The 65078-nt window shown below is 32.9% G+C and overlaps 7 protein-coding genes across 11 annotated transcripts; 5 read left to right on the top strand and 2 right to left on the bottom strand.

Moving 5' to 3' along the window:
- Positions 1-7731: 7731 nt before the first annotated feature.
- LOC133694160 (HMG1/2-like protein) lies at positions 7732-9479 on the top strand. The gene is made up of 8 exons (XM_062115621.1): positions 7732-7875; positions 7973-8027; positions 8163-8264; positions 8358-8415; positions 8716-8760; positions 8847-8927; positions 9034-9114; positions 9212-9479. The coding sequence occupies exons 2-8, from the start codon at positions 7981-7983 to the stop codon at positions 9230-9232; spliced, it is 435 nt and encodes a 144-aa protein (XP_061971605.1). The 5' UTR covers positions 7732-7875; positions 7973-7980; the 3' UTR covers positions 9233-9479.
- Positions 9480-12595: 3116 nt separating this feature from the next.
- On the top strand, positions 12596-14739 carry LOC133694680 (uncharacterized). Of its 2 annotated transcripts, none has more exons than XM_062116320.1 (6): positions 12596-12755; positions 12868-12955; positions 13071-13161; positions 13615-13699; positions 13846-14002; positions 14092-14309. In XM_062116320.1, exons 1-6 carry the CDS (start codon positions 12600-12602, stop codon positions 14100-14102), a joined length of 588 nt encoding a protein of 195 aa, XP_061972304.1. In that variant the 5' UTR covers positions 12596-12599; the 3' UTR covers positions 14103-14309. The 2 variants fall into 2 exon arrangements, with proteins under 2 accessions (XP_061972304.1, XP_061972303.1); XM_062116319.1 differs by lacking the exon at positions 14092-14309 and adding an exon at positions 14353-14739 and having other exon boundaries at positions 12599-12755.
- Positions 14740-14778: 39 nt separating this feature from the next.
- Positions 14779-25317, bottom strand: LOC133694679 (uncharacterized). Of its 2 annotated transcripts, none has more exons than XM_062116315.1 (24): positions 24953-25317; positions 22484-22614; positions 22314-22398; positions 22155-22208; positions 21933-22024; positions 21729-21832; positions 21416-21488; positions 20718-21111; positions 20187-20510; positions 19835-20032; positions 19576-19671; positions 19399-19459; positions 18895-19019; positions 18403-18649; positions 18120-18271; positions 17902-18026; positions 17242-17365; positions 17098-17156; positions 16693-16789; positions 16432-16615; positions 15767-15868; positions 15488-15603; positions 15321-15380; positions 14779-15074 (listed from the first exon to the last, which is right to left on the bottom strand). In XM_062116315.1, the coding sequence occupies exons 1-24, from the start codon at positions 24992-24994 to the stop codon at positions 14970-14972; spliced, it is 3150 nt and encodes a 1049-aa protein (XP_061972299.1). In that variant the 5' UTR covers positions 24995-25317; the 3' UTR covers positions 14779-14969. The 2 variants fall into 2 exon arrangements, with proteins under 2 accessions (XP_061972299.1, XP_061972300.1); XM_062116316.1 differs by lacking the exon at positions 24953-25317 and adding an exon at positions 22866-22964.
- A 3283-nt stretch (positions 25318-28600) lies between these two features.
- Positions 28601-34349, top strand: LOC133694762 (uncharacterized). Its single transcript, XM_062116450.1, has 6 exons — positions 28601-28918; positions 29576-29774; positions 30357-30433; positions 30849-32576; positions 32677-32845; positions 33354-34349. The coding sequence occupies exons 2-6, from the start codon at positions 29693-29695 to the stop codon at positions 33992-33994; spliced, it is 2697 nt and encodes an 898-aa protein (XP_061972434.1). The 5' UTR covers positions 28601-28918; positions 29576-29692; the 3' UTR covers positions 33995-34349.
- Positions 34350-40145: 5796 nt separating this feature from the next.
- On the top strand, positions 40146-43195 carry LOC133693822 (WUSCHEL-related homeobox 13). The gene is made up of 3 exons (XM_062115150.1): positions 40146-40602; positions 41460-41876; positions 42634-43195. The coding sequence occupies exons 1-3, from the start codon at positions 40359-40361 to the stop codon at positions 42717-42719; spliced, it is 747 nt and encodes a 248-aa protein (XP_061971134.1). The 5' UTR covers positions 40146-40358; the 3' UTR covers positions 42720-43195.
- A 45-nt stretch (positions 43196-43240) lies between these two features.
- Positions 43241-51787, bottom strand: LOC133693821 (DNA mismatch repair protein MLH3). 2 transcript variants are annotated; one of them, XM_062115149.1, is made up of 25 exons: positions 51514-51787; positions 51087-51138; positions 50936-50983; positions 50254-50408; positions 50083-50140; positions 49900-49957; positions 49672-49764; positions 49395-49557; positions 49295-49310; positions 48973-49193; positions 48134-48203; positions 47979-48035; positions 46317-47810; positions 46172-46241; positions 45987-46090; positions 45681-45754; positions 45360-45557; positions 44955-44999; positions 44828-44881; positions 44629-44729; positions 44464-44512; positions 44179-44238; positions 43995-44067; positions 43776-43861; positions 43241-43650 (listed from the first exon to the last, which is right to left on the bottom strand). In XM_062115149.1, the coding sequence occupies exons 1-25, from the start codon at positions 51637-51639 to the stop codon at positions 43477-43479; spliced, it is 3699 nt and encodes a 1232-aa protein (XP_061971133.1). In that variant the 5' UTR covers positions 51640-51787; the 3' UTR covers positions 43241-43476. The 2 variants fall into 2 exon arrangements, with proteins under 2 accessions (XP_061971133.1, XP_061971132.1); XM_062115148.1 differs by having other exon boundaries at positions 47952-48035; positions 51514-51786.
- A 6953-nt stretch (positions 51788-58740) lies between these two features.
- LOC133693198 (uncharacterized) lies at positions 58741-61126 on the top strand. Of its 2 annotated transcripts, none has more exons than XM_062114371.1 (2): positions 58741-58912; positions 59605-61126. In XM_062114371.1, the coding sequence occupies exon 2, from the start codon at positions 59682-59684 to the stop codon at positions 60837-60839; it is 1158 nt and encodes a 385-aa protein (XP_061970355.1). In that variant the 5' UTR covers positions 58741-58912; positions 59605-59681; the 3' UTR covers positions 60840-61126. The 2 variants fall into 2 exon arrangements, with proteins under 2 accessions (XP_061970355.1, XP_061970354.1); XM_062114370.1 differs by having other exon boundaries at positions 58742-58912; positions 59608-61126.
- The last annotated feature ends 3952 nt before the right edge of the window (positions 61127-65078 follow it).

The following is a 65078-nucleotide window of genomic DNA, read 5'->3' as shown; positions in this document are numbered from 1 at the left end:
CATTATCAATGAGTTCAAAATGGCTTACTCATTTTTTACGTAAACAACGTCATTTAACTTTTCTTAAAAAAAAGATTGGATAACATTATTTTATAATTATTTTTATCAAATCAAGTTTTCAACCGATGTATGCTATGAGTTTACATTTTTAAAAAAAATGTTCATAGAAACTTTATTATCACCTTGAATCCATATAATTATTTTTTATGACAGCTGCTATATTTTTGCCAAACCATCAAAATCAAGTGTTTGGTTACAATATAAAACATAATTGTAGAGCGTGGGACCCAGTGAAAAATATGGTCCAACCACAGGTTCACGTGAAGTGGAAGCAATGAGCTTTTACTAAGTTTCTACCTTAGGTTTCCTCTCTCTCCTTACCGACAACTTTCCCCAAAATATATTGTTTAAAACCATTGTGATAAATATATTAAAATACCCTCATCATTCACAAGCACCCTTATATTCTCTTGTAATCTTTCAGGGGATCATCTAAATTGTCTGCCTTGTTTATTTGCTTTTCTAACGTGAAGATTTAAATTTTGATGTCACACCTTAGTTTCTCCCAACCAAACGAAATTACCCTTATCTTCTTACAAGAAACATCATCTCTTTCTTATAGATCTCCTTTTATTTTCTCTTATTCTCTTATGTTTTGATAAACTAATATCATTTGGGTTAATAGATCTTGGTAAGTAAACATATTGAAGTTATTGCACCAATTTTTACCTTCTTCTATATTATCTTCAAACTTTTGTTTCATGTTATTGAAAGAATAAAATTTATTCCTTGTTGATTGTTATGGTTGAGCAAGAAGAAGAACAACTCAGATAGTAATATAAACACCCGATGAGGAATTCCAAGTAGGTAATCTATTTTTTTCCTTAAAAACCCTTAATTTAAAGTTATATTTACAATGATATCAATTATGTGATGTTGTTGATTGCATAAATTGCATTAGTTTTTTAGGCTTGTTTAACTTAGATTTTATTATAAGATAAACAATTCATGTGGTTTGACCTTAAAGCCGTGCATTTTAGGAACTTCACACCGATTAAATCTTTCAATCAGTTTGATAAACTAATATTGTTAAAAAATATGGTGATTTATTATGACACATCATTCATATAAACATGTCTTAATTTTAGCATTTTAAATATGGACATTGTAGAGCAATAACATTTATTAACAAAATATTAGGATTATATCAATTAGTACAATAGTGTTTTATATGACTTTTTAGGGTGTAATTGTCTCTGATTGACTTGCATTTCTGTTATATAAATAGTTAGTATAAGCTTATACATTTATAGTTCAAAACACAATGATCAAGACGCATATGGTCTTTTCATATGGTTGGTTGATTATATTTAAACTTTTTGTTTCTAAATTTACAACAGGATGTCTTGAGAATCCTTAAACATAATCATTATTGCAACTTCTAAAATTTTCATATCTCTTAGACAACACATCAGAATCAAGAGAAGGAAGATATAAACATAGTGTTGCCTAGTTAATTCAGAGAGGTAAATTTATTATTATGTTTATGGTTATTGAAGTGAAATACCCTTACATTTAGACTCTTTGAATATGTAAATTCAAGATTACCTCAATGAGGAACATAATTGCCTCATTTGTAGCTTATTACAACTTATATTTGTCATACTCATTTGTAGTTAGTTTTTCTCTATTAATTTAAGACAGCATTCTCCTGCTTGTTATATGAACTTTACTGTTGTTTATAATGACATTCCTCTGCTTCTCATTGGAACTTTTGCTAACTTTTCTTGTTATTGGATAAGGTACAATATATTTAGTTGTCTTTATCGTATTTATTCTTTTATATGTTATGTTGATTACTTTGAACCTTTTCTCTTTTAATTTAAGCTAATTCTAAACAACATTATCTGCTTGTTATAAGTTTTATTATTGTTTTTTTTTTTAGGTTGCAATTTATTGGCTTTAGTTTACTGCTGCTTTTATATGTTATACTTATTTATAGCTAGTATTCCTTCGCTAAATAACGCTAATTTCATATGACATTCCCTTGTTTTTTATTGGGATTTTTACTATTGTTTTGTCTTTGTTCTCTGGCTATAGTATTTTTGGTTGTCCTTAGCTTACTGTTTTCTTTTTGTGTTATGCTACTTTGTGTGAACCTTTCCTTTCCTATTGCTTTTATTTAGTCTTACCTAATAGTAACACTTCATGTATACATTGCTACATTAAAAAGTCTTTTAGCCACGATATTTATCTTTTTATTAGGCATTGTATTCATGAATAGAACCAGTGACAATAATTTTCCGTACGTAATGAATTCTAAATTATATAATACAAATGAACATTTTAGCTATTGGCTAATGATTATATTATACCTACAACATTAAATGATCAATTGTATATTTAGAAATAACTTATCAAATAAGAAAATAGAAGGTTCCCAAAGTCATGATAAAACATCTTGGACTGGAGAGATGTTGCATATTTTTTGTGATATATGCATTAAAGCTATTGAGAAAGGCATGAGATCAACCACTCATTTTGACAAAGCTGAATGAAAATTTATGATAACCACCTTTAAAGAGTAGATTGGGCATACATTCATCGAAGGACAATTGAAGAATAAATAGTATGAAATAAAGAAGGATTAGAGGATATAGAAGAAGTTAATATCTAAAACTCGAGTGGGTTGGGGAAGTGAATTAGGGATAACTTAAACAATTGATAAGTGGTGAAAATCCAAAATTAATGTAGTTTTTAGTTACTTCAGTTGTCCAGTTACATTTATCTTGTTAGAGCTTTTCATTACATCATTAAGTTTCATTAATTATATTTAATTTATCTCTCGTAGGAAATAAGAGGAATAAGAAAAATTAGGCATGCTAATATTGAGCTATTTTTATGTGCCAAATATGACATAATTCTTGGCAACATCGTGGCTATTAGATAATTTATCTAGCAACCATAATAGTCGTGGCAAGAGAAAAGCAATTTAACAATCTACATCTAAGGGTGGAAAAAAAAAGAGGGGTTCTGGAATAGGAGCATAATTTTTTTTCATGTTTTGATCGATTGGTTAATAATGTTTCTATAATGAGTGATTATACATCCACTTTTAGGGATAAGAAAAGGTGTAGCATTGAAAAGGTTATGCAAGAGGTTTATGTCATTGATGATGTTCCATTTGCTAGCGAGTTGCACACTTTTGCAATTTAGTTTTTCTATTTACAAGGTAAGAGGGAAATGTAGGCAACATTAAGACTAAAGAGATAATTTTCATGGCTAAAATTAATGTTTGAAATATATCAAAGCCTTACACCTTGAGGTGAGGTTCTGTCTTTTTACTGTACTTATATTAATGTAATTGTTTTGATTAAAGTCTAACTAAAACTTTTATTGAAAATATGATTTGTTTTTATGCATATAGCCTCTTTTAATAAGTTTTTGTTATGTGTTGTGACTTTGACTTTTAAATATTGTATTTGTTACATAATTAATTGCATTTTTTTTGTTATGCTCGTAACATAAGTTGTTTATGTATATTTAAAATTCTTTATGAGCCATATATTAATGTTAATTGTTATGTTTGAAATAAAGTGTGGATGATCTTTGATGCTTCTGTCTATTGCCTAACAATGATAAAATAGACATGACTAGAGTGATTTATAATGACCACATTTCACTATTAATATGTTATAGAAATAACGAAGCTATTTCTTTATTTATAATTTAGATAATGTTTCATTATATAGATTGTATTTAAGAATTGCTTTTTTTAGTTATTGTATTTATATTGTTGTTGCCTTTAGTGTATTTAGTGTACGGGAACTTGTTTGCCAAACTTTATATTGATTGTATTCATGGAACTTATATTGTTATTGTCTTGTATTATTATTGGGTGAGAACTTTAGGTGAGAATAATAAAATTTGAAAGTTTGCAATTGTAATAACTAATGATCAATATAGTTTACATGTGCTTGTATTTTTATATAAATTATTATTTCATGGATGATTAAAATGTCACTTCCAAAGTTTTTATTTCTTATTCATACGTTAAACATTTAGAAGTCTGGTATGATATTCTATTTTTTTAGCAAGAAAGTTTGCCTTTATTTAATGAATTATAATTGATATTATAATTATTGAAAAATACAAATATATTGCATCACTTATATTTTTTCATAGATGGTCTAATATCTGTTGACATATAATGGTACAAGACAATCTTTTCTCAATTATGTGAGGTGGTATAAAGGTGGTTCATTTATTCTAGAACATTTTATATGGGCTCTTTTCTTTTGTTTTCTTTAACTTTTGAGTTATAATTCTGACTTATTTTGATTCGTAGTTCATTTTGGTTGTTAGTTGTAATGTCTTGATTCAACTTCTCTTTGAAGTATTAAACACTCTCTCATATGACTTATCTTAATATGCTTCTTAGATCATTATCAGTATTGACTGAAGGATTTAAAATAGGTTTTATTGGAAATTAATGATCATTATCGTGACGTGTACAACGCCGAATGACAGAGCTGTCTTCTGAATTGAAGGGATTTGGTTTTAATCATAAAGTTATATATTAAAATGACATGCATGGTGTTGAATAACGGATCTGCCTCATGGAATTTAAATGGGGGGTTTTGGGTTTAATCATAAAGTTATGATCAAGGGAGTCACCACCTTGTATCATGGTCATTAAAAAACCTATGGTCTACGAGAGTTTAGATAATGAGACTAGTTGTGTAATGGGAAGATGTATCACCCATTACATCATATATATAATAAATTGTATTGTTAATTGATTGTTATTATAAGTTGTGTTTTTATTTGTTAGTTTCATCTAAGGTTCAAGACAGATCTCTCTTCATGAGGAAGCCTCTACCTTGCCAGATTAAATCCTAACTGTCATGGAGCTCAACTTTTAGCGTTGCATCAACAATCAAGATCAAAAAATAAAAATATGCAAAACCTAAAAAATCCTTAAATCAAACATCAATAAAAAATCAAGATCATCATCAATGTTAATAAAAATACAACATGAACCCTGACCATTAGCTTATTACAATGATTGATATGTTAGAAATCTAGCGTAAAAAGCCTAAAATATAAAATAAATAACTCAATTAACAACACCCCAAGTTTCAATTTCATGTAATTAAAATAGTGGTTCAGTTATCAATTTGTAAATAAACAACTACATTACCTTTCGCACTTGTTTTTTTGAAGTTTTCTGGTTGTTCTTCATGTTATGCCTTCACAAAACAACATAGAGCTACAAATAGCTTTTGCAACAATAAACATGCATATGTCATAAATAAACAAACTCATAGTTAAAATTTTGGTTGATTTTGAAATGATAGAAAAATAAGGTGACAAATCTAGTTTTTAATTTTGAAGAGAACAAATTATTCTTAATGTAGGAACAAGAACAAAAGCTAATTCAAAATATTTTTTCCACACTCTAACAAACATCCGACATGGTTGTTTACTTGCCAAAATTTAGCAATTAATTAATGAGTTTTTCAATAAAGTATGAATTTTCAAAAATAAAAAGGTGATGAGTAATTGATTTTAAGAGAAGTGTGTAGTGTTGCAAACATATCTATAGTAGAAAGATGAGGGTTATTTTGGAAGGTTTTTTTTATTATTATTTTACAACGGTTATTTCTCTCTCATCATGATAGTGTGGTTGTTCGATAGAGAGAAAAAAATGAGGCAAGAACTCTTGAGAACTTGGTCTAGGGTGCTTCTCTTAAAATTGAGGTCAACCTTGATTTTTGATGGGTCCCACCCTTTATAAACACTGGTTCAAACTTAACCAAACATACATTTTTATGGTTCCTCCAAAACTTAACCATTCTAAGAACTTGTTTGATAATGTGGTTGGCTGCGTGTTTGTAAAATAATTGATTTTTTTTTGCTTAAAATTTATTTATTATGTTTTTGAATTATTTTGACGTGCTATTGTCAAAAATAAATTTTTAAAAATAAAATAAAAAATATTATTTTGATATATTTCCAAGTAAATAAATATCTTGAAAAACAATCGCTACTACAATACAAAAATTACCTAAATCTATAATGTGATATTTTTTAATTTCAATAAAAGTAAAGCAAGGGGTTGGAAATAATGAATGGTACAAGTATATATCAATTTTAAAGGCATTTAAGAGTATAGTAGTGGTTATTTTGTAAGGTGTTTTTGCTTGAAAATATTTTATAATAATATTATTTTTTTAAAAAAATTATTTTTAACATTAATATATTGAAATAAATAAATAAAAATTTTAAATAAGAAAGTTTTTTTTTTTAAAAATATTATTTAGAGAAAGTCGCAGCCATGGTCTAGAACAAAATATCTGTCCATGACAGGAAAGGAAATCCCACAAAATATCTAGTAAGTTGAGTTTACATATTTGGCCTCGAATTCCTTAGAGTCAATGGCATGGCATCGCTCCATCCTTTTTATATTCTCGGCTTTTGATATGTTCCCAACCACCAGCCTGCCCAAAGAGTCGCTATACAGGGCTAAGCTCGTCATTTTACCCTTGGAGAAAACACACGTGTACGCGGCATTTACTGTTGAGCCAGCAGCTGATTGATTAGCTGGCAAATATTACTATGGTCTGAAACCGGTTGTATAGCCCGTTAGTTTTGTTTTGTTTTTTATTTTTTATTTTTAAAAAAGCATTCTAATATATAATAATATGACTAGTCTACAATCCCCGAAGAGTATTTAGACGTGATTCTAATATATCTTTGTATCGCTGTGCGGTGATTTTAAAAGAATAAGTTTTTTTTATTTAACTTTGATTTTTTATTTTTTTTATTGTTTAGACATGTTAATGATAAAAATAAATTTTTAAAAAATAAAACCTAATATTATTTTAATACATACTAATTAATTACCGTTAAATAATGAATGGAAGAAATGATATACGATGGGCGCAAAATCCTCCCGCTGCTTTAAATAACAGATCTGCAATCGATTCCCCTTATTTAAGGTGTTTACAGTTATTTGGAAGATCAGAAGAAATAAAACGCCACATTCAGGATCGTTTCATGTTCCCCGTTCAATACTTGTTTTCAGGAGTGTATTAACCTTTATTTTTAAATATATTTCGTTCGAAAAGAAATTACATTTAAATTTTTTTAATTATTTTTTATAGTTTTTTAAAAAGAATTTTGATATCCCTCGTACTTATTTTCACTTGTCTTCGCAATTCAGTTTTTGAGAAACATGGACTATAAAACTATACAATAAAGAATAAATTTGAACCAACCATAATGGTACAAAAACTATATTAAATGCAAATTCAGGAGGAAAAGGCACAATTACATCAATTTAACATTTTAAAAATCTCGGATTTCAAATTTTATCTTGAAATTTCTTATTAGAAGTTTTTAAATCTTACTCATTGGACAAAATTGATATAAATAATTAATTTTTTTAATAGTTCTCAATAAAATCTGTTACTTGTGCAGATGTAACCCTATAAAATCAACAAAATGGAGCGCTAAAATTTAAATGAAAGTATACTCAAACTATAGAGAATTGGATTTCTATACGCACAACATTACACAAAAAAGAGGAACTGAAACACAAAAAACTGAAATGCCTATTGATAGCCCAACTGAGAAAAAGCACAAGGATTGCCAGCATGGCAAAAAAAAAAAAAAAATTTGAAATCCCGCCCAAACCCGCGGGCAAGCCAAGCCAAGGCAAGGGCAGTGATTAATTCAATTTTAATAACTTCTTTTGTTTCCTAAAAACCCCTTCCCCTATCCCTCTCTTTAAGCCACACACAAACCCGCACCCAAAATTACCAAATCTCCTCATCTCCTCAAACAAACCCTAGAAACTCTCTCTCTAAGGTAAACTCGCCCCCCTTTGCCGCTGACTCACCCCGAGTCGCACCGTTTTTCAAAGTTTTTCCTCCGTTCTCACCGGTTTTCAACGTTTTATTTGCAGAAATCATCATGAAAGGCGGTAGATCAAAGTCTGATTCCAGAAACAATGACGCCAAGTGAGCTTTCGCTGTCTTAATTGTGTTTTACATAATATTAATTAGATCTGAGATCTCCTTGTGTTTTTATGATCTTTGTTCGTGGTTTTTTGCTGCTTTTTGTGGTTTTTGATTGTGATATTGTTTGTTGATTAGGCTAAAGAGAAAAGGAGCAGGAGCTGGAACCAAAGCGTCGAAGAAGGCCGCGAAGGATCCAAACAAGCCTAAAAGACCTGCTAGTGCTTTCTTCGTTTTCATGTAAGCAACTCTGTAATTCATTTTTTTTAATGAATTTTTTTTCTTGGCCTTTGAGTTATTGTGTACTGATTTTTTTTGTTTTTAATATTGAAGGGAGGATTTTAGGAAGCAGTATAAGGAGTCTCATCCAAACAATAAATCTGTTGCTGCTGTAAGCTATCTAAATAGATATTGAATATGTTTACTTTTATACTGAAATTCTTGTCTATTTGTTCGATTTTAATAGCTAAATAGAGAGTAAATTATTGATTTATGATACTTGCAATTATTTTTATAAAAAGTTTAATTTCCAAACAAAGTGATTTGTTGTTGTTTTTTATTTGCTAATCATGTAATTGCAACGGATGATATCGCTGATTATGTATTTAAAATATATATTTATTTTTTGTTGATTTTGTAAATATTTTGGTTGCTGGATGCAAATGTAATTATGTGTTTTGCTGCGAATCAGGTTGGTAAAGCAGGTGGAGACAAGTGGAAATCCTTGAGTGAAGCTGTGAGTATTTATAATGATTAAAATATCACGATTTTGTTTTTGAACTGGTCATTTGTTTATGGGTTTCCATTTGTTAATGATATTAGGAGAAAGCTCCTTTTGCGGCTAAGGCCGAGAAGAGAAAGTTTGAATACAATAAGGACATGGCTGCTTACAACAAAAGACTGGTACTCTTTTTGTCCTTGATTGCCTTTTATTTTTGGAAATTGTGCTTCTATGGAGAGTGATTGTTGTTTGCTGTCAAAATGATTGGCTTCTTCTGGGTGATGTTAGGCTGGAGGAAATGATGATGAATCTGACAAGTCCAAGTCGGAAGTGAACGACGAAGATGAGGAAGATGAGAGTGATGGAGAGGTGGTTTTCAAATCCAAACTTGATTCAACATGTAATATTTTTTCTGAGATTCTTGAGAGTTTTTTGCTGATAATCTTGTTTGGTGGTTGTTTTGTAGGAGGAAGATGATGACGAGTAAGTTGATGACGAGGAGCAGCTGGGGATGCGAGGATGAAGTGATGGGCAATTTGGTGTGGAATTGCTTAGATTGTTGTAATCACTTGCATTTCTACCTTTTAAATATTAGCTCCCTTTTTAGCTGTTGTTTAGATCTAGCCTAGGATAAAACCAAAGGAATAGTTTCAGGAGCAGCAGCCCTGGAGCTCATATGGTGGTATGTACTTATCAAATATTTTCATGCTCAATGAAGTGATTTCTTCCCCTAATGCTTGTGATGTGATGGCTGTTCATTTACCTATCATTTATTAGGATGGTGTTTGTTCATTTGACCACAGAAAAGATTTTTTAGGTCCTTTGGCATCTTGTTTATAGTCTGACCCTTGGCAGCTAAATGCATTTGTTAGCAGCGTCCGTCTAATACTCCCGCATGCTTTTCTTGCAACATCACTGAGGTTATTAGCTTTTGACTAATAGAGGAGGTATTGGAGAATGATTCTCCATGCTTTTTTGTGTGGTTTGACTCTGCTCCCTGGTCTCTTCTGGCCCTTATAATTTTGACTTTCCCATGACGTGTTTCTTGCTGCTAATCATTGTGTTCCGCCTTCATGAGGGGCTCGAGTCAAAAGTGCTGTTTTGATTTTTGATTGCTTTCTCAAAGGATTAAGAGATGACGCTGACCCTGGCAAGTATTCTCTCGAAACTCTTCACCTGAACAATTTATTTTACTCCAAAAAGTGGTCTCTTAGGAAGAATCTTGCGATGACTAGATCAGCATTATGCCATGTTCATGTAACTGCTCGTATGATCATGTGTTTGTACGGTAGCAAATGATGGGGGATTTCATCTGTTTGGCAGCTTTCACGGGCTGTCAGTGTGTGTGATCAATGCTGACATTTCTTTTGGATTGTTCACCAAACAAACTTCAGAGGTGGTTTCTACGTTTGCTGGCCATTGGAGAATATTGCGAGGTCTGCGTTGAGAAATGGTTGCGCAGACAGGCACTTCTGACGTAGACTGATAAGTTGATAATACCGTATTACCGTGATGGCCAATTTGGATTTTCCTTTGCTATGAAAAGTTTTTATATGGGTATTATTTCAGCCTTGCATTTTGGGGTCTTTTTTTTTTTTGTTATTTACAAAATAGTTTTTATATATCTAATATCATAATAATATAAAACTATTCATTCAATTTTAATAGATATTAAATTATTTATTGAACTTCACATGCAATAGTTAAGATGATTTTTGACATTTCTATCACCTCCGATTGTAAAAATTTAGCTATCTATCTAAATTCTTTTTAGTTTTTTTAAAGAACCATTAATATCTCATCAAAATAGTTTATTATTTATTTAAACTATTTTAGTTGGGACTTAATCAAGAATCCCTTTATATATATATATATATATATATATATATAAACAAAAGAAAGAAAGAAAGAAAGAAAAGGAATAGGATGCACCTTGTAAATGGCTGCTAGAGCTGTCCTAATTCCTAAGGTTACATTGCTACTAGCCTACTACAGGTAATGCTCATGGAGAAATTGTCTACCACTACATGAACGAGAAAGGCCAGTATATTGAAAGCACAATCATTTTATTTCAAGATATTAAAAAAATAAGTAATGAAAAGGAGAGTTAAAATAACCAAGCTCAAGTGCATCTAGATCTAAAACGCCACCTAGACACATCTAGAATTATAAGGTGAGGCCCACATGTGCCTGATGTTTACAAAGTAAAATCCACACAAACATGTCTCTTCGGTTTTTTAAAGTCAATGGACACACCTTGTCTCCTCGGAAATTTTATGCATCTTCCGATGTATGAAAATCATGTTTGAGTTTTGGGAACAAAAAACTCCAATCTCAACTTTTTTATACTTTCATGGATGCCTCTAAGAACTCTCTAATCTTGTTTTAAAAGTATGAGATGATTGAATGATTTTTCGAACATCATTGCAATTATCTATTTAAATATTGGATTTTGTTTGAAGTAAATAATAAGAAAAACTATAATTAAAAAAAAAAAGCCAAGAAAACTAAGTCTAGACGTGCCTGAGCTTGAAATAATGACCCAGATGCACTTGGACTTGCATGCTCATGTTCTTGCATTTATCCTTTAAAAATAAACACTGGGCACACTTGAATTTCTAAAAGAACCTGGAAACACTTGGGTTTCAAGGCTAAACATTTCCCCCTACTTTTTTTTGTAAAGATAACAAACAACACATTATCTACTCGAGAAGACAATACATCATTCAATGCAATAGTTTCCAGTCATCTTTGATGGCTAGAAAATTTAGATCCTAGCTTTGGGATTCTGAAAAACTCAATTTCAAGTTCTTTTAATCTAAAAACATACAAGGAAAAAAAACATCATAAAAACTTCTTAAACCATATTTATAATCACAAGTATAAAAACTCAAAATCAAATCAAAGTAAATTTTCTAAGTCTAGTCTACTTTTTTCTACATCATTAAAGGCCGAAACCATTTCTATTGAGCTTATATCTTGAAAACAAACCCATTAACACCAAAATCAGAGTTATTGGTTGTCAAAATATGGCTGGGTTTAAGTTCTTTCTTCTCTCATTTTCTAGTGATTCTCCTTCTCCTCTCTCAAATGTAAAGGAAACGAGGTTTTATGTATGAAATGCAAATTTTAAAAATAATAGGGGTCAAAGTGTAAGAAGACATGCCACCTTTTTTTTTTTTTGTTAATTTCAATCATTTTCTTTTTAATATTTTTAACCGAATCCTATACTTTCATTTTGTAATAGCAATATGTAATGTAATACTTAAATAATTTTTTCCACAATGCATATGCAATATCATGCATAACAAATCAAATATCAACAAATAGAATAATGCCAACATAACTTCTGAACGAAAATGAAAGAAATGAAATTTAATTTTCAAAGCAAAAAAAAAATTCTAAAAAGGAAAAAAATGCCATAAATAATGACATGAATAGTAAAAATAGTTTCCATGACCACACATTAAAACCCAAAATTTTTTATTGTGTTTAAAAAATAACTAGTGGTATCTTGGTGTCTATTTTAAAGAAATAAAAAAAATCACAAGTTGAGATATTTTTTTTATTTTTTATGAGCCATTAAATTTTAATTAAGAGGAAGATATAAATCAGTGATGGAGCACCATGAAACTGATGTTAAAACACCTGGGACCACTTCTGGGCCCTCGAGGCTAAAACATGAAATATCCATCGTCAACCAACTAATTAGGCTTAATTATCTAAGCACTGTTGCTCCAAATCCCTCCATCTTTACCTGTTAATCGAAGGATCAGCACTAGCAGGAAATAAAACGAACATGGACACGTTTGTTTTTTATAGGATAATCCAAACCAAACGGGCCCAAAAGAGTCATGGTCCATGCCCATGTGCACATGACCCCTCCTATGTTCAGAGCTTGTGCTTGCCCCTTGGCATGGGGGTGTGATCCATTAGAGAGAGACAGGAAAATAAAAATAAAAATGATGGCAACAGCTCCTGGAAAATGCTTCCTGGTCACCGGCCCTCCGGTAAGTAACATCAAAATCACTCTTTTTACATACAGTTTTCAATGAATTTCTAAGTGGGAAATGTCTCCACTCTCTTGCAAAGTCTCAAAGAAATGTGCTGTGTCAATGGCAGGGTGTAGGTAAAACCACACTGATAATGAGAGTGTTTGAAACCCTCAAAACCTCAAACCCCACCTTGAAAATTCAAGGTTTTTACACTAGTAATGCCTCTCTCTCCCTCTCTCACTCTTTGCTTGTCTTCTCTTGTTAATTACACTTTTTTTTTTTTGAAGTAGAAAACACATGTTAATAATAGTTGTTTTTTGTGATCATTAGGGGAGATTAGAGAAGGGATTGAGAGGGTTGGCTTTGAAGTTGTCACTTTAGATGGACGCAAAGCCCCTCTTGCCTCCACCACCATTTCTACGTAATTTCTCTCTCTTTTATAATCATTTACGTAGAACTCAAGTGCAAGCAGTTAAAAAGCAAGGATCTCTGTTACGTATACCTGGGATTGCATAAAATTATCACTACAGTGGATGATTGTCCCTGGCTTTTTTTTTTTTAATTCGATGCATTTGAACTTCAAATCCTGAAAAAATCAATTAAAGAAATGCAATTGTTACTTTTGGGATAAAAAATCAAACAGGGTTTTTTCTTGCTTTTTGAATTTTTTTTTAACAGTAGCTACTGAATTGTGTCCCATGTATAAGGTAGATGTGGTGATTTCATTTGATTTGGAATTACTGTCTCTATATCGGTATTTGCCAACAAGATTCTGTATTGGTTCAACTAGGATGGTTTAATTTCCTGTCATGAGTTATTTGTTGTTTTACTTGTCTTGTTAGTTATCTCCAGCTGAAGTATCTCATAATTTCAGCCCAGAGTCTATCAGATGGCCCACAGTTGGGAAGTATAAAGTAGACATTGCATCATTTGAGGCTCTGGCATTGCCTGAGTTGCAGGTGAGTTGATTTCTTTGAACAATCTATTGGTTAATAATGCAAATCTCTTCATGGCTCTAGTAAATGGCCCTTCAAGTAATGCACAGTTTTTGATCAATTTTTATCAGCAATTATTTGGTTGCATAAAGACTTGCGTTTCACTGCAGATTAAAGAAGATACTGATCTATTCATCATCGATGAAGTTGGCAAAATGGAGCTGTTTAGTTCATCATTCTTTCCTGCTGTTCTAAAAGTTCTTGAATCAAATATCCCACTTTTGGCTTCTATACCTATTCCAAAATTTGGCCGTGATATACCTGCAGGTATTTCAGCCGAACACACTTCTCAAAAATGCAAATATCTGCAATCACTTTCACAATCAGTAGACTGAATGTTCTCTTATTTGTTATAGATTTCTGTTGATACCACAGTGCTCAGAGATCAGGTAGAAAGGGATAAAGGCACAACATTCTAGCAAAAGTAGTTTGAAAAATATTTAAAATGCTCTTATAAATGGCGTCATTTTTCTTCTCCTTTGAGAACTTAAAGGAGGATTATTGTCTCATTAGGCTCAAAATTGAGCTAACATATAGCACGAGACCCTGTACTTTTGGGAAGTTGTTGCATTTCTTCTGCTGTACTCGTACATGATTGAATACTTAAATTGCTGCAGTTGCAAGGTTGAGGGATCATCCAGGGGCTAAAATCTTCACTTTAAGCCCGAGTAACAGGGATGCTGTCAAAGAACAAATTTACACCCAACTTGTAGATTCTGAGTAAACACTAGATGCAGCATGGATTATGGAGCTATAACTTATTCAATGTCCCTGACTCTTGCAAGCTGCATACGTTGTGATCAAACTTTATGTAGCTGAAAATATATCCTTTAAATGAGGTGGCAAACTGCATCTGGTGACCGGGAGAAGCATTAGAGTTGCGAAAATTTAATTTGCAAAAATTTGACTTTGTCAAGATGTTTCTCGTGAAAACTGTGCTTTCATTTTGTCTCGTGTTGCGACTATCTGGTTTCGTGATAGATGAGCTCTGTTTCCCTGTTAAATGATCTTTTGGAAACAAATGTTTCTCGTGAAAACAAATGTTTTACAAAGTGCTTATATTGGAATCAGAACAGAACCCCCTTACACAACTGTTCAAATCAATACCTTCAAAACACTGCAAACTATAGAGTTGAATATACAGAACCGAAAAGGTTGGAAGAAATGAAGGAAAAAAGAAACAAAGCAATGGATGTGTATTGTTATATACTTCTTGCAAACAATCCGAGACGGTTTATGAGCTTTGTTTATCCTTTTCTGAAATTCGCAGGACCTCTTTTGCCATTGCAGAGAATGAACTGGCTGTTTCTTGCATTTCAGTAGCTCTTAGATTGATTCCCTGCCCAATTAACCAAAAACATTTTTCAGGAAAGTAAAAAGGATCATAACCCTTTTGCTCCTGTCTACATTCAAACAGAAATTGGCTTGATTCAAAGCCTAGAAATTTCATAATGTAGGATGGAACCTTTTTTTGACTAGTAATCAAGGAACTTAATATTTGGCAGAAGAAATGTTTATTAGGACTTCACTCTCTGAACCTGGAAAATATCTGAGAAGGAAGAGGAAAGCAGCTCTTAAATTATACCTGCAACTTTCTTATATTCTCATGCAACTTGTTTTGGGCTATTTTAGCAGCACTTGATTCCTGCAAACAAAAACAAAAGAATGACACTCCTTTAGTTTAAAGCATCTCAACATGACTAAAATTATGATCGTAAGCATCAAACAAGACATAAAAAGAGAGATACTTACACCAGACAAAGAAAAGCCATATTTCTTCTTGATTTGATCGACTGCACCAGTCTTCTCGTCCTTTACCTCTTCCTTGATATTTTTCTCATTCTTAACATTCATCTGTTTTATTCTACCTGCAAATGACACAGTACATGTTGCAGCTTTCAAAGATTTTCGGGAGACTTGTAGTCTCAAAATTTCACTGTTACCGACCCCATGAATGGGCAGTTCAGTTCATCTACACATGTTAATTTCCAGCAACCAATGTAATCACTAAAAACATTGTCTCGTAATGACCTGTAAAAGCCTGAAACTTGCTCGCCAATTTCTTCTTGTTAAGAGCTGCCAACAGGTTCTGATCTTTGGTTTTCTCTACAGGATCGTCTAGATCGATGTCATCTAGACATACCAAATAATGAAAAAGAGAAGATAAATCAAAATATTGGACCTCCCAGTATAAAACTGAAAAACCAAACAAAGGAAATAGAAAAGAGATTTAGAGCCAACCAGCCTGCCTGAAAGATTCAATCATACTTAAAGCCTGATTGTTTTTGCATTTCAAAAGTAAATTTTTTAAAAAATGATTTTTATTTATTTATTTTTTTGTTTCAAATTATTTTTTTTTAGTGTTTTTAGATTGTTTTAATATGATGATGTCAAAAAATAAATTAAAAAAAAAATTATTTCGATATATTTTCAAGCAAAAAATACTTTGAAAAATAACCACTATCAAAATATCAAAAAGGCTCTTAAGCTTCTTTGGGTAGTGCGGCCAACTATGCGGGTGGCCGTACTCTCAAACAAGCACTTAAAATTTGGCTTTCCTATCTACCAGTTTCAGCACTCCAAAACATAGCCTTTAGCAGGTCATATAAAAGGACGGCATGAAGCATCCCCATCAAATGATCTACTACGAGTCAAACATATTAAAGTATAATCAGTAAACTTATGCACATAGATACCTATGTCCAAGTCAATCCCATCATCATCCATAGCCATGCTATCTTTATTCTCATCATGATGACACTCAAAGTTGACAGTTGAAAAGATTTTTGAGAGTTCTTCAATACTTTCTCTCGTATCCTCAGTTTCCACCTCAGGAACTTGCTTTGGCTTACTTCCTTTCATTACTGAACTAAATATTCCCTAGAATGCCGAACAAGAAACCAGATTATCATCATTACTAGACCAGTGACAAAGTTCCACAGCTCTTAAAAGCATACCCTTTTCTTTTCCTTTTGGATGATAGATCCAGTGGGAAGCCCTTCTTGTGAAAACATCAGTTCTTTTCTGTAGACTTGACTGACAAAATCAACAGGCCTGACAAGAAAGTATGGCCGAAGTTTAACCACCAAAGGTGCTCGAATGAGCTCACAAATGATTGTATTCACTAAGAAAATGGAAATTTAGCAAATTGCGCTGGTCCTTTGAATTTCAGTTAGAAAGACAGAATGTTATTTCGACATCACAAACAAGTAGCTGCACCAACAGAAACCATATTGCTACTGCCAGAAAGGGAAAATGTTGGCACAGGTACTACACTATATTAGTATCTTGTCTGTGTCAGCGCTCCAAATTAAAAAAAAAAAAAGAGTGAGTGACTGCAAAAGATAGCCAGAAGCATATACCTGAAGTTTTCCTTTTGAAACAACACAGACACGATAAACATTTCCTGATCACCATTCATCTACAGAAGATTTTGATAGAAAAGTAAATATTTCCAGAACTCTCTCAAGCAAAAGATTTGAAGAAGGCAAGTAAAGCTGTTGTACCATAATAAGTTCCCCATCCCATGAACAGCATATCGATCTGGCAGAGAAAGAGTTCAGCTTTGGTGCAGAATAAGTGAAACCTCTGATTGAAGATTCTCTTATCAACGACAGCTCTGGCAGGGATCTTAAATTTCCACAAACAATTGATAGGTAATGCATTAGATGACTTTAAAATCTAGCAGTAATAATGTCAATAATAAATAAGAAAATACAACCGCTGAAGTTCAGCTTCCACCTCAGTATTGATGCATGACTAACATAACCTTTTTCTTAATAGTCATTTCTTCTAATGGAGAAGAAAATGGTAGCAGACACCATCCTAAAATATATTTTCTCATGAACTTGCCTGATAACTACAATTGCATATTATGCCGTCTGTGTCCAGCACAGAATGATATTTCCAAAGTCTCACAATCAATTTAATATCAAATTCTTGGCAAGACTGCAGTTTTCATATGCCAGACAACACAAGCACATTGTACAAAGAAGTCATGATGATGGTCCTAGCCATAGACAAATAGGAAGATACCAGTTAAAAATCTTTGTTAGACCAGCAGCATTCTGCGCATGGTAAAGTTCAAAACCTTAATTTTCTAACTAAAAGAACATTAATAACAGGAGAGTAAAGGAAGGCTGTGTATATAATGGGCATAAAACCACCTTATTTCAATTTTTCCAGTTGAGAGAAGAAGTGCAAGGCCAGCATCAGATTCACCACAGAATGTTGAAGCCCAGCAACAAGAAGAAGATTGGAACTTCTTCTTGTAAAGAACCTTCTTGATACCCTGACACAGAAGAAAAAGGAAAAGGGAATGGTCATACAAAGTACTACTTTTTCTGTGAAGAACAAGTGGATGTATAAATAAAACAGTGATTACCTGAGCAACATGATTTAATGAATAGACATACACTGCTTTCTCAGAGCATATCAGCAGGGAAGACTGCTTTGGTCCATCCTCATCAGATTTTCTTTTACTAGGGTCTTGATTATTTGACATTTTAGATCCTCTAGCTAACATGTCCTGCCCATCTGTGAGCCATGAAAAGATAATTCTTAGTCTAATTGATTATTATTGTCAAAATTGACAAACTAATCCCCCAAAGTTCATTGCACTGTCCATTCTCCAAATAATAGGAAACCCTGAAGAAACCAGTACCTACCTAGAATCTGCATAAATAGAGCTCTACAAGGTTTCTTTGGATGAACACTACTGGAACTCAGCAATTTACCAGTGTCAGCATCAAGTGCCAAAACTGAAGAATCCTTTGTCGCCACTACTAAAATATTTTTCTCAAATCCATGAAGAAAGCAGGTATCAAACTGCAGAGAGATGATGCCAGTGGATATTTCACTTGCAATGTGTTCTAGATATAGTAGTGTTGGCCCTTCAATATCAAAAACTGAAACCTGAACATTCATATGACAGTTCAAACCCCAGTTAGTAGCTGATTTAAGATATTATCAACGTTTTTGGGGAAGCTATGGAGTCCAGCTCAAACACGATCCCTACTATCACATTTTTCTAACATTGCACTATCAATAATGGTTCAAGTTCAATCTCTAACAACTCCATGACCTAAATTTTTCCTTTGAACTTGAAGATAAACTAGAAAAAGATCCATGGAAAAAGAAAGAAAAGAGAAAAAGCTTACATATCCTTGATCAGACCCAACAGCAAGATGTACCAAGCTTGGGCTTATGTTGATAGATAGCACAGAACCATTCACTTTCATAAGTTTAACACTATGGACGTAATTGCTTCCCTTTTTCAAACTTCCTGGAAAGAAAAGAATGTTTACTTTTGGTATATTTCAGTGCATAAAGACGTGAAAATATCACTGGAAGTGAATTATGCATGACAAAAATCCTAGCCAAAGGTCCATATAATGAGTAACAGACATAGACTGATTGTATTCAACTAGATACAAAATTAATTCTGGTCCCAAAGTCGATGGGGACCATGGAATTACACATGCAGGAAGTTTGATTAGATGTTGTTCATATATAGGAAGGCTATATTGTGGCACATCATCAAGGAGCATGAACTTTACCTAACATAGAACAGTCATGTTACTACAGCACAACAACAATCAACCACGGTATCCATTTATCCAAAAAAATAAAATCAAAACATAGCATCATGGGTTTAGTCATACCTTGGAAAGACATAAAACTGTTATCAGCATATGGCTCAGGTTTAAATTTAAAGATGCGAACCTGCAGATAGAAAATATGGTAAGAAAACCATAAATATTCTGGGCATAGACAAATGCATCTACCAAAGGATATATTTGCTTGTGCATGTGTTGTGCGCTTTCTGAATGACATTTTACCATTCCACTTTGATCCCCTGAGATAAGAAGTCGAGAATCGGTGTGAAAATACAATGCTGTCAGTGCTATACCACTTAAAGAAAAATCATCTTCACTCTGCGTGTAAGAGAGGAAAACAATAAATCAGGGCCAAAGAGAGAAAAATAAGCTACTAGTTTCATCTAAATTCCTTGAGTGTAGAATTCTTCCTTTTTTTTTTTCTTTTTGTTTCTTTAATCCTCTGCTACACAAAACATTTCAAAGGTATCGTGAAGCTCACCTGTTGCTTAAGTGATAGCATTGGGATGGGAAATGGACAAGACACATCCCAAAAATTTATGGCTCCATCACTGTGTCCAGTTATGTACAGGTTTTTAACCTTTGTAAATCCATTAAACTGGAATGAATGAGTGCCATCCTTGGGTCTTGGCTCAAAAGGAAAAGGAGATGGAATGTTTTTAGCCAACCGAATGTAATCCTACAACAGCATACAAATCATCAAAAAATTGAATATTTTTGGCCAACAGAATGTAATTCTACGTCAACTAGAAAATCATAAAAAAGAGGAACCTACTAATGACAATACTCCATATTGTTAGACAGTGCATATTAGAACCTTTTCGTTATTTTACCTCATCTCCATAAGTCAACAAATTTGGGGTATTTGTGATGAACTTTGCCACAGTGATGCTTGAGTCAGCAAATGGCATCTTCACCATGACCTCCTTTGGCAGTGAGGGTGAACTTTTGGATTGGGATTGTAGAAGATACTTCTCGATCAAACAATCATCGTAGACATAAATGTGCCCTGATTTTCCAATCAGGACAAGAATATCCTGTTTATGCTTGCTTTGATCAAACGAGCTAGAAATGATCTCGATGTCAATACAGGACTCAGGCAAATAAAGCCCCAACTTGATCATTCGAGTTTCAATATGCTCGTTCAATAAGATTACCTGCCCATCCAGATTCAAAATGCCATATGCATTAACGAATTAGCATCAAAATATTATAACCAGTTTTGTTATATCCTAATCAGAAAAGAGCCTAAATACTAAGCGTGTTTGTTTCAAATGCATGCATATGACATGAAATTATATTATCATTAACATAAAAGATGAAAAACATTAATTTACCAAAAAAAGAAGTAAAACATCATTTACCTGCAAATTGTTTGTAGATGCAAGGTCAGAGGCACCCATAACATAGAGTCGACTTGCCTTCCCATCTGCATAAAGCCATTTCAATAATGCTATAGGAATCTTATCCACCTTATATCCAAGATTAAGTTTCAATATAGGAGCATTTTGTGTGGCCCTATCTAAGTTTAACTCGGTTCTTGAATTTGTGATAGCTGGGATGCTCCAGATAAAAATCTCTCCATTACCGTACCCAACAGCAACTTTACTTCCAAAAGGGCATGCCCAGCATGCAGAGGTTACTTTCTTCATTTCGTGATGTTGTGATTGCAGCAAACCTCCACCTGTTGTGAAGATGGATTTACTCTCTCGAATATCCCACAATGCAAGCAGGCCATCTCTAAATACTATAAGAACTCTGCATTATAGAAAATGATGAATAAAAGAATGAGACCTTCAACTATCATGCCATAAAAGAAATTACACAGAATATTTGTTCAAAATGTGTGACAAATAAGGCCTTCAAGGCTTTTCCGATCCCTTCACTTGGGTTGTTTACACAAAGGAAAATGCAGTTGCCTCGAGTAATTTGAGTCATTTCATGTGCTTAAACATTGTATACGAGCTGCAGGGCTAGGCTATCGCTACAATTACTCTTAGGTTTAAAACATTGAAAGCTACTTAAACAGACAGTTGATGAGGGAACAGGAGAATGAGACAACCTCTTGCTTTCAGCAGCTGGTTGGGGCAGTGTGTGCAATACAGCAGTATCACCAGAAACTTCAGCTGGACTCCCTGGACGAAATTATCAATTGCATTAACTATTATATCAGCTGGTTTTAGTACAATAGAAAGCTTAGAGAAGAACAAACATGCATATTACAAGAGAAACAAAAAATGCACGCCTCTCTTCCTAAAACAAACAAGGAATTTCAAATAGGCACATGATTCAAAACCAGCGCAAATTAAAGATTCTTCGTTCATGGCCATTAATAATGGGCAAAATACATCCCAAGGCACAGAAATGTGTCTCACCGTGAGAAGCAGATAGGGGTATGGTGTATTTCATTAGTTCAAAGTGACATGATTCATGATCAAGCTTCAAAACCTTGACATTACCAAGATAATCTCCAACGTAACTGCCAAAAGAGATCTTTCAACCATAATTACAAGTAACCAATCAATGAAAATAAGCATCTTCCTTCTTGCTGCGGAACAATGAAGTCCAGAAACACTTACATGTACAGATTACTTTGCATAACTGTAAATGAGGTGATGTCTTCTTTAAAAACATGTACATCAGACAACACTTTGCTGTCTAAATCCCAAACCTAAGAAAATTGAACACTTCCACGTTGTGATCGAAAGCAAAATATTCACGCAGTCAAACAGAGCTAGAAATAGAATAAAAATTAAAAATAAAAACATCGAACAGAATTTACTCGAATGGGGGTTACTTGCCTCAATTTGGTTCTTGGATGTTACATTTACGAGGATCCCTTTGTTTTGAATGAACTGAAGATCAAAAAAGAAGGAAAGAAAGCATGCTTATGTAAAAACCATCTAAAACTCCAATATATTAAAAGAAATGCAGGGAAGAAAAAGGAAGGCAACATGAACCTGTAAAAACTTGCTTGGTACTGCCTCAGGAGATTCAAGCAGAGCTTGAGTGTTATCTCTTCCAAACAATTTGATTCTTCCATCTCTTAAGGGACCAAAAAGAAACATCGATTAAATGGTCATACATTGAAATTATGAGATGCGAGTCAAAATGGCCGAGGAGTACTCACTGCGTAGAGATGGCAAATATCTTTTGAATGGTGTCATATGCAAACTTCGTTGCTCCATGTGGTATCCCATAATGGAATACCAATCGTGGTTCTACATCACTGGGTTTCAAGCCATCAGAAGCCCCTCCAGGCTACAGCAAATGGCAAAAAGCAGTGACAAGCAATTGAGAATCAAGATTCTACCAGAATAATATACAGGATGAAGTTTGCTTAGGTAATGCTTTCCATTCCATTGTCAAGATCCGTTCTTTCATGGTAGCCCTTTGACTTTATTATTCATTGAGGGTTTTTTTTGTAATAATTTTAGCATCATCATCAGTATATCAAAATTATATATATAATACTTTTAAAATAGCAAAACATTTTGAGAAAACAGTATAACCTTATTGCGAGATTACAGTTGATGAACAGAAATGGGGTGCGTCAAATTCCAAAGAAGATGATGGGTCCGTTTGGAAATGAGATTATACTTGCGGTGAACCTGTATTATCCAATCTCAAAACCAAACAGACAAGAAACTTCTTGATCATAAAATTGGACATAGACTCGGAAAAAAAATAATCTTAAGACATTAAAGCCAACCCGTTTGTATCCGTGGCACAGATTCATGGGCCCCACACCACCGCCCATGACATGAACAGGGTGGTTACTCGTACGTTGTTAGTATTCTTTCCTGGGGTTGACCATTTTCACCATCCTAACATTTTTTTTTTGAAAAACCAACCGACACTTCTGCTTGATTACATCAATAGCCTCAACATTTAGTTTTGATTGGTCACTTTCTAAAAAGAAAAAAGGAAATCAAACTCAAAAGTTGAAAGATCCGTTATTGATGCATTCATTGTTTATCTGTTATTGTTTTTAATATATAGTGGATTAGACAGTTTCTTTTTAGGATTAGACAGTTTCTTTTTATTTTATACAGTTGCTTCCAGTGTGTTAAGGTTGTTTTTAATTTTTATTTAAAAAAAAATTATATTTTTTTAATATTAACATATTTAAAAATAAAAAATAAAAAAATTAAGTAAAAAAATTATGAAAAATGGATTATCCCCCACCCAATCCTTTATCTCTCTCTCACACATACACGTGGCAGCTATTTGGGCTTCCCTGGTTATCTTTAAATCTTAATTAAAGTTTTGGGGGATCCGAAGTTTCATAATGTGGTTTTCTTCAGTAAAAAAAGTTCGGCAGTTAGATATAGGTGGGAATGTGGGTCACTCGTATTTTTAAAAAGAATAATTTTTTTTAATTAAAAATTATTTTTTTATATTTTAAATTATTTTAATGCACCGATCTCAAAAATAATTTTAAAAAAATAAAAAAAATATTATTTTAATATATTTCAAAATATAAAGCACTTTAAAAACAACCGTAACTACACTTTCAAATAAACACCTGAACCCAAACCATGGTTACAATAGTAAATGTTTTTGTAATTTTTTTATTTTAAATTAATTTTTTTTAATATTTTTAAATTATTTTAATATATTAATATTAAAAAAATTAAAAATTAAAAAATAATATTTTAATATATTTTTAAATAAAAAAAATATTTTAAAAAATAACCCTATAGCTTTAAGTATTATTAGTTAAATCACCCTAATTCATTTTTTACATGGAATGTTAATTTACACGGTGTGTGTGTGTATAACAAAGAAAAGAAAGAGAAAAATAAAAATAATTGGAATAGATTTTGTTTAATAATATACGGAGAATAACACATGTATCACAATTAAACATGATTTTTTTAAGAAAAATAAATTATAAAAGTGAACAATTAATGGTCATTTATATTAGAAAATGAACTTATTTATAAATTTTCCAAAATTCTTAATGGTAACTTTTAAAAAATGATGTAGACAGCTGGCACATCCTCTTTTAAGGGAAAGCATGATAAAATATGTTTAGTATCATCTTCCACCTCATTAAAATCTATACCTTTATGACCAAAAACACCATAATATGGAGATTACTATCCTCATTCTTATCCGAATTCACCCCGAGAAGTTTCATATTTTTTAAAATATATATATAAAAATATATTTTATATATTTTTTAATCATTTTAACGTTTTAATATAGAAAATAAATTTTAAAAAATAAAAAAATTCTACAAAACCAATGTAGCTGAGGTTCTTTAGCTTTTATGGTGACAAAATCAATTAAGGATCACATTCACATGGAGACCAATATTGCTAATGTCCATAGGAGAAATGATCATAGAATTCTATACTGTATGTATCAAGAAGAGCATGATCATGGAATTATATATATATATATATATATAAATTAATCTTGGGAACAACAAATCAATCCAATCCATGAACATTTGATGGCTATTTTATCTACTTTCACTACCCACAACATTTAAGAAGAAGAAAACTGGTGTATAGAGAAGCAAAGCAATTCTTGTATTCATCAAAGACAGAAACAGATCAGGAAATGAAGAACAGTTTCACTTCCTTACCTTCTTTATTGAAGCCTTCTCCACAAGCTTCTTGACAAACATTACTCCAAGTTCCAAATCTTCTTCAAGAACCAGCGTTGATTTAGTCAAAATGGGTTCAGCAGAAAAGACACACACAGAGAGAGAGAGAGAGAGAGAGAGTTTTGCCTGTGCGTTACTAGCGAGTGAGCAGAGGACGGTTGATTTCAGTTTCTTTGGCAGAGAGAGCGGTTATTTTATAGCCAATAACAACAATAACAAAATTAGAAGGTTTTGATTTGATGTGATGATGACACGTGGGAGGCTGATTAGGCTGTCCACTTATAAACATTGGTGAGACAGACGAGAAGAGGAAAGAACAAATCTTGAATTGGTATTGTGTATTTATTTAATGTTTAATACTCTACTGAAGGACAAAAGATGAAGGAAAGAAGATACAGATCCAAAGCAAGGATTTTTGGATGTCAGTTTCTGACGGCCAAGTTAATAAAGACACGTCGCAGGACTCTGATGTTGATGCTTGGACGGACGTTAGTTTTGGAGAAGTATCCTCGCTTCATGGATTTAATTATTATTGGCTATGAAAGGAATCAAGGGGAGAGAAGTATCCTTGATGGGCCGTTCACCAATGAAGAACGAAAAGCTTAAAGCATCCACTGAGACGGGCCAAGAGCAGATAGGCCCGTGGGTTTTGGGCTTGGACGAAGGTAATGACAAATGGAAACTCTTGCTATGGTGGGAAGGGATTGGGCTCTGTAGTTTATAGGCCCACTTAAAATTGCCTTAGAGAGATGAAAAGACCAGGACTGGGCCTAACTAACTAAGTTGGGCTCGAAATGTACAAAGCCCACAATCGAGCTGTCTCCATATCCCATAAAGTCATTGGGTGCAATCAAAAGAGGTGGCCCACCAAGCTCCCTACCAGCCCCAAAAAATAATAAGACTGCAACTTTAGCGAACCTAAAACTTGGCCCCCCAAGCCCCCAACCACGTGCCCCAGTGACATAAAAGTTGCCCTAGGAGACCTCTGGTCCCCATTGATGAAGACCTAGGAGCTCCACCATCAGCTACATTCGTTGCATCCGCTCATCTCCCACCCTTTATAGCCTCTCCAAACCTTCGGTTTGGTGACTCCAATGGGTAAGCAGGTTTAGTATCGACCTAGTTTATTGCCCGCGCTATTATTACGGTCAAACCAAAGTTTTTTCTAATATAAAAACATAACATCTAGAGTGTAGGAAGTTTTTCGATATTATCATTAAATTTAGTATAATAATTCAAATTTAAAAACTATCAAACTCTATTTTTATTTAACCTAGATTTTAAATTAAGTCACTTTCAGAATTACCCTGATACAATCCTTTCGGCTGAATAGATCGAAAAGAAAAATATTAAATAAAAAAAAACAGGTTAATTATACAACCTACTAAATTTACGACCTAGATTAAGTTTATTAAAACTCTTTGTTATAGAAAAAAATTAAAAAAATCTAAAAATTATATTACAACAAATCTCAGGCGTGTGGGATAAATTTGGTAATGAATAACATAATAACATATAAACCCATTTTTCATGTAATCAATTAAAATAAAATCTTCTTTTATTTAGTTGTTTAGTTAATTAAAATATAATCTGCCAAAAGTGTGAATTAAGCGTTATAATACGAACGATGTGCGCCAAAAGTGGTACAGAGGGATATAAGTAATCTCAAGATCTTATCAAACTCATCAAGCAAGCACGTGAGAAAAGGCTCTCAAGAGCGGTAAAGTTGACACGTAGAGCATCGTCTTCAGGGCTCTTATTGCCGCCTGTCCTTTTTCATTGGGAACAACGCCTTCACAGGAGAAAGAAAGAGCGGAACTGGAATCCCGCCATGGAATTCCACCATTCAAATGCATGCAGAGTAGTGGCGTCATATGATTTTTATTTGTTTTACAATCATGGATTTCTGGGGCAACAATTCTTTACTCGCTCTGCAATTTTCCATCTATGCATCTCGTTCGCACAACCAACTAGCATCTATGTTTCATATTTCGCAAGCTAAGGACCAAAATAAAAGAGAGGGAAAGGTTTGGAATTCCAATTGAGTTAATAACGGACTTGATTGAAGAGAAAAAAAATTGAATTTAAAACAAAACTAGTTAAAATTGCATGAATTAGAGGGCCAAGGACCAAATCTAAAACTCAGCCAAAGTTGAGGACCAAATCAAAGTGGATTGTGGATGAAATTCAAAGAAATTTTAAGGTTAAAAGTCCAATTGAGAGTCATATTGAAAATCTATAAAGCTAAGGATTAAAAAAAGCATGCTTAAATTCTAAGACCAAGACGAGAACGCACAAAACAATGCCGTTTCAATTAATTCAACAAGAAAAATGACTCATTATTTAGGTGCTAAAAGTAGAAATGATGTTCTGTTCGCTGTCTTTCTTCTTTTTTTTCCTGTAGAATTCAAGCTCTACCTCGATACTAAAAAATAAACAAACATAAAGAGTTTGTATCCATAAAACATTGTTGCATAAACAAAATGTTTAACAACAACTAGTCCAAGATTCGGGTTAAGTTCATTGAGCCTAACATAGAACCACCTAATTATTAATTAACATGACTTGATACACTATTAATAGTCATAGATTGTGATCAATAGCAAGTGATTGTAGACATGTCAATTCACCAAGTAATTAAAAGTGGCAAAAATGACTTAGGTGTTAGAAAGGACATGCTTAAACCTATTTATCCACCATGTGTTTAAACTCTTCAAAGGAGACAACCATGACCTAGGTGTTAGAAAGACATGCTTGAACTTATTTATCCACCATGTGTTTAAACTCTTCAAAGGAGACCCTGATTCTCACCCATCTAGATAATATCGTTGGTAGATTAGACACAACAAACCATTAAAAATGAAAGACAATAAGCAAAGCAACTCACCTTAGATAAAATGTTTTAGAATAATAATATCTTTTTTTTTGTAGTATAGTCAGTTCATTATCTTAGATTTTCGAAGATCAATCAAGATTTTAGAGTAACTATAATATTATATAATGATTTATTTTTTATAACGTCAATAATATATACTATATTTTTAAATAAAAAATATTTTAAAAAATAACGGTTAAAACACTCCGAATACCGCTGATAATTACCGCTTATAATTACATGAATACTTTGTTACGGTAGTTACAAAAGAGAAGGCCATAACAGGCAGGCAGGCAAACCCTAAGATTCTATGGCATCATGGTCAAGTCAACAAACCATCATAGCACGCAGCCCTCTAATTAGTAATCAATTACTGACACATTCTCTGTCAAATAAAAGTATTGCAGCAAACAAAGAAATAAAATGAAACTGCACATTCTTTATGGTTGTTTAATATGGCGCCAAATGGAGGGTTCGTGCGCATAATTTAACTGTCCATGAGCTGTTCGTTGTCTGATACAACAAATCATGATCTTCATGGTTTTAATTAATGAATCAATTTAGGATTTCTTTAAAGGGTCATAATTCTTTTTTATCTTCTTTTTTTATCTAAAGGTGGACTATAATCCACCCAATAATTAGACTGCAAGGGGAAAAATATATATATATATATATATATATACATAATTAACAAAATAATGAATTAAAAACAGAAAAAGAGTAATAATGGGAATAAAGTACAACACCACATGGATTGGAAGCTTCATTTTGTGCTGCTCTATCATTCCAGCCATGAATGATCAACTTAACTTCTCTCTACAACTAAAAAGCATATCTTTTTTTCATCCTTCATCATTACAACAATAGTCATTATCGTTAATTTATTGTTCTCTCCTTTTGGCCTCCTACATTACACAAATCCCATCTTTGAATTCCCACTTTTTGCTTCAAATTTCATCTCCACTGTTCAAGATCCTCTGTTTCTTGTACTTTCAGCTAAAAAACCCGGTCGTTTTTTGGTTTCTTTGACTCCAAAGTTTGCATTTTTGCTTCAGTGTTTTCTCATAGAGGTATGTTTGTATTTCATTCTACTCTTTCTGGTAGTTTTGGTAATTGCAGAAGGAGAGGAAAGGCCATATTTTTGTGTTTTTCATGTTTGGTCAAGGTTTGTTTTGTTTAAACAGTGAAACAATGATTGATTACGATTGAAATTTAGCCAATTTAATATTGTGTATAACTTCCATAACCAGAGCAGAATTTTTTCTTGCTACTTTTGTTGGTGGCCATTTTTTTGTGGAATACCAGGAACTTACTCCTTTTTTTTTTTTTTTTTGTAACCAAGTGGATGTTAATATTCTTCTTGTTTTGAGTTCATTTTCTTACATCAAGATTCTGGATTGACGTGGGGTGTTGACTTAAGGAGATCTACTTTCATTAATTTTGATGCGAAATACAATGAGCTTCATTTATCTCAATTTCTTGGTGTGGTGATTATGTAAAGTTCCAATCTTTTGCTTTTGAAGTTAAGATAAGGTTGGCCCCCAGCTGTAATACAAGAAAACATTTGTTTTGTTGGTTCATTATAATCCTCATGGGCTACAAAAAAATGGATCTTATTTTTACTGGATCTGTTATGTTTTCATCTCATTGTTCAGTCTTTGAAAAGTCTTGATTCAATTATTCTAGTTTTCTGTCAATGATGTTGGGAAGAATTTGTGGGCTCGCAGGGTTTCCAGCTGCAGGATTGTATAATTTGTGGATAGGAGCAATCATTTTACGCTTGAATGTGCAAGGCAGATGCATTACTGAGGAAATGACAGCTTTTTGGTAGACCATCTAGCTGCATGGGAGGATTTTTGCACCTTTTTGACTTTAATCAAGACAGCATGGCCAGGAAAATTCTTGCTCATAAGCGACATGTTGATGGTAAGTATTGCCATAATTTTCTTTTCTTTTCTTTTTTCTATGCAAAGGTAGAAACTTTTATATATGGTTTTTCAATGCCTGTTTAACAGAGACATGTACTTTAGATTATTAGCAATCTTTCCATCCCTAACTGCAAGAACGGGTTAGTCTATGTTTGACGACACTTTTCTACCACTACAGTTGATTTCCTAAGCAGTTAGCAGTTTTGAAACCGTTGTCTTGGGTTTTATCACGCCACAATCCACATAGTCTAAGCTGATGAAAGATGCTCAGGTGGTACGCATCAAGACTAAATTGGAATTTTAATATTCATTCATTTGTAGGAAATATTAGCAGACTCTATTACCCCGTTGATATGCCTGTTCCTGAATTGCTAGCCTGTATTGAGGGGTTGATCTGCTTTTTTAATGTTAAATGAGGTATGGTCAATTTGGCACCGGTGGGTGGTGAACTTTCACATTTCTCCATGATGAAATTAAAGCATCTCTCTCACAAATAGATGAGAGATTGACTGCTATTCTTTTGTAACTTGCTGAATCTGTATTTCCTTCAATAAACTGACTTGATCAAACTGATCTACAGGACTGGAAGCTCCCCGAAATAGCTTGGAGCTGCAAGTAGAATCTTCTCAGAGCTGCTGTGCTGCAGGAGATGCACAGGTAAATTTTCTTCATCACACGCCTAGCATATCTTCTAACATTATCACGAGAGTTTCTGTTCAAGCCTACGCTTCTGCATTTGTATACCATAACAGTGTTTTACATTTGATATGGAAATATGGTTTGCATTCTGGTGGATTGAAAATTATAATTTAATGGGAGATCTTGAGGTTCAGGATTGAATCATTTCTGAGTTTCAGGAAATGACCCCAATTTGGAGTTTCGCTTGAAACTGTCTTCATTTATATGATATCAGCCTACTCATACTCACTCTCCTAACACAGGATATTTTACAGAGAGTGTCTATTTCCAATCTGCCATGTTCTTCTAAGAATTCTCACTGTCTTGTTTGTATTTCAGATAAATATTGTTTTCTTTGTCTACATATTCACTTAATCTTTGCTGTAAGTTTCAGTACTCTTATGAGGTCGAAGAAAACTGGTCTCAAAAGAATTGTTATCCAATTGAGGCTTCAATGAAGAGATTGATTAATGAGGAAATTTCCCAGCAATCAAGTGCAAAGAAAAATGCACCAAGCATTGTTGCCCGACTGATGGGGGTGGACATGTTGCCACTAGAAACGAAATCTGCAGTTCAGACGATTGATAACAAGAAAGCAATCACAGAAACCAAGATCTCAAAAAAGGAGAAGAATGAAAGAAGATCAGCTGCTCATCTCTCTTCCAACTCAAATACTTATAGGCAGATGGAACTTGATTCACTTTATGATGTTAAAGAGCAAGATGCTTATAGATGGAGTAAAGGCCAAAAGTTAGGGAAACCGAGCCCTCGAGAGCATCCTCAAGAGGAGGAACTACAAAATTTTAAAAAGGAATTTGAAGCATGGCAAACTGCTAGGTTTAAGGAATATTCTAAGGTAGTTGAACATGACAGCACTCCCGGTCAGTTACTTGTTCAAGAAAACATCAACAAGAAAAAAATGGCACTTGATGTAGATTCCAGGATACCAGCAAGCGAGAGGCATGCAGAACCCAAGGGTCTTACATCAAAAGCAAGGTCACATGAAAGAAGTGGGTTACAACATCCTAGACATAAAGTGGAACTATTTCCAGATGAACAGGAGGATTTTTTTCCCGCAAGAAACAGAACTGTAAGTAGAAACACCGAGCACTCCTTGATAAATTATGATGAGAAACTGGATAACTCTTCTGCTCAGACACGGATAGTGATCTTGAAGCCTGGTCCTGATAGGATTTGTGACCACGATGAGTCCTGGACTAGTTCCTCAGGAACTTTTGAGGACAGAGGTAGCATTGAAGATTTCCTTGAGGAGGTAAAAGAACGGCTGAAATGTGAATTGCAAGGGAAAACTCAAAGAAGGAGTTCTGTGGTCAGAGGAAGTGGAATTGAAACCCCCTTTAGTGAAAGGCCATCAGATCCAAAACAAATTGCTAAGCATATAGCAAAGCAAGTCAGGGATAGTGTAACTCGGGACCTTGGGATGAGTTTGCTCAGATCAGAATCAACAAGATCGTATAGAAGTGAAATTCAGTTTAATGAGCCAGGTTCTCCTGAGTTCATCAACAGAGATACTAGAAGATTCTTGTCAGAGAGATTGAGGAATGTTCTAAGGAGAGAGACACATCTAGATGATCCCATAGTTATCAGTGGCATTTCTGGATCATCTCTATTGGAAAATGAAAGGGCCAGACTAAAGCATGTGGGAGATTCATTGAAAGCTGGAAACGAGCCGAACTATTGGGAAATCATGAAAGATGAACAAGAAATGCAAACTAGATCATTCAGGCATGGGGATGAAAATGGAGCACCTCACCACAGATTATCTCCAAGGAACCTAATTAGGTCTTTGTCAGCTCCTGTGCCAGGAACATCTTTTGGGAAGCTTCTTCTTGAGGACCGACACATTTTAACCGGTGCCCATATCAGGAGGAAGCATGAATCCCTTGAAAATGTGACCTTGGAGTTGAAGAAACGGAAGAAAGAAAGATTTAACATAAAAGAAAAGGTTTCCAGTTTCAGATACAGCTTCTCTCTTAGGGGTAGGCTGTTTGGCAAGAAGATCCAATCAATGATGGAATCACATAATGCTGAACAGGAGCTTGTAAAGGATATCATGAACGGGCCAACAGTTATTAGGAACTTTGGCGAGAGAAACATAATGGTACTATTTTCTTTCCCTCCAGTACAATAAATGAAAGAAAAGGTTCATATTCTGTCCACTTCTGTTGTCTAATCAGCTTATCATTGAATTTTGCTCCTAGGAAAACTCGACTGAGGTGCCTCCAAGCCCTGCATCTGTGTGTAGTAGTGCTCAAGAAGAGTTCTGGAGGGCAACAGATTACCTCAGCCCAGCATCAACACCTGATATGACTATGGGAGAAGATGATGCCATGCCACAAGTTTTTAAGGAGATCAGTTCTAATCTGAATGGTATGGAAACACTTGTTTCCTCTTGGTGATGCCTATAACATGCCTGTTGCCATGCTTTTAATATTTTTATTGATTTCAAGGCTAGTGTTTGGGTGAAAAGTAAAAAAGAAAAGTCAGCCTCAATGAATTTGGCCCATGTTTGCCGATTTTAGATGATCTATTATTTTTCATACGCTACAAGATATGGAGGGAAAGGGTCCCTAGGTAATCTAGTTTAAGGAACTTCTCTATCATCGCATGCTCATTTTCTGGCTAAGTGACCATGCCATGAATCTTGATGACTGGTCATGGTATCCATGTTCTCTTAAGGGTCCGTTTTCCTCTAATTTCTGGCTTTTTATGGTTATATCATAAAACGTAGTTCTTCTAGTTCATATCAAACTCTCAGCATTTTGAACAACTTGAAATATTATTCTGAAAACCAAGACTCTACTAATACAAGGCCCTTCCATTGAAAATATGAAGAAGTTATTTTCTGATAGCTTCTTTTATCCTGTTGATTCTGCAGAGCTGCGGCGGCAACTAAATCAACTTGGGTCCGTTAAACCTGAAGAGACAACAATTGAACATGAGAGCAACGAGTTCAAACTAGATGATCTAGAGGACAAAGCAGAAGCTTACGTAAGAGATTTGCTTATTGCTTCTGGTTTCTATGATGGATCATCTGATAAACGTTTATTGAGATGGGACCCATTTGGAAAGCCTATCAGCAATTCAGTGTTTGAAGACGTTGAAAAATCTTGTAAAAAATTGTTGGCCATGGATGAGGGAGCTACCGCAACGCATCACAATGAGACGAAGGCAGATCACAGAATGTTATTTGATTTGTCGAATGAGGCGCTTTCAACTGTACTTGGACCACCTGTGACCATGTCTAGATTCAGAAGAAAGGTCATCGATTGGTCCATGCTGCCACATTTACACGGAAGGAAATTATTGGATTCTGTGTGGGAGATCATCCGTGAGAATTTATACCCTTTCAACGACAAATCCTTCTACTCTCTAGATAATATGGTGAGCAAGTATTTAGAATCCAGTCCTTGGTCTGGCTTGATAGATGACGAGGTAAATAATTTCGGAGGAGAGATAGAGTGTCTCATCATGGGAGATCTTATAGAGGAAACGTTGAAGGATTTATACATGGATTAGTACCTTGTAAAATATCAAAATCATCAGGCAAATAAGCTGTTGATGGAGAGAGAAAGAAAGTGAAGATGGCATACTAAAGATTCTACTGCATGGTTATATCCTTACTGGGAATACCAAGTTAATTTTCTTGCTTGCTACAAGTTTAAGTGTGGAGTTAGAGATTTTGCATGTGCATGAATGTATATAGGTTCCTTGTGGGAGTTAAGTTCAGAAACCATATCCTTACTGTAAATGAGTTGATTTGCATGGATTAGTAGGTATTTTTCATGACAGACTGGGTATATTATTCATAATTTATCTAACCTGGAATCTGAATACATTTCTTTTATTCACTGGCATAAAATCCAGTTATTAAGAGCTTGCCTTGCTTCAATTCTTCAACTTCTCTAGCCCATTTTCTTCCATGGCCCAGGCTGGATGGCCTTGGCCTTCGTTTACTATACTCAGCTCATAAATTCGCTGAAGAACAATCATTGCAAGGCTGAATGGAGGGAAAGAATACTGCATTTTTGTGAAGACAATTCGGTTAGTGAAAATAAAAAAGAGGTACGAGTAAAGTGCAAGAAAGAAGATATTCAAAAGAAAGGCCATTAAAAGATCTCCCACTAAACTAAGAATCTCGTGGAAAGCACAAGGAAAGGGACTGTAGGAAAAAGAAACCGAAAAGAAGAAAATAATTCTTACAAATATATTGATTCTAATGAGAAATAGAATGCTTCAGACATGAATTTAAGTAATGTTTTATAATTTTAATATATTAATATTAAAAATAAAAAAATTATTTTAACACATTTTTAATTGAAAATCACCGTAAACAAAACAGGATAAGCATGGAAAAACTGGATTTTTTCAGTGAAAAAAAAGGTTAGGTGCACCAAATATTTAGGTTTAAGCAAGAATCCAATAAAGATTTAGACGATAACATGATATCTTTTAGTCAAGTTAGGTTAATAACAGTGTGAAGAGTGCTCAGGGTTGGTAGAAGAGTCCCACGTTGCCTTCAATGTTCGATCTTTTCTTTTTTATCTTTCTTGTAGGTTATATTGGAAAACTTTGGCTGGGTTCTTGAAGTCCTGATTTATGCATTATTTCATCTTGTTATTTTAAAATTTTATATTTTAATCTTAAATTTTTTTTATGTTTTAGTTTCTGGATGTTGAGAGAAAAAACAAATTCATCAAAAAATACTAATAAAAAAAGAAAAAGGGTTTGATTGATTATATCCGGTTCACAAAAAAAATCAATTTTAATGCTAGTAGATTCTTCCTAGAAAAAAGAGTTCAATGAAGAATTTTTTTTCCTTCAAATATATTAAAAAAAGTAGATCATCATGATCCATAGAGTTTTTTAAATTTATTTTGACTTTTTATTTTTAAAGTGATTAGTTGATATTTAGCTTTAAAATGGATCTATTGAAGGTTCTACAATGTTCTTCAGGTATTTTTATTTTTAGGTGGAGAAATATTGAAAAATATTTAAAAATTAAAATCCTAAGTTTTCGATAACTAGAGGTGACAGAAAAACAAAATAGTGGACGACATGATGATTGCTAAAGTGAACTACATGTCATTCATTTTTTTTTAATAAAATAAAAGAAAACCAAGCGTAGAAACCTAGCTTCCAAGCGCGGGCATGATTGATCCTTTTTCTTGTAGGTTTGGCACGCAGCCCAAAACCTGCTTTTTTAACAATATTTTTAGCCCTTGACCTTTTATTTTCTTCTTTTAATCAATTGTTTTATTTAAAAAAAACTTTTTCAACCACACAAGTACCCGGTAACATCGTGACTTTTAAATAAAATTATAACCTTTTTATAGTAATCCTAGCAGTTATTTTATGAATAATTATATATTAATCTCACCTACAAAATTTAATTATATATAAAATAATTATAAGCATTTTTTTCTTCTCTCTCCTCTCCCTCCACAATTTAGTTTTTTTTTGTAAGAGAATATATATATATATATATATATCATCTCCAACTCTATTAAATATGTTGTATTATTCCATGTGATGCCGCGAGACATATTCAAAACTTATAATAATTAAAATAAATATTCTAGTTGTTGCGTCAAAGAATTGGAAAATAAGAAGAGAAAGTCAACTCGTGTGTTTCTAGCTTAACTAGACCCGTGAAAAACCAGGCAGCAAGCATGTTTCCAAGCCAGGCATCGATGCCTATGCTTGCTAGGGTTAGGGTTCAATTCAGTGAATGATGAGCATGGCTACATATGTTCGTCCGGATTTTCTGCACGAAGAAGACAAACACCAAAGTCATGGATCATGCTCTAAATCATACAATTGTCTATGCCCTGTGATGCGCGGGTAATTGGGAATCACATGTGTGTGTTTGTGGGTATTTCTTAATTAAGGGCTTGCCAAGAAAGAAGACAACTTGTTCATGTAAGTTGCCCAAAAAGACAAGGAAAAGCAAGACAATCTCCATGTTCATTTTGACATGCCAATATATCATCCTTAGCACCAGATGCTCGCGCGCGGCTGAGGTTTTTTTTTTTTCCTTTCTGATTTGACATTTAAATTATCTCTTTTCAACAAAAATGAGTATTCTTTTTAAACAATTTTAAGGATTTACCTATTAAGTTGATGCATTTGAGAGAATAAATTGTTTTGGATAATGGTCTCCACGAATATCTATTGAAAAAATAATAATCAAAACAAGCATGTTTGAGGGGATGTTAAATGTATAGAGTTAGGGGTGAGAAAAAAACTGAAAAATCCGGAAAACCGAGAAAACTGAAAAAAATAACTGGAAAAACCTATTAAACCAATTAAAATTTTGAAAAAACCAAACGGTTCAGTTCGGTTTCGGTTTTATAAGCCTAAAACCGAAAAAACCGAACTGAACCCAAACTGCAAAAAAAACCGAGTTAAATTGAAAAAAAAACCGAGCAAAACTGAAAAATCAAGCCAAACCTGTTTGAATCGGGTTTTGTCCTAAAGAACCGAATCAATATATCTAGAATCAACTGTGAGCCAAAACATATTAATTTGTCACATTTTAATGGTCTTAAAAGGAAGTAATTAATTTTATTTTTTATTATTATTTTAAGTATCTTCTTATTCTAGTTTTAATTTAGGTTTGGTTGTCATATAGTGAAAAATAAGTCAGCTTTCTAGTTGATTGAAAGTGCATCCATTCAATGTATTCAAGGTATTGTTGTTGAGATTCTGAGATATTACTTTTATTAAGATTGATTTCATCGATTAATGAGTCCTTGGCAGCAACTATATTTATTTTCTTATTTTTCACCCACATTTCTGTAAGTATTAATTTTATCTACATTGTTCTAAATTTTGCACTTATTTTATCTGATATATTTGTTAGCTGTCCTTTTATTTGTATGCTTGTTAATTTTGAAAATATTTTGATTATACTAAAATAATTATTTTGTTCCCAATAGTTTTAATTATTTAGTTTAATTCCTTTTATATTAATTTTCATACCTTAATTGTTGTTAATTGAATTATTTATATTACACTTGTTTTTACATAATATTGCACAAAAAAACAAACTATTTTTGGTTACTATGTAGAAAAACATGAAATAATTTTCAGATGAAATATTTATATTAATTTTCATACCTTAATTGTTGTTAATTGAATTATTTATTATTTAATTATAAAGTGGATGCTATTATTAAAAATTTTTCACCATCTTCAAAAGTTTTCAAGAACTACCTTAGTCATTAGTGAAAGGTCATTTTAGTTGAAGATCTCGTTCCGAGGTAGAAAAAAAAATAAGAAAAAAAAAAAATATATATATATATATATATATATATATATATATATATTTCAAGCTGTTTTCTTGTTAAAATTAAATTTTACGTGTGAATGTATGACTAAAATGTGATTATATATGATGAGAATTAAAATTAAATTGAGAACGCGGGAGCAGTGAGACACGATGAAAATCTGGTGAAGAGTGCTTCTCTATGAGTGGATACCGACCTAAGTGAAGGACCAATGAAAGAGAGACGCGTGGCAGAGATTAATAAGTGCCTGTGCTGTCAGATGGGACCCGGAGGGTGACATAGGTAGCACGGTGCTCAAAACAACTAAAACAGCCACTCACCTAGCTACCCGCGTTTTTAACTCGGTTCACCAAACCAGAGCAGCCTCCACTAGAGAATGTTTTCTTTCTCTTTTGGCTTTTGTGTCAAAGACACTGTTGCGGTTTTGTTATGTATGAGATTCGTTTAAAAACATTAACTAATTAATGATTTGGGTTATAATCATGACCGGTCAAGTAAACAAGTTTTATTTTAATTGAATGATAAAAAAAAAGATAAATATAATAAACGGACAAGAAAGAATAAAAAAATATATATATTTCAATAACATGGGGGAAAAAATATTTTTCCAAAACCCAAAACTAAATTTTCAATAGATTAAATATGAAATAAAAAAATTTGATAAAAAAAAATAAAAAAAAACCTAATGTGAGTCAACCCGAGTTTAACATGATAGACATATAACCTGGACAATAAAAAATGAGTCAATCAGAATTAACTTGTCAAACCCATGTCATAGGTCATAATGATTGAGATAATCCAATGAAAAAAATCAAAGAAAACAATAAAGTTAATTTTCTTAAAAAAAATCTAATGTTAAACGATGAAATCAAAAAAAAAAAAGGATAAAAAAGAAGATGCCAAGCCCATTAAGTTTTTAAACTCGTGATTCGAGTTATTAAACCGGAAAACACTGTACATAGAAAAACCGCAAATCCCAATCCTTAAGAAATCAAACGTTGAAGGATGAAATCATTAAAAAAAATTAATTACACAAAAGGATCTAAAATAAAAATAGAAATTAAAAGAACGGGATAAAAATTGAAATAAAAAATAAATTAGAGGGTAACTACAAATTCTTGATTGGAGGGTTAAATTGAAAAGAAAAATAACTTCAACAAAATATAAAAAAATCAAAAGAATGAGGACCAAATAAAAAAATATATAATATATTATAATTTTGAATTAAATAATAAAATTGAAAACTAATAAAACCTTTATAGGAGGGCTAAGAGAAAAAAAAAACAATGCATGGCAAGTTAAGATTGATTGATAAATTATAAAAAAAAATAATTTTTTTATAAAAAAACCAAAAATAAAAATTAAAATAATAAGAATAAAAAAAGGCTCTCTAGCAACAAATCAACCTATGGCATTTAACATGGGTCGCATCATCAAGTAAAGGATGTGGTGGCACTTCAAACAAAACAAAAAAAGGTATTTTTTATCATTAGAAAGTGCAATCACGCATTATCTAAAATGCATCAATACCTCCTACATGTTAACACGCGAATAATATGTGACAATAATTTTTTATTTATTTAATTAATAATTAATCTGCATAAAAGATTGAACTGCATTCCATGAAATTGGTAATAATTAAAAAAAATAAAATGAAAAAATCAAAAGGTTATACTTATGATGAATTCTCGAATGACTTGGATTTTTTAATCAATACCGTATAAAAATATCAAAACATCCCATCATTAAAACCATTGATTTTTTTTTTTGAAAGATGAAAACATAATTAGAGTGAACGGTGAATTACGTGTACAGTGAAAATTCCATTAGTTTTAGCTTTTTGTTCCTGTACGTTTACTTTAGACCATCCATTCACATCAGATTCTTGGCATTCATTGCTGCAAAGTGCAAAGTGAAAAAGCTACCCACAAAAAAAAACCTTTACTTTTTTTGGAAAACCTCAAATAAACCTAATTCCCAATTTGATCCAAAAATTATCATTTCATCCATCTCTCAATTTGGGACTTTTTTTTCACTTCCTTAAATTTTCTTGGAGTGCAAGATATTAGCAAAGATAGCCTTGTGTGCTAAGAAAATATAGCAGATCTATCAAGAGAGAGGTTTATCAACAAAAAAAAAAAAAAAAAAAACCACCTTGGACTATGCATTGCTCTAACCATGACTTCAGTAATTCACCATGGAAGTGCTTAAAAAAGCTTTGAGAAATCGCAACTTTGACTTGTCAAAAATCAAACCATATGATCTCCACCTCTCAAATATACACATCATGCTTAAAGCAATTATCTCCAAAATATTTATTAAATCAATCAGCCGTAATTATCGCTAATAGATACACCTTCCTAGCTTTGTCCTTAGCACACGCCAAAAAAAAGAAAAAAAGAATCCAACACAACACAATAGCCTCAAAGACCAACAACGTTTGCACTTTCTCCCACACTGTCTTTTCACTGTTCATTCTCTGTCTCTTTCCTTCTCTTTTTCCCACATCATCCCCCTCTTCTCTTACGTTTGTAGAAAGTAAGAAATCAAGAAAGCTAGTTTTTTATGACTGCCAAAGCATAGCAGGCAGGATGGACTGGGACAACAATCAAGAAAATCACCAGGACAGTCATCAAAATCAAAGAGAGTGTAGAAATGGGATTAACGGGACTAATGTGAATGTGAATGGCAATGGTGGAACTAATATGTTGTATGTGAAAGTCATGACAGATGAACAACTGGAAACTTTAAGGAAGCAAATTGCTGTTTATGCTGCTATTTGTGAACAGCTTGTTGAGATGCATAAAACCCTCTCTGCCCAGCAAGATCTTGCAGGTTTTTCATTTTTGGCTCTCTCTCTTTCTTTTTCTTGATGGGATTTTTTGTTTCTCTTTCTGTGGTGTTGTCTATGGTTAGATTTTGATAGCAATGACATAAAAGTGACAACTTTTTTACTGGGTAAAGGGGCTTCTCTAGCAGTGCTACTGTTGTCAGTTTGTGCACTATTAGAAGTATTTGTTTTTAGGGTTTTTAGTTCATGTTTGTGTCTGTTCTTTTTGAAGTAAAAAATTGTAACCTTTTGTGCTTGTGTGCAATTGGGGTTCTGTTTCGAGGATACTCACTGAATCTCTCTCTAATTACTGGTTTGGTAGCGGAGGATCTACCTTGATAAGTTAGTTTACTCAAATTATTGTATCAATTTGATTACCTTTTCTCATTCTTGGATGAACAAAAAGGTTATAGCTTTGATGGCACTGCTGATTCTGAATTTGGCATTATATCTATGTGAGAACATGAATGCCCCAGTGTTGTTCTTCATCTTGATGGAATATGTTGATGAAATTCAAGTGTTATTTCACCAAAACACAAGGGTACTGCATGCTTTTTTGTTGAATATTAGCACGGTTGCAAATTTTGGTTGTCTTGCTGAGTTTATCATTTGCTTCTGAAATCTTATTGAGTTGATTATGTTTCTGCTTGGTTTTGAGCTACGAAGACATGCAAGTTGTTCTTGCGTGTGCTTTGTTGTGTAAAATTGCCAATACAAATATATTAGCCATTTTATGACTAATTTAGCTTCCCTGCTTATATCTCTTCACACTCATCGATTACGTTAATATCTGGAGGAGAGAATGAGATATGACCATGTTTTGACGTGTGCTCAAATATTGCCTTTGCCTGTTCTGTTGCAGGAGGCAGGCTGGGGAATCTATACTGTGACCCATTGATGGCATCTGGGGGTCACAAAATTACTGCCAGACAGCGGTGGACTCCAACACCTGTGCAGCTTCAAATTCTTGAGCGGATCTTTGATCAAGGAAATGGAACTCCAAGCAAGCAAAAGATTAAGGAGATAACATCTGAACTCAGTCAGCATGGACAAATTTCTGAAACAAACGTCTATAATTGGTTCCAAAATAGGCGTGCTCGATCAAAAAGAAAGCAGTTAGTTGCATCATCCAACAATGCTGAATCAGAAGTAGAGACAGAAGTTGATTCATTAAATGAAAAGAAGAAACCAGAAATATATCACGCCCAACAGAACCCTCCTAGGGCTGAAGATCTGTGCTTCCAAAGCCCTGAGATAAGCTCTGAACTTCATTTCTTGGGTATGCTGCTAAATCCAAGCATGTAGATTGCTTTAATGTTCATTTTCTATTCTTGGTGACTGTATACCTGGAAACCAAAGAAACATTTGAACATTATGTTACAACTATACAATGTATACTGTTATTGAAGCTGGTCGAACAATCAACAAAGTTGGTAACTAATAAAATCTTAGGCTGGAGCCTGCCATATCAAATCAAAGCTTATTGATAGCTGCCACCTGATCCAATTTTGACGTGTCATTGTTATGCATTTCATTTTCAGTAATAACCCATGATAATCCTTCGACCATATTGATATCTCAATTTCCCCTGTCAGTTGGGTAGGCTTGGTGACCTCTCAGAATGCTCTATGTAGAATATACTTTCTGATGAAACTATAACTTATGTTTCCTCCAGCACAGCCCTAGTCCTTAATTCTGGCTGAGCCTTTTCTTATTCTTTGTAACCAAACCAGTCCTTGTGCAGTGCGATGCATCTTCCTTGTGAGTATGATAAGGCTCATTGATAGAGTTGTTATTTATATTATCGTGATATGATTTTGATTGGTTGAATGCATTGTTATATTATTATTGGCAGTATTTTGGTTCTTCATTAATTTGTAAAGGGAGATTCTCCTTGTGTAGGGGTAATTATGTTCTCCGCATGATTTTCATCCATCAAGCCTGCTATTAATGTAAAACCGTTGCTTTCTAGCACTACAGTTCCTATGGGATTTGAGTACCATAACTCTTATTGCTTACGCACTTAATGAATGCAGGGGATGACCACCTGACAGGAAAGATGGGAGTGCCAGGGAACTATAATCTTTACGATCAAGCAGAGGACTATGGCATGGCAGGCTGACACTCATTTTGTCTCCAGATACTAATTTGTTTGACCAAGTTAGATCTTGACTAGAATCCATGGCTTTCCAAGTGTGAGGTTGTTGGCGTGATAGCAATGAGAACGTGACCTTCGCTTTAATTATGGGGTTATTCTTCACCCATAGAAGATGCCTTATAGTTTATATGGTGCCTGTCAGTTGGAAGATGGATGAACCTGTACTGTCTCGTAATTTCTCTTTGGTTTGTGTTCAATAGATTTACCTTCAGGATCTTTTGTATGTGTTCATAGAGTATACAAATTTGCGGGGAGTAAAACCAATGGTATGTTAAGGGTGTGGAGCTTTTGCTGGACATGAACTCGTGTAGCTGTCTTTTTTCTGAATTCATGAAGTAAAATTGTCTGTAACTTTTGATATCGAAGCATAACCATCTGTGTTTACTGTTGAACTTAAGTGGTTTTATGTCGCAATGAGTAAATACAATCTTTGGCAGAAATTCTTGTCGTAATGCATATCCATATTAGTCTTAACCAAAATAAAATGAGAACAAGCCAAAAAACTTATGATTCATCGTGTGGAAATAATGGATGTCTTTGCAAGAGCAACCTATGAGCAGATAATATCATTCTTATGTACATTGATGGGAAGCGCTGCTATCCTTGGAGTGAGCTATACTGTATATAACAAAGAATGACTTTTCGTTAAATGGGACAATTACAGTTGTGTTGAAATGCAACGCAGAGTCTGCAAAAGCAGTTATTGTTTTCTCATCAATCACTAGCCTCTAGCTGCACTTAAACGCTGTGCTGCACGTTCAAGGCTGAGTTCATGTCGGCGTAATCCATGCCACAAGTCATTTGAACCATCATTTAGCACTCCAAGTTTTGCTATCTGCTTTTGCAACGCCTCAAGGTTGACAACAGGAATAGTTGTTGGTCGCCCGTGGGCGCACTGCATTGAAAAGCTCAGTCTCATTCAACATATCCTCTCACACAAACTACACACACCACGGCACATGCACGCACACAATCATTTCACCGACATGTCATAAAAAAACAAATTTAACCATTACTTACTTGAAAACAAAGTGTGGTCTGCTTTAGCTCTTCGACAATAAGTGAACATTCTGATGGTAGCAACGAATCTCCAAACATGATTGCGCCTTTATAATGTAATAAGAAAAAATAAATTCCTAAACAGACAAGTTCTCATGTCCAAGCAGAATCTAGTGATTAAAGATCTAAAAGAGTCAGAAAAGAAGAGAAAAGGGCATTTCAAGTGAGATAAGCACTTACCTCTGCATGCTTTATAATTGAGCACACGAAGAACAGATGGCGGCAAAGTTGAAGAGCCATCTGTATCAGAAAGCTGCAGATTGCAATACAAACAAGAGGAGTTACTAATTATAACTTGCAGTATTGGAAGGAGAAATGAAGAGAATGGAGAGGCAGTCATATGATCACTAAGTGTCAAAATCACCTGCTGCAGAAATTCCAAGAGATCTCCATCAGACAAATTGACCCCTAAAATGCATGGTACCTGCATGTAATTCAAATGAAATAATTCTAACAGTTCTAAAATGACCAAAATGTGATGAGGATTGAATCTTAAACATGCACGTGAATATACAACAGATTATGAGATATGCTTATTCCACACAACAACAAAGGCTTAATCCCAAACTAGATGGGGTTATGAGAATTATTTTAATAGTAAAAAAATGAGAGTCAATGATCTTAAGCATATAAAGTGGCAGTGCTTTACTGCAAGAAGTGTAATCACAGTTGGCTGCTGGTGGAGAATATTCAAATTCCTGTAAAAACAGATGTCCCAAAATAAGGTGAGAATAACAAAGACATAGCGTTAAGATAATAAATGAATCCTATACAGGAAGTATAAAGGTTTGCAGAAGAAAGACACAGAAATTACTTCTTGAAGGTCCCTGAACCTTGAATATTGCAGATCCATCCCCATTCTCCTACTTGTTCAGCATAATTGTGAAGTAGCTGATACCCTATTTCAGGAAGTATCTGTCAAAACAGAATTCAATGTTGGCTCAAATTTTGTATGAAATCACTCAACAACGCCATAGACCCAAAACAGAGCCTCTAATGAAGAATAAGTATACCAGCTCTTGTTCAGCATCAAGATAGGTAACTGTCTTCTCTTCTCCAGATAATACCTAGTCATTCAACTAGTCCTTTAGTTGTCTTTATGTATCAGAGATAAAATGCAAACTGCAAAAACATTTTTACCTTTTGACGAAGTTCTTCCAGTCGAATCCTTTCATCTGCTGCATGCTGTAAAAAAGGGCCACTGCCAGTCATGAATACCACAAAATAGTTGTTAAAGCTTCATGCATTTCTATGTGTATGTCCACATGTGTAGAAAGTGTGTAAATCACTAAATCCATATTCATATGCACATCAATAATATACTTTTGTGCTTGTTTACAAGTGTATACTTTGAATAAGAAATCATAACCTTTCCTCTATCCCCTCCGAGGAGGTTCATATCAAATCCATACCAATTTTTTTAGCAACATTATATTTAAATCATACATAATATTACACAGCATAAAACACATCAACTAAATATGGAAAGAAATGCATGCCAAATACAAACAAATTTTGAAGAGATAAAAGATGCAGTAAATGGACCTGGTCTATAACAGCAAGTGTCCCACCAGCTACAATTGGGATGAATTTCTTGTCTACCTGATGAAGGACTCTGGCATCCTGAAGGCAATTCCTATGAATAGATTCTGGAACTAATAAATTTCCAGCAAGATGCAAGAACCCCGAAGAGATGTCAAGTATATTTCGCTGATTGTCAACATTGGATGACAGGTTGTGATTCTGTAAACATAAGAAAATAAAAGCAAAAATAAAATCATTGATCAGAAATGAAGTTATACAATGAAAAGGAACTTATTGCAGTAACAAAATAAAAAAACTTCAAAAATTGCAAAAATACTTAACTGCAATTTGTTGGCAGCCATTCCGCCATTTGATCCTATAATCCATTGACTCCTGGGTGTCCTTTGGCATGAAGCCTGAAAAAGGGAATCACTATGAAACCACAACTGTTTAACCACAAGAAAACACAAGTGGAGCATTTAAAATCCATCTGCTACTTAAAATGAACTCAATAGCTCAGGTCTAGAAGTACTTTATTCATAAATGATTGCTTTCTCAAACAAAATATAATTGAACTCTATAATCACCAATGCTATCCTCAGTCTAGAAGTGAAACACCACAACTATTGCTCAAAAAAATGGAGATACCTTCAGGTGGAGAATCATAAGCCTTAGGGTGTTGGAAGTGCTCTGGATTTCCTTCTGGAGTCTCCTTGTTCGGCATGGTATCTGGCATGTTCTTTCCATTGGATCTGAAAACCAATCCCACAAAGAACTGAGTTACATTTGGGGATGCAAAAAGGCTTAAATAAGGGGAAAAGAGGTCATTGTACTTGGTTCTTTGTGTTAAATCCTCCTCCACATGACTAGGCTGGAGAGGTAGATGCTCAAAGTCATTAGCTTCTGCAAAGAATACAGGCTCATTAGTTTCTCAGAACCAATTTGCTAAAACATAAAGCACAAAACCATAAGCAGCACCTGGAGAAGTGAGCCAATCATGGAACAACTGAGTGTGTGGTTCTTCTTCTTTCCTCATTGGGTGGTTGTTTAAGGAAATAAACCTCCTCTTCAGTCTGTAAAATGGTGGGGTTGAATTGCTTCTTCTGGATCGTTCTTTGGCAACATGATCTCGTACACAAGCTTTATATCTTAGTTGATTCTCTTGCCTTTCACACTCATCATTCCTTTTAGGATCTTTAGAACCTGGGTCCAAAAGGAGCCAGTTTGTCTCACCAACAGATATATCTGAATGTTGTAAAGAAAATTCATTATTTTGATCCTGCCACTGAGGCAATTTGCAGATATCTTTACTAGAATCAGCTGAATTTTTAAAATCTAACACACTGCTTGTACAACTTGAGAAGAAGTTATCTTGGCTGGAAGGCTTTGACATAATCTCCCAGCTATCAGGAAGATGCCAACAATTTTCCTTTTTACCCCATCCCTTGCTCCCCTCACTTGCATTATCATCTGGAAAGCGTTCAGCATCCCAAGCTTTTGCTTGAGAAAAAGCACTTGAAGTTACAGAACACCAATCAGACATTGATGAATGATTTCCAGACGCATACATTTCTAATTGTAGGATAGAATTTGATGCAAGACCTTTCCCTTTAGCTAAAAGTTTTCCAATTGGTGAAGAAGAATTTACACAAGCATCTGGCAGAAGATCAAAAGCTGCAGACATCTCAGCTCCATCAGTATCTGCAGGCAACTGCTGAGTACACGATGCATTGTCCTGCAGTAAAGCACAGGGATAGATATCAAATATCGTACCCCCTTTTGGGATACCCACATTTTCTTTTGGGACACCCACATTTTCATCTGTGCAAAGCCGTCTTCTTTTGTTCTTGAAGCCATCATTAAGAAATTCAAATGCTTCCTTGCCAGCAAAAAAATCCCTATCAAGTGACAGGCTTTTCTGTGAGGAGCAACTCTGTAAAATGGGTTTTATATTACTCTTGCTAAACGGTAATTCGTTTCTGAATCCATAATGATCAAAGGAGAATGCACTCCCAAGAGATTCATTTCTTGCCACGGAATCAATTTTTGGGGACTCGTTTTGCCATTCTGAGCTTGAGAAATGGCTCTGCATGTGATCACTGAGTCTTTCCCTGGTAGTGAAACTATCTTCCAAGAAGCAATTATCTGGCAATAAAAAATTCTTATCAGATGTCAAGAGATGACACTCATCTGTTTTGGTTGCTCTTGGCATGTATCCAGAGATGGATCCATTCCATGTTTGGGAAGAGTAGTCACCCTGAAGAACAAATTCCTTATCAACTTGTTCCTCTTTGAATTCTGAAACATTTGAGTAGAATTCTTGAGGAACTTTATCATGCTTCCCATGAAAAAGATGGTCGACCTCTTTGTTTAGCATCTTCAAAGGGCAAGAAATGAGATGATGAGAAGACTGGTGAATTTTAACCCCGCCTTTCTTTATTGCAAATCCAGAAAAATCTGCATCAAAAAAATCTAGCAACAAAAAGATATTCAGGTGTCAAGACAGATCAAACCACTTTTGCATAGAAAAGAAAAAAACATCTAATCTGAGCAGCATGAGAAAAATAAATGGGAGCTGGTAAACATGTTTGGCAATAAACAATAGAATTGTACCTTGTTTCACTGATGTGATATCATTACCTTCCTGCCAAATGTCATTTTTCTGGAACGTATCTGTTGCCCGAGTTGAGGATTCTCCTATAAACATTCAAAAAGTCAAACAAAAATTTAGAAGCAATCATAAATCATATGGACACTGCAATCAATTAAAGCAACAAATAGCTACAAAAGCATACCAATAACGGTGCATTCCCTCCAGAGTTGTTGAATGACCTCCTCAATGAAGGCAAGGATAGGATTCCAATCCTGGGGAAAGGGTTGAAATCTCAGCAGTGCAAAAAATTAAGACACCAACTTTATAATCACTCAATGATTGTGTGGCAACAACATGAAAGGTTCAAGAATGACATAACAAGCAATGAATCGAAAGATTATAGTAATGGGCGAGCTTTTAGCAGCACACATTCGCTTGACTACTTCTAGCTACCATACAGAAAGCACATGTTGGTGGCCTCATAATCATGCTCATTCGCAGGAAAAATATTTGTGGAGTAATACATGCATCGCCATACACTCAATTATGTTGATAAGAAAATTGCACATCAGACGCTTAGTTGAAGAAAAAGGTTGTGACCAGATTGAAGTACATTTTTTCTGTTTCAGGTTTGAACTAAATCAGAATCCCTATACAATCAAATAAATAAATCAGAATCTCAAAGATAGACATGATTTTGATTTAGACATACAACACTAGTTTACCACATACTAACTCTTTTGTGTCTTTTATTTTGTTTTGTTTTGAAATACATTTCTTTTTGAGACATATCATACTGAGAATCTTCTGTTCACACAGCAATGACTCTTAGCATCGCATTCTAGGTAATGATGCCACAGCAGCTGCTTATTCTTGAGGAAGAGGCGCAATGGGGTTGGATGCAACACTAGTGCATCCAGATAAACAGTCAAGATCTGGGAAGTCAAATTAAATGTACTGAACCTGGTGTCATAACCGGAATAACTTGTAAAGCAAATCAGTGCACAGTAATCACAATCCATTATCAGACAATAACATTACCTTGAATTCAGCATGTGTCTTTGATGGCTCAAAGGTTAAATCATAGAGAGAGAAAGGGCAACTCAAATTTAAAATATAAGCTGGACATGGTTGAGGCCTGCTTTTCTTTCCTTTTTGAGACACACTGTTAGCCTTCTGCAGAACTGGATGCTCAAATCTAGAGGCTAGGTGATTTAGCAATTTGTGAATTGGGCCTTTGCAAACAAACCGTGAATTGATATCTAGCATCATTAAGGTTAAAATAAAAATGAACTAAACAGTCAATCCTCTCCAACAGCAGCTGACATGATCCAAAAAGATATGCATACGCAGAGATGGATACAAACATATTGGAAAGCCTGCAAAAAGAACATTGATGAATGAGAAACCAGAAGATAAAATAAAGGAGAAAGTAATCCCGATTAAATAAATATAAATTGTACCTTGATGGAAAAACTACTGCATGGACCAGATATATAGCCAGAAAGCTTTAATACACCATCACTGATATTCAGTTCATGAAGAGAGCTGGAATCTTCAATTCCAAATCCACTCATCAACAGTGACATTGCAGAAGATGGATTTGTGCAGAGAAGCTCCTCCTCACTACATTTGGGAACACAAGATGTCAAAAACAAATACAACAACCATACAAACTCCAACTTATGTTAAAAAAACAAAGAAAGAAAGCTCAAAACTGAAAACGTGACCACTACATACCTTTCAATATCAACAACTTTAAAGGACACCTCTGAATGCATAAGAGCAACACGAAGTGCACATTTTTTTACCAAGTGCAGTATCTTCTTAGGGCTTCAAATTCAGTGATGCAAGTGACAAGAGAATCATGTCAGTGCAGTGCAATTCAAGATGAAAAGTACTTGTTTTGAGGCAGCTCAGAACCATTTTTCCAAAAGACAAGAAAATGAGAATAGGCCAAAAAGAAACCTGGATTGCATATATTTCCTCCGAACTGGTTGGTTGTAAAATAAATCACGAACAACAACTGCCATCATACCAGGAAATGTTGAGAAAGAGATTTTTGAATCTATTAAAAGCATGACTAGATCTATGAGCTGGGAAGCAATCTCTACTTGCTAAATGCAATAACCAAACAAAATAAAGTATCACCTGTAGTGCCGACATCTTTAATATCATCATCAATTCCCAAACACAAACACTTAGATCCCTGGAAAGAGTAGTGTTGGAAGAATATGATTCTTACATGTATAGCAGCAAGAATGTGAACTCAAACTGACAAAATGAACCTGCAGAAATGGAAAAGTCATGAACCATTCCAACCTTCATGACCTTGCGATATCCATTCGGCATTCCACGAGCTTTTGTCAATACATCTAACACTGAGACATCAGCGATAGAAGACAAAGCTTCTCCCCGGAAGCCAAAGTTTCCACTAGCAACATCCATATCAGCCAAATGTTGAACCTTTGAGGTCACTGTTCACACATCAGAGAAACCCAAACTTTATCGCATGGCAGGATAATAAATAAAGATCATATGACATCAACCTAGTTATACATTTATTTTCTTCCACTGTAAGTGTTCTGGTTATAACACATGATTATTTTGCCTTTACATACATCCCACCATAAGAACTAACACCATTCTCCACTGCTCTTATATTAAAGTGCTTGTAGTATGCCATCTTTAGCCATCCATAATCCTTTCTTTTATACAGAGCCTAGTAATGTTAAAAATCAAGTTTATTACCCTAAGTTGATTTAGAATTTATATGTTCGCGATCAGATAAGCCAACATAGTTTTTTGAAATTTACAGATAATCCAAGATTTGTATTCACTCAGTATCATATGCTATTGATATTTAATCCTCTTACAAACATCAGCTGCATTTTCCCAAAAAGTAAATTTCGAAACTTTAAGGTTAAAAACCCACATAAGAAACATGACTTACTACTCTATACATATCAAAAAGAAATAAAAAATAAAAGCAAAATTTAGCTACCGTATCTTTCTCCCAGTAACACCAATCCATCCCGTGAAATCCCACATCCTGCAAGCAAGAAAGCACACAAATTAATAGCACAATTAGAACTCAGCTAAGACATTCAATATAACCTTAACCTTGAAAAAGGAAAAAAAAATGTTTAACAAACCATCATCAGAAACTTTCACATAGCAGGTCCCAACAGCCACGTAAACCGAAACCTGAAACAACAAAACAGTCATCACTCCTCATAAACACCAACATAATCCCATGATATGCATTACAATCATAATACACAAATCACAAGAAAAACAAACCTAGTGCCTTGAATTGCATAGTGCTAGCCACTTTTTTTTGGCATAAACAAAAAGATAACCATCATTCCTCACAAACCCAACATTTTCTTTAAAAATATAACATAATGTCCCTCTCAAATTTCCCATAAAATGGATATCAAAAACTCCACATGAAAAACAATATTTGTCGCTCGAATTGCATAAAGTTGAAATCTTTCTTTCTTAAACAACAACAAAAAAATCCCAACGTTTTATTAATCTTATAAACTCGAAGTTTTCACATTAAATGCAAAATTGTACCTTTTTAGCACCAGCATCCAAGCTATTAAAAACAAGCTCCTCTACAACTCTTGTTAAATCAAACACCAAGATCCCTGAACGCATTGTGCTGCGTGCTGACACCGGTAATCGCTTAATTATACCCATGAGAAACTATTTGGGAGAAATTGACTTGACTGGATCAGAAATGTGAATCTTTGAGTAAGGGTTTTGAAACGATGACGTTTTTGAGAGAATTCACTTTGCGGGTTCGGAAAAAGGCGGTCTTTTGTGGGTGGTATATGTTAGCGAAGATGACGCTTCCTTTTTCTTTTCTTTTTTTTCCTTGTTTTCGATTTTTAGTGTGGATTTGACATTTTAATAGCATTGTTATTTAAAGTTTTTTTTAATTATTTTTTATTTTAAAAAATATTAAATTAATATATTTTAATATTTTAATAGTTTTTATATATTGATGTTAAAAACTAAAAAAATATTAATTTAAAAATATTTTAAAAGAACATTATAATATCAAACACACTTAATTATATTTATTTTAATGTAAAATCTAAACTTCTCATATTCTAACATTAATTTATCTTAAAATTGGTAAATTTGTGAAAATTTATATTTTTTTTTATATTAGAATCCAAACTTATAACGTGAAATCAAAACTCATTTACCATCCCATATTTCTTAATATAAATTTGATCTACGAATGTTTCTTCTTTTCGAAAGGCAACAAAAACCTTAAACATAATTTTCTCCATTTGAAATAAATTCGTTTTTCAATCAATTCTTACACAGGTCTAACTAGTTAAATTGTTCATTTACATTTTTTTTTTATAACAACTCATATTTGAATTTAAATTCAGCATAACAATATTTGTCACAAAGAATATTTCAACAAGCCGATTAAAATTTTAAAAAAATAAAATCATCATTTAATCTAATTTTTAAATAATTAAAAATTTTAATAAGGAAAGATTTAATTATATTAAAGAAAAGTAATAAAAAATACACATTGTACTTTTATGCTAATAACTTTTCTAAACCGGTATATATGTTTTTATTGTCGAATGTAAATGACCACTAAAATTTAAGATAGTGATTTGAGATTAGACTAGATAATAGAGCTTAATCTTCATTTTTAAAATACAAGTGTTGAACTCGAAAAAATAATAAATAATAAATTGATCTTTTGGCTCGGTTTTTTTATCATATTTTAAATTGAATCTAAAAACCTTCACTTATATTTAATAAACCACAATAAAATCACGTTAACTTAATCCTAATCTGCTTACCATGATAGGATAGAACATATAACAAGACCAAATAATATTTACAAAGAAATATTCAAATGATTTTATAGTTCTTTCATGAAAATATCAAACTTTTGACTTCACGAAGACATAATCCTTTTAAGGATTTTACTATACTCGGGTCAACTCTCTAATCAAAACAAAAGCAAAACTCTTATTTTAATTTTTTAAAAAAAATTAAAGTCTCAACTTTTCATGGACAAATCCCTTTTAAGGATTTTACTATATTCGGATCAACTTTTTGGTAAAAAAAAATATTATTTATGTTCTTTGAAAACAAAGATACATTTTTTTTTATTCTAGATGATGAAACTCTATTTTTCAAAGACAAAAATATTTTAAAGATTTTACTATCCTCGAGTCGACGATAGTCAAACAACACAATAAGAAATCAAAACACCATATAATCACACCTTTAAAACATAAATCTCACAATAATCAAAATGGACATATCCACATATAAAAATAAACTACATATGACAACTTATTCAACACAAACAAGTCAGTGTGGACAAATATAATATTCAACATATAAAATCAAAAGACATGTGATGTAAATTAATCTAAACAAACAAATTGATATGTTAGGGTTTGAAATTGACCTTTGAAGACTATCAAGACTGGGTGAAAGCTATTGAAACAAAGAAGGGCAAAGGTGACAACGGATACGCACTAATAAATGGGCATTGTAAATGGATAGTGGTGCATGTGATTTATGTGTTGTCGTGGCTAGGATTGGGTGCGCCCTATCCCTTCTTCTTTTCTACAGGAGAGAGATTGAATAAAAAAATTCATTTTGTTTCTCTCTTTTCTCTCATTTTTTTTCCAAGATGAATTGGTGATTTGGTCATAGTATAGTGTTGAGGATATGAGAACTGTGGCTATTTTGGGTTTACTCTAAATAAATAATAGTCATTATAGGACACATATGTATTATCATCATCATCATTTTTATCGTGAACTCAGTTGAATGAGAGTTTTGTTGTAAAATATTTTTTTTTTATAAAATTTTTTTTTTATATATATTTTGAGACTTATCCACAAATTTTAATGGTTGTGTCCATGTAGATCCAAGTATTTTTTTATTTTATATACATTTTCTTTTCTTCATTCAAGTGTTGTGATGAAATTTCAAATGTTTATGTTGGAATATAATGAAGGTTTGTTGGATTTCTATAGAAAAGATTATCCAAAAATTTCTAGCTATTTTTTAGGCATGGCATGGGTGGATTCCTTGACGAATATAGGGATATTTTTAGAAAGACAGTTGGATTTAAAAGAAAAGTTTTTCTTTCAAAAAATGTAAGCATCTTGCTTCATGTTATATTGATCTTGCCTATTTATTGGTAAACAATTATGATTTAATGTCATAATAAACAATATGAAAAACATAAAAGAGTCATAACTTTGGTTGAAAAAATATTTTCCTTTCTTTTTAGAGGCTAAATACTTATCAATATAATTAATTTTTTGTTTATCTAAAAAGGCTTTTAAAAATATGTAATATAGGCTAAGTTTTATGCTTATGAAAGAATATGATATACAAGGCTCAAAAAATATTTAAAGGTGTAAAAACATAGGCTTGCCACCTTGATTTTAACATTTAGTGACTAATCTCGCTGTAACCTTAATTCTCTCATCTCTATCTCAATTTTTTTTTATCGTTGAAACTTTATTTTCAATTCTAGACTTTGGATGATTATTAAGGACACCTTAGATGACATTTTTTAAAATATTTTCTCTTTTTTATAACAATTTTTATCTATTTTCATAATCTTCCTTTATTTTTATTTAAAGGATTTCATTGATTATTCAAAGACTTCAAAAACATGCTCTTAATATGAGGAGTGATCCTAGTTTGGATTATTATCCAATAAATATTTAAGGCCAAAAAAGAAAAAACAAAAAATATTTTTTTATTTGTGAATAATATATCAAAGATGGTTTTCCTTTATCTCAAATTCAAATATGTTAACCTTAGAGAAAAAGTGGTTTGATCATGATCTGAATGCACATTATCCAATGCATATTATCCATCATCCTTTAGATAATCAAATCACTTGGTTTCTAGTTTGGGTATAATTTAATTGTTCTAAACAAGATTTTTTAGGATAATTTTACTCTTTGAGGGTTTATCAAGGATGATGGGACCCTTTGAGATTCAAAATTGATAGATAATATGAGCTCTACCTTTTAATGTTTTATCGAGATTGGAAAAAAAAGATTTTTGAGATTTATATATATAAAAAAAGATTTCTCCTATAATTTGCATGATGTATTTTAGAATTCAACCAATGCTAAATATTACTTTGACAAAAACATCTCTTGACTTCAAAATAATAATTGAAATAAAAGGAAATATCATAATTATAAAGATGTGATGTAGTCCTAAAACAAATAAAAGAAAACTAAATGCTAGACAAATAAGATTTTAATGACTTTTTTTCACAAAGTTTAACAATAAAAATGAGTTGACCAAATAACACTTATTCCATCTTCATATTAACCTCCTTGTCAAATATTTGTAGCTTGGTAACACTATTATATACTTTTTTCATAATCCTCATCGATCATTTAATATTTAAATGATGGATTGGTGATATGTTATATACTATTATTTTTCATAAATGCAACACAATCTTAACCCACTAACTTTCAGACTGATACTTGAATTTTTTACAGTTTTTGATTGAATGACCTAAAATTTTGTCATTATACTTACCCTTTGCATTTATATCATATCATTTTAGATATGATGGTTGTATAAGATTTATCAAGAATGAGATAACATGTCTAGTATTTAGAAGTTAGTGATGATGTGAAACTTGGATAGTAAACAACCATATTGCAAGGTTAATAAACAATAGCGAACAATGAAAGTCTAATTAATATTGGATAATGACATTTGAGAAGTTAATGATGATGTGAAACTTGATAGTGTTTGAAATGACTAGATATAATATTCAGGATTTTCAATTTGAAGGCCATATTTTGATTTGTCTTTCGATATGGAACAAAACATTATTGATGGATTCCTAGTCCTTCTTGATTTAAGGCTTTGCTTAACTTTTTTGTTGTTGTAGTCACCATATTCATGAAATGAGTTGATGAATTATCAATCAAGTATTCATAATATAGAGTTTTTAAGATATCAACTAAAATCAAGGTGAGCTCTTTCTCGTATAAAAAACGGTATGTTAATGTTGTCACTTCACATAACCTTAAAGGATATTTCTTAGTTAACTCATTATTTCTTTTATCCATTATTTGAATGTCAAACATGATTGAAGTTTATCTATAATTTGATTCCAAATTGTTTCAAAAAGGTGTTGGGTATATTTTTTTATTTATTCATTTTAGAGCCATCCAACCTCATATACTAGCTAAGAGCAGGTCTAGCTAGGCTTTCAAAAAAAAAAATGGATTAAAAGTTTCTCATCATGAATAACTTCAACTATTTTACTATAGTACACTTTAAGATGGATCTTCAGACATTGAGCTTTTATATACTTGACAGATTTAAAGATTTTGAATTTTCTTGAAATGCCAACATTTGGCATATGACCTATTTTATCAGTTGAAAAAGGATCATACAAGTCTTCTTTTTTCAACAGTTTTTTACACTTTCATGAAAAATAAATATTATTTTCTCTTTGAATGAGAATTTTTTTCTGTAGTTTTTTCAATTAGTTGAATCCCTATTTATTTATTTTTATTATTTGTATAATCTTCTACTATGTTTTTTAATCACCAATCATTTCAGCACCCTTCTTTTTCCTTACTTTTCATTTCACTCCCTAGATTTTTATTATTTTTATTATTATATATATATATATTATACTTTGTCATACAAAATAAAATAAAATAAATAAATTTAAAAAAAAATGTAAAATGATCGAGTTTCATTAAAAATATATATTTTTAAAAAATATATATAATTTTTTAAAAAAACATGGGAAAATTGAAAAACAACATTGAAAAATGAAATCCAATTCCATCATTATTTTTATTGAAATAAATCATAGTCTGATTGGATTTTTTTGCATGGGAAAATTGAAAAACAACATTGAAAAATGAAATTCAATTCCATCATTATTTTTATTGAAACAAATCATAGTATGATTGGATTTTTTTGGTGAGACAACAAAAGGCAAAAAAAAAAAACATTTTTTTTAGGGTGTGTTTAGGATAGAGTTATGGTGAGATTTGATTGGGTTTTTTTGGTGAAACCTAAAAAAAAATAAGGAAAAACATATAAAAAAAACTATCACGCCTAACCACATCACACTCTCAAACATCCTCTTAGCTTTTAGTAGAGTATGATTTATGCTTCAAGAAAATTATACACGCACAAAAAAATACTCGACCTCAGCTACCCTCAATCCAAAACACAGACACTTAAGTGTTGCGTTTGGGAGTGTGGTTGCGATTGTTTTTCAAAGTGTTTTTCACTTAGAAATGTATCAAAATAATGTTTTTTTATTTTTAAAAAATTATTTTTGACATCAATGCATCAAAATGATCTAAAAACACAAAAAATATTAATTTAAAACAAAATAAAAAATAAATTTTTTTAAAAATATTTTTGAAATACAAAAAGAAATAAGATATTTGTATCTAACGGCTGAAAAAAATGATTGTTCGAGACACCATGTTAATTAACTGTATAAAATGAAGTGACAATCTGTTTTAATTTTCGCAAACTTTTATTAAATGTATTGTCCTCCAGGAAGCCAGAAATTGGGTGTCTATTTACGACAACACCCCTTGTTGATTATAGTGCAAATTCTAAAAGAACAAAGTCAGGAAAGGGAAAAGAAAAACAATTCTAGCCACTTTAATTCCTATCATAATTGAATCTAATTCACACATAGCTTAAAGTCCCACAAAAAGTTTCGAGCTAGGTAAATATTTTTCTCACTATATCATAATTAACAAGACATTAATATTAGAAAACTATAAGGTATTAAACTTTATTATTAGAATTGTAGTCGTCAAGTTCATAGAATTTTAAGCTTTTGTAGGCATAACTTCATCACAAACAATGCGTTGCACATGATAAATTATGCGTGTATATATATATATATATAAATCAAATTTCATGGTATATTATAAAAAAGTTGACTTCTCGTTATTCTCCACATTTATGTATATACCAAGAAGAGTGGATTAAGTCATAATGCATGAAAAATAATCCAAAAAACACCTCAATCATGAAACCCAAAAGAAAATAACATTTGACCAATTTTTTGCTTAATGTGAAGACAATGAGAGTGCTTGACAGTGTAGTAGTGGTTGCTTTTCAAATAACTTTTCGTGCCGAAATGCATGTCATTGATATTTTTTTATTTTTTTAAAATTTATTTTTGACATCATCACATTAAAACGATCTAAAACATACAAATCACATTAAATTTTAATACAATTTTTTTTGAATTTTTTGGGAACGCGGTTCATTCAATATCACTAAGATAAGGATAATGAGTGTTTGTTTTTGTTTTCGAATTTAATTTTTAAAGTGTTTCTCAAATTATATTTCACTAAGAAAATATTAAATTAATGTTTTTTTAAAGTGTATTTTTTATATAATTTTACTATACTAATATTAAAAAATAAAATATAAAAAATATCATAATACCAAACATTAAAACAAAAGAAGCTTGCTGCCCTAAACCCGATGATAAATATGTAATATCAATACCCAAAAATAAATCACCTGAAAAAGGGTAAGGAAAAAACTGGATTGTCCTTAGCATAGTAATTGGTAAACACAAACACAAAAAACAAGGTTACACAAAGGGAAAGAAATCACCATTCAGAGGGGGATTTGTGTCTTCTTGTAGTTCTAGATACCTGAACCACTTCCAAAAAAAAAAAAAAATTAAATAAATAAATAAAAATTACCCTTCTTTCTTACATAAATTTTAACATTTTATTACCTTAACCTAAACAAATATATAAATAACAGGATCTTCTGATTTTCCTCTCTACCTGGATTTCTTCCTCACCTCTCTCTATCTCTTTCTTTCTCTCTCTGCAACCAAAACAGAACAAGAAAAAAACCCTAATTTTGAATTCGCCGTTTCATCTCTTCTCTTACAATAAATTGAAGTGATCAGGTACTTAACCATTCTAATCAAGCACAGCCCATCTGATAACAATCAAAGCTTTTTGTGTTTTTGTAATTGAATCAATGCACATGGAATTGTACTCTATTAGATTTTGCATAATTCAATTGAATCAAGCTTCTAACATTGTGAATTACCTCTTATCTTGCTTTGATTCTCTGTTTTTTATCATGGTTAGTATACAGATTGAAGAATTCATGTGTTCTCATTAATGGATTCTTGAAAGCTTGTGACTTTCTTGTGCATGGTGTCTGATTTTTAATCCCTTTTGGGTTGTTGTAGCTTGTTGATCGGCTGTATTTGGTTGCTGAGAAAGATGAGCATTCGAAAAATATTTTGAGCTTTTGTGCTCTATGGATTACTGATTAGCTATATTGTTGTCTAAGATTATTGCATAAGGTTCGGTTGAAGTAGATAACCTTTAATTTTTGCGTGTGTTGTTTAAAGATGAATTGAATTAATGGAAAACATTTTGGTGGATTCGTTTTGTAGTTTCATTTCTGTTTAGAAAAAAACGGTGGATTGATGAATTGTGATCTGGTTTCAAAAGGGTTTGAGCTGATTTTGATTTTGAGGGTGGTGTGCTTTGATTTTTCACAATTTGTTTCATCTAGGGTTTAGGTTAATGTGGTTGATGCTTGATAATGAATCTATAATCTGGTTTTATATTTTTTTTCTTCAAGCAGGAATGTAGTTGGATTTGTTGTGGCATCAGATAGAGAATTTCAATAATTTGCTATAAAGACTTCTATTGGGAATAATGGAGGCTAACATATGTGACATCAGTCACTTGGATGCTGATGTCCTTTTGCCTCCTCGAAAGCGCCTGCTTGCTGGATTCAAGAAACAGAGTTCTGATGGTGATGGTGCTTCACGTCCTCCTATAGTTGCGTCCTCTTCATCTTCAGCATCTCCTCCTTCTCCATCTCCTTCTCCAACACCTCGATCTCCTTCTTCGAGTGAATTTCAGACACAACTTAACATTCTGTTGAGTTCCCATTTTAATAGTAGTCACAACCTTTCACCTGAGCAGATTGTAGAGGCCTCAAGGTCAGCAGCTGAGGCTGCTGTTAAGGCTGCAGAGGCTGCAAGAGCAGCAGCTCAGGAAAAGGCTATTATTGCAGCAAAAGCAGTGTCTGCTGCCAGGAGTGCTTTAGCCTTGGTTGCATCATTTCCTGAAGAGGCAGCTAGCAAGGATAAATTCCTGAAAAAGAATAAGTTGAAGAAGCATGTTCAAGTTCAGCTCTTGTACAAAAAGCACCAACCAGTTGAGAATTTTAGGGATGATGAAAAATTAGCTCGTAAGTTGCATCGAGTTATGAATAGCTCCCCAAGAATTTCAAAGAATTCTTCCAGTTCTGACTTGAAGGGTGGCCATAGAAATAAGAAGCATAAAAGCTCACCAAGTTCTGAAAGAATTAGGGTTTCAAATGGAAGTACAATGTTTGGAGAGAACCTGCCTTCGTCTTGCAATGGGCATGCCATAGCAGGTGAGTTGGATTCTGATGAATCCATCCAGGAGGCGCACACAAGTATCCCAGATGAAAAGGCATTGAAATATGAAAAAACTGGCCAATTAGACATAGATAACTGGGAAGCAGAGTCAAGTCATTTGAAAGAGAAAAACCGGGGTGATTCAGGTTCCCCTAGTAAAAAGAGGGGAAGACTGAAACTGAAGAAGTTGCCGTTAAGCATTTGTAACTCTAAGGATCAATCAAACCCCAAGGAAGGTAGTCTTCCTAAAATCCTCCCATTGGCTGATAAGACCATGGGCAATCCTACTTCTCGTAGCAAGCCTTTGTTTCCAATGGAGCCTTCCTCTGGTACTCTGGTGCAAATTGAGGCTACATCAATTTGGAAATGCCAGGAGTTCAAAGCACCCGCATGCATCAAACAGAATAAAGTCGTTCAGTCATAATCCTCGAACCCTCCTTGGTAACAGCTGATGGCTTTTAGAAGTTGATAGCTGAGGTGGGATTTGTGATGCTCTCCTCCTTTTTTATAGAAACTGGTTATTTGATTTTTCTTTTTTCCTTTTCTGATCTTCGGTTTTGTAATGAAGTTGAACTGATTGAAATGTATATTTTTAAAATTCAATTACTTGCATCAATACTTACAAATTCAAAATTCCTGTTGCTTTAGATAGCGGCAAAACTTCGAGTGTTGCAGTAGAAGGATGCAATAAATTAGACAATGAGTTTGCTAGTTCTTTTTTTTTTTCATAGCCACCCTGTTTTATCATTGAAGTGAATAATTATGATATCTTTTGTTCTTTTTATAGCATGTTCATTCTTTATTAATGCTGTATTCTAAAAGATATGCATGGTATTTCTGAATGGAAAATTTTCGTTATTGTGAGAGTTAAATAATAGAAGAAGAGGTAGATTGAGAAATTACTCAAAATGAACGAAGAATTCTGTGTATTCAATGAGTGCTTAACACAGGTTAAGGTTAAAGAACTTCAGGGCCTTATTTATTTTTTTATTTTATGATTCTAGTTTATTCCAAGGCAGCCGTTCCCAGAAAGAACAAACTGTTTTGAGGCAAAGAAACCTGAATTCCCTTTTAAAACACTCGTTCTTAAGACCTTCCTTTCTTCTGGGAGTCACCAATTCGTCACGCCCACAAGATGAGACCATCGCCTTCTTTTCTAAATAAAATTTAGACTTTTTAAGCCAGTCAAGTTAATCAGGTCTGTTAAACAGGATTCCCACTATGTTGTTGACAAAATCGCTGTGAATTTGATGAGATGGATATTATGAGAGTGTTTGAATGCTACACACCGACTGGCTGGTCCAGTTGGTTGTATACTCTTTCAAAAGGGTTTCTCAACGTTAGATAGAATTTTCATTGTTAGAGATATTTAGATATACAGTTAGTTTAAATTCAAAAGGACTAGGTTGTCTCATATAATAATAAATCAATAGTATTTTATCTAATAGTTCAAAAGCTTACTTTGTAATTTGTATTTTTATATACAACACGTTCAATTAATAAAAACGATGAGTTCTACTCCCCAGAATTTTCTATTCAACCATGGTATTGGAGCAAATACACACGGCAGTCTCATCTCCTTCTGTTCCTATGATTTCCCAACCTTCTCTTCTTTTTTATTCTACCTTATCCCCCACCATGCCTGACTCTAATCAATCTTTCTCCATCAAATTAACTCCATCCAATCATCTCATTTGGAGTACCCAACTCATACCAATCTTGAACTACTACAATTTTAATTTTCATGCTGAAGACACTAAGCCAACTCCTTCTCCACAAGTTTTTAATGCTGAAACCAATCAAGTAGAACCTAATCTAGCGTTTCAAACCTGGTTTTAAAGGGATTAGATGTTGCTAAGTTGGATATTTTTCTTCTTTGACAGAAGAAGTTTTTCCATATGTTATTGGAATGACAACAGCTTATGATGCTTGGCAATCACTATAACAAGCTTTTGGTTCTGTCTTTAGCAACAAACAACTTCAACTTCATTTATCATTGAAGGAGTTAACCTTAGTTGAAAAAACTATGACTCAATTTTTAAAGGAAGCAAAGTTAATTGCTAATACTCTTGTCTCTACAGTATTACAAATGTTCAATGCAGAATTCAATGCCAATATTTTTAGACTCTCACCACATGAGTATCATCCTATTATTGCATCCATTTTTACATTTCATGAATTATCAAGTTAGTTAATTGCTTATGAAATTTTGCTAAAAAGTTATATTCATTCACCTGCTTCTATTGTTAATGTTGCTCAATCCACCACCACCAATAACTAGTAAGGTCATGCTTTCAGAAATTCTAAGTTCAACATGGGGCATTGTCAAATCTGCAGGTGGAGGAATCATTCATCCAAGTTTTGCAAAAGAAGATATGAAAGAAATGTCAATTCACCTATTGCAAACATAACTACCTCTACCATTTTTGCTGGTGGCTCAAATTGGTTTCCTGACACTACTGCTAGTCATAATATGACTCTAGATTTTACCAGTCTGTATATCTCTGACAATTACAAAGGTTCTAGTACTGTCATTGTTGGTGATGGTAATGGTATCTCCATCAAACATGTAGGCCATTCCACTTTATTAGGTGCCAATTCAAATCCCTTCAAAATCTAACACATTTTGCATGTTTCTAAGATTCGACAAAACTTTATTTCTGTTAATAAATTTATAAGTGATAACTATTGTTTCTTTGAATTGCACTCTAATCATTTCTCTATGAAGGACCAGAAAACTCAAACAACCTTGCTCCAAGGACCTACTGAAGATGGATTGTATAGGCTCCTTAGGATTGGAATGCAGAATTCACATCGAGGACCAAGAGCTCTTGTCGCAGAACAGGAAATTATGGAAGATTGACTTGCAAGACACGCAAGATTGGAACACTTAAATTATTTTTCACTTTTATTTGTCATTAGAAAGTTTCATTTAACTTATATTGGTGCGATAAATATACCTAAGCAGGTCTACCTTGTCTAGTACAAGTTTCATTATAACATAACCATTAGACTTCGTGTATTTTGATGTTTGTGGACCAGTACTTGTTTATTATTTTAATAAAAGAGTATATTTTATGGTTTTTATTAATAATTTTTTTAATTTTTCATGGTTTTATCTTATTTAAAGGAAGAGTGATGTTTATCATATATTTATAACTTTTCATTTAATAGTAGAGAGAGTTTGGTAGAAAGTTAAAAACCATATAATCAGCTTGTCTTTATCAACCAAATTGCTTATACTCTTTTCTCTTTCACTTTTCATTTATTTTTTAAGAAAAAAGGGACAATTTTGGGGGAATCCAAAACTAGTTTATGATAAAAGTGGATGAGTTTTCTATTTTTGGGAAACAATGATAAGGGCTAAGGCTCTCATAGAAGTGGAAGCTAGGGATAACCATACTCCCCAATTGAGATGCAAGCAGATCTAACCCCTTCTCAAGCAATTGCAGGTGTCGCTGCTCATTTCATGAGGAAGAGTCTTCATGATTATAAAGTCTAAGTATGCTCAACTCATTTGTCTCTTGTAATGATAATCCATCCACCCTCACCTCCAATTTTGGTTATTGAGGCCACAATTATTGGGACCTCTACTCAGGATTTTTTAAGAAAACTATATGGAGTTTTGAAAATATTAAATTCGTCAACTTATCAACCATTCAATGAAACAAGTAATTCTTCATAATTCAATTATATTTATGCTCTATTGCATGAACATGTGTGAGTATTTAACTATATTATTAGCCGATTACAACAATATATACAAAGTTCTTAATTTGATAACTTAACCTAAATTAAACACAACATATAATTAATTGAAATAATTAATTCATCTGAACTTATTTTTATGTTCAACTATATCAAATAATATTTAATTGAATATATTTTTAACTAATTTATTATTAATTCAACAAACTTTAAATTCACCACAAAAAATTATTTGATTTCAACCAAATCAAATACAAATTAATAGCAATATAATATGTTTACCTTGCTTACAAAACTACAATAATTGCTAGGGCAACAACGGCAACGACAACAATGGTGGAAGCAATAACAGTAGTGGTGGTAGCAAAGGAAAGAATGGATTTTCAACATAAAAATATCAAAAGATACTTAAAGACTAAGATGGGTTTGATTTTTAGTTGATTTAAGGTCAAAATCTAAGTGTTCAATGGGTTTTTTAAGAGAGAAGTGAGGGTGTTAGTGTTTTTTTTTCTGTGAGAGAGAAACAACACTATGAGTTTGATATGCTCTTCTTAAATTTTAATTAATATCACGTTTTTAAATCATGACAACTTAAAATGGTGTGCTCTGAAGCGTGATATTTAGTGGATGTCATGCTTTAGAAGCGCAATGAGATCAAACTATGCCATTTCATCAAAAAAATTTCAAACGATGTCATTCCCTCAAATTTTTAAATTTATAGTGCTAATTTAACAAAAAAAACCATTTTATTTTTAACGGCTTGTGTGTACAACAAACCTTGTTATCACATTAAGAACTTTTTTTTCTTTTTTTATATTTTTTTCCTTGATTTTCATGCCTAGCACTTTTATTTTTTATAGTGGCCTTTTAATTTATTTTTTTCTTTAGATTTAGTCCTTCATTTGATTACAATTTGTTTTATTTGAAATTATTTATAAAATTATAATTTATTTTT

Source organism: Populus nigra, chromosome 5 (genome assembly GCF_951802175.1).
Source record: "Populus nigra chromosome 5, ddPopNigr1.1, whole genome shotgun sequence".
In the NCBI taxonomy this organism is placed as follows: domain Eukaryota; kingdom Viridiplantae; phylum Streptophyta; class Magnoliopsida; order Malpighiales; family Salicaceae; genus Populus; species Populus nigra.
Note: the sequence above shows the minus strand (reverse complement) of the source record. Positions and strands in the feature narration are given on the sequence as shown.

Bases quoted from the DNA above. Each gene is read 5' to 3' on its own strand.
- LOC133694160 (XM_062115621.1), top strand. From the start codon at position 7,981: ATGAAAGGCGGTAGATCAAAGTCTGATTCCAGAAACAATGACGCCAA. The intron at 8,416-8,715 runs GTAAGCTATCTA...GCTGCGAATCAG, and splicing joins ACAATAAATCTGTTGCTGCT to GTTGGTAAAGCAGGTGGAGA. The intron at 9,115-9,211 runs GTGGTTTTCAAA...GTTGTTTTGTAG, and splicing joins AAGATGAGAGTGATGGAGAG to GAGGAAGATGATGACGAGTA.
- LOC133694680 (XM_062116319.1), top strand. From the start codon at position 12,600: ATGGTCCATGCCCATGTGCACATGACCCCTCCTATGTTCAGAGCTTGT. The intron at 12,756-12,867 runs GTAAGTAACATC...TGTCAATGGCAG, and splicing joins TCCTGGTCACCGGCCCTCCG to GGTGTAGGTAAAACCACACT. The intron at 14,003-14,352 runs GTATTTCAGCCG...AAATTGCTGCAG, and splicing joins TGGCCGTGATATACCTGCAG to TTGCAAGGTTGAGGGATCAT.
- LOC133694679 (XM_062116315.1), bottom strand. From the start codon at position 24,994: ATGTTTGTCAAGAAGCTTGTGGAGAAGGCTTCAATAAAGAAG. The intron at 18,027-18,119 runs GTAATCACTGTT...CTTCTGTGTCAG, and splicing joins CATTAAATCATGTTGCTCAG to GGTATCAAGAAGGTTCTTTA. The intron at 16,790-17,097 runs GTATATGCTTCT...CTTTCTTGTCAG, and splicing joins TTTCAAAAGGAAAACTTCAG to GCCTGTTGATTTTGTCAGTC.
- LOC133694762 (XM_062116450.1), top strand. From the start codon at position 29,693: ATGGGAGGATTTTTGCACCTTTTTGACTTTAATCAAGACAGCATGGCC. The intron at 30,434-30,848 runs GTAAATTTTCTT...TGTAAGTTTCAG, and splicing joins GTGCTGCAGGAGATGCACAG to TACTCTTATGAGGTCGAAGA. The intron at 32,577-32,676 runs GTACTATTTTCT...TTTTGCTCCTAG, and splicing joins TTGGCGAGAGAAACATAATG to GAAAACTCGACTGAGGTGCC.
- LOC133693822 (XM_062115150.1), top strand. From the start codon at position 40,359: ATGGACTGGGACAACAATCAAGAAAATCACCAGGACAGTCATCAAAAT. The intron at 40,603-41,459 runs GTTTTTCATTTT...GTTCTGTTGCAG, and splicing joins TGCCCAGCAAGATCTTGCAG to GAGGCAGGCTGGGGAATCTA. The intron at 41,877-42,633 runs GTATGCTGCTAA...TAATGAATGCAG, and splicing joins CTCTGAACTTCATTTCTTGG to GGGATGACCACCTGACAGGA.
- LOC133693821 (XM_062115148.1), bottom strand. From the start codon at position 51,639: ATGGGTATAATTAAGCGATTACCGGTGTCAGCACGCAGCACAATGCGT. The intron at 51,139-51,513 runs GTACAATTTTGC...TTGTTGTTTCAG, and splicing joins TGGATGCTGGTGCTAAAAAG to GTTTCGGTTTACGTGGCTGT. The intron at 50,409-50,935 runs GTAGCTAAATTT...ATGTGTGAACAG, and splicing joins GTTACTGGGAGAAAGATACG to TGACCTCAAAGGTTCAACAT.
- LOC133693198 (XM_062114371.1), top strand. From the start codon at position 59,682: ATGGAGGCTAACATATGTGACATCAGTCACTTGGATGCTGATGTCCTT.